This window comes from Patagioenas fasciata, chromosome 5, assembly GCF_037038585.1.
Source record: "Patagioenas fasciata isolate bPatFas1 chromosome 5, bPatFas1.hap1, whole genome shotgun sequence".
NCBI classification, from domain to species: Eukaryota; Metazoa; Chordata; class Aves; order Columbiformes; family Columbidae; genus Patagioenas; species Patagioenas fasciata.
In genome coordinates, this window is record NC_092524.1 from 927,767 (window position 1) to 981,737 (window position 53,971).

At 52.3% G+C, this 53,971-nt stretch overlaps 3 protein-coding genes and 2 long non-coding RNA genes across 6 annotated transcripts; 2 read left to right on the top strand and 3 right to left on the bottom strand.

Annotated features, from left to right (window-relative positions):
* Positions 1-3,759: 3,759 nt before the first annotated feature.
* Positions 3,760-6,217, top strand: LOC139827982 (uncharacterized). The gene is made up of 3 exons (XR_011739130.1): positions 3,760-4,335; positions 4,843-4,964; positions 5,169-6,217. It is a non-coding gene; the product is annotated as an uncharacterized lncRNA (long non-coding RNA).
* A 3,291-nt stretch (positions 6,218-9,508) lies between these two features.
* On the bottom strand, positions 9,509-23,400 carry IVD (isovaleryl-CoA dehydrogenase). Its single transcript, XM_065838969.2, has 12 exons — positions 23,240-23,400; positions 21,416-21,505; positions 19,793-19,844; positions 17,739-17,908; positions 16,588-16,681; positions 16,029-16,165; positions 15,499-15,595; positions 13,203-13,296; positions 11,937-12,018; positions 11,487-11,591; positions 10,846-10,918; positions 9,509-10,716 (listed from the first exon to the last, which is right to left on the bottom strand). Exons 1-12 carry the CDS (start codon positions 23,390-23,392, stop codon positions 10,583-10,585), a joined length of 1,281 nt encoding a protein of 426 aa, XP_065695041.1. The 5' UTR covers positions 23,393-23,400; the 3' UTR covers positions 9,509-10,582.
* A 120-nt stretch (positions 23,401-23,520) lies between these two features.
* KNSTRN (kinetochore localized astrin (SPAG5) binding protein) lies at positions 23,521-28,260 on the bottom strand. The gene is made up of 8 exons (XM_071808689.1): positions 28,119-28,260; positions 27,000-27,132; positions 26,790-26,849; positions 26,461-26,560; positions 25,237-25,351; positions 24,866-24,927; positions 24,641-24,715; positions 23,521-23,945 (listed from the first exon to the last, which is right to left on the bottom strand). The coding sequence occupies exons 1-8, from the start codon at positions 28,180-28,182 to the stop codon at positions 23,814-23,816; spliced, it is 741 nt and encodes a 246-aa protein (XP_071664790.1). The 5' UTR covers positions 28,183-28,260; the 3' UTR covers positions 23,521-23,813.
* Positions 28,261-28,324: 64 nt separating this feature from the next.
* On the top strand, positions 28,325-40,022 carry LOC139828055 (uncharacterized). Its single transcript, XR_011739220.1, has 4 exons — positions 28,325-28,645; positions 29,139-29,225; positions 34,699-34,793; positions 36,466-40,022. It is a non-coding gene; the product is annotated as an uncharacterized lncRNA (long non-coding RNA).
* Positions 29,068-46,370, bottom strand: DISP2 (dispatched RND transporter family member 2). Of its 2 annotated transcripts, none has more exons than XM_065838893.2 (8): positions 46,254-46,370; positions 39,038-39,484; positions 37,076-37,105; positions 35,960-36,083; positions 35,396-35,511; positions 35,091-35,209; positions 34,061-34,158; positions 29,068-33,442 (listed from the first exon to the last, which is right to left on the bottom strand). In XM_065838893.2, exons 1-8 carry the CDS (start codon positions 46,325-46,327, stop codon positions 30,035-30,037), a joined length of 4,416 nt encoding a protein of 1,471 aa, XP_065694965.1. In that variant the 5' UTR covers positions 46,328-46,370; the 3' UTR covers positions 29,068-30,034. The 2 variants fall into 2 exon arrangements, with proteins under 2 accessions (XP_065694965.1, XP_071664791.1); XM_071808690.1 differs by lacking the exon at positions 46,254-46,370 and adding an exon at positions 40,011-40,069.
* Between the last annotated feature and the right edge of the window lie 7,601 nt (positions 46,371-53,971).

The window sequence follows — 53,971 nt, forward strand, 5'->3', positions numbered from 1 at the left end:
GACCCTGCGCTGCAGTCGATGGGTGAAGACCCACCTTGCAACCTGCTCCTGACTCCTCTGCTGGGGCACAACAGCCCACCATGGGCAAAGGGCTTGGGCTGGGTCACACAGGTCAGTGCAGCCGTGTTGGGCGAGCGGTGAGGAATTGCGCTCAGAAAGCTGCGCCAGACGCTGGTTTGTGTGGACACGCAATCTGGGAAGCTCAAAAAGCCCCAAAGGGGTCATATTTAGCATGGAAACCATGTCAGTGTCGACCAAGCTTAAACAAGGTGGGTTGTTAGCGCTGTTTGGACAAAGCCTTATATCAAAAGCCATTTATTCTGCTATTATTATTCATTATTCCCTCCAGTGTTACCCTGGATGTTTGAGCTGGGATCTGCCTAATCCCGTAAAGCCCGGCTTCTCCTCGTGCCAGAGCGGGGAACAAAGTCATAATTCTCCTTCCGCAGGCTCCCGGCCGTTGCTATGGGAATGGTGCGACGTCCCCATTCCGCAGAGCCGCTCTCCTGCCTGCGCAGGTGGGAGAAGACGCTTCCCGGCGGGGAAGCTGCCCGGATTGAGCAGTGCGCCGGGACAGCGAGCCTGGGGAGTTCGGATCACCCGGAGGGACGGCGCCTGCCGCGCAGGGGCCCTGCTCTTGGAACTGTCAATGCAGACCTGAGCCAGCTGGCTCAGCCGCAGGGGCCTGCGGGGATTTGTGCGCTGGGTTCCTGGGTCCCTGCGATGTCCCTGCGGGGTGTCCATGGGACGCAGGGACGCCCGCCTGGCACCGGCGCTGCATCCTCGCCCTCCGGTGAGGAGGGGGCTGGACAGAGACAGCGGCCGCCCCAGATCAGCGCTTCCCATCGTGCGTTTGCGTCAGCCTTGCTAGAATCAGAATATGTCCCGTTTGCTGCTGCTTCCTTGTCCACTCAGCCAGTTTCCTCCTCAAAGAGGGAAACGAGAGCGGTTTGATGTGATCCCTTCTTGACAAACCCATGCTGGCTGCTTTTTATCACCTTGTTATCTTTCAGGTACTTAAGTAGGTTTAACCCCCACACACACTCCAGAAGCTTTTCCAGGCATCAAAGAACAGCTGAGCGCTTTATAATCCCCCTGGTTTTCCTCTTTCCATTGGAGAAGAGGGGCAGGAGTCGATCTGCCCCTCTCCTCTCCCCCACCACAGCATGGGATGCCTGATGGGTCAGAAACCCCCGGTCCTTAAGCCCCTCAGCACCACCCGCCCCAGCGGCACATCATCCACATCCCCAAATCCCCGTTAACCTCCTCTTCCCTCCGCAACTCGCTCCCTCCAGCCCCGCTACGCGCTGCCAATGGAAAGCGGGGTTAATAGATGAAAGAGGAATTGCAAAAGCAAATATTTTCTTTCCAAAGCTCTGTTCATTAGCTATAAACACAGGGAGACGCTGCGGATAACAGACGTGTTTGACACAGGGTTATAACTCCGTGCTGAAGGCAGGAACTGCGGACACAGATAGATCTCTGATTTCCTGTTATTTCAAGTTAAAATCGTTAACTGTGGACCACGTCAGACCTCCTTACCTTTTGGACAAGCAAGAACACCCCAAATCTACGGCACCTCGCAGCACGTCGGTCCCGGTGCCTCCCCATCGGTGGGAGCTGCAGGTCTGTCCCGCCGGGGGAAACGGGGCAGAGCCCCCGGCGTCCCACAGCATCCTCCTCATCCTCATCCTGGAAACAACCCGCAGCTTGCAGGCACCTGGGGGGGAATACAAACATCCCAAAGGGTTTGGACACCGCTTCGGTGCTTGTTTGGTATTCTCATTAACGGCCTGGGACCAAGCTGATGGGATGAGGCTTAAACTAGGGAGAGGAAAACTGGGAGGGGGGAGTGAATAGTAAGAAAACTTCCAGTTTTGTGAGTTTTTGATGGGCTGGAAGAACTCATGGGGAAAAATCCTGCCGTGGTGCTGGGGGAGACGGGGCTTTCCCGGCACACGCTCCAGCAGCTGCATCGCGGCACAGGTGGAACGGGGACGCTGCGTCATTAAAAGCCCGCTAGCCCCATTTTGGTGGGGAGAAGGGGAAAAGTGTCTTCCCAGGCACATCACCCACTGAGAATAATTCCCTTGCCAAGGCTGCTGAGCAGCGATAACAAAGCAACGAAACCCTGAGGATCAGCGAGTGCAAGATGCTCTCCTGCTTCTTTGAGCACCCACCTGAGTGCAGGGGGATGGAAAGATCCCCGGACCTGTCGTTCAGAAATGAGGAAAAATACAATTTCCACACCTGAAAGGCATCGAACCCCCAGGAGCTTTCCCCGCGTCTCTGCTCGTGGGCTGGAGGGACCCGGAGCGCGGCCGAGCCCTGCTCGCCAGCCCTTCTCTGCCATCATTACCATCCTTAATTTCTGATTTTGCCACCTGCACTGCGTTTCATAAAATTTTAAAGCTAATGCTCTGCCAAACTCAAATGGCACTGGAGCAGATGTTTAAGTGCAGCCTAGGATGAATAAATTATGGGGCTCGTGGATGTGCAGGGAAGGGAGGAGAGGCTGGATGGCTCTGAGTGGAGAGATAATTGATTTAAATGACATTGTCCATTGTAATCACCTGGGATTAGCTCTTTGGGCACAGGCTGAATAAGAGATGCAGCAATTAAAGGTACTGGTCTAATGACAGCAACAATTTGCCTGCATGCAGCCCCTGCTCAGCCTCTTCATCCCACCGCGGTCACCAGGCAGGGCAAGGAAACGGGGCTGGGATTGGTCCTGGTCCCCCAGGGCTGACCTGAGCTGGCAGGGGCTGCGGCGATGCTGGAGGAAAAGCTGCACCGCGAGGCACTTCCAGACACCAACCTGCTCAGGTTCTCCAGCGGGGCGCTGCGAGGGGATTCGATTGCGACGTGGAAGTACCCGCAGAGCACAATGATTGAGCATTAAAGAGCTTTTTCATCTCACAGGGAAAGGCACAAGAAGAACCAGCGTCTGGACACCGAACTCAGCCGCAGCAGCACCAAGCTGCTTTTCTTAACCGCGAGGACAGGGACAAAATGACTGTGACTGGGAAGCCCGCAGGGTTTCTTGCTCTGCTCTGCTACAGACAACCAGGATGACCTTGGGCGAGTTACTTAACCTTTTAACGCCGCTCAGTCCCTTCTGATGGGCAAGGCACTTACCGGCAGGGTTAAATAGATTAATTAGCCAGGCAGACCCGTGCCTGCCATGGAGTTAATTGTTCCCTGGGATTCCAAGAGCTGGCCCGCGAGCCCTCTCAGCCTGAGGGATGCTGTGGTGCTGGGCACCGTGGCTTGACCTGTCCCGGGCCCCCCCGAGCAGCTCCCACTTGTGGGGCTGGATGAATAACAGCCCGGGGCTGGGATCTGGCTGAACTTGTGGCATATTTTGCAACTCTGAAACAAGCTCTGCCGTAGCACATGGGCTTTTTAATCATCCTCTTGTCTCTGCCTGCTCAGGGCTCGCTGCAGCGAGATCTGCAGCGCTGCAAACCCTCCGACCACGGCACCCCGCCTCGGGGCGCAAACTCGAACACGGAGATTCCTACAGCAGAGGTGGCTCAATGCCCGAGGACACCCAGCTCGGAGCAGGGGACCCCCCGTGCTGCCGGCAGCGGCCTCGGGGGGTTTGCGGGCGCTGGGGTTTTGCTGCGCGAGCAAAGGGCGCCGGGCAGAATGGGTTTGACCCTGCCTGCGGCTGCCGGGCGCTGCTGCAACGGAGAAAATCGACGCGTGGAGATGAAAGGGATTTTCTAATAACAAAAGCAGGCGGGTGGAAGGAAAGCTGCAGGGAGACGGCTGCGCCGCCGGTGAGAGCCGGTTTTCCAAATTGTGCCGAGTCAGCGGAAAGGAGGGTGGGTGGCTCCGGCTCTGCTGCTGCTGCCACCGCAGCCACCTCCCTGGGGGACAACGGCACCGAGTCCCGGGCACGGCTGCTCCCCGGGATCCCTCGGTGGGACAGGAGCCAGCGTGACCACATGGGGAGCAGGAGCGGGTCCCCGTGAAACTGCAGGACAGAAAGTGCCGTTAACGCCCTTTTATCTCTAGAAGCAGGCTCCAGATTCACATTCAGGCCTGGGTTCGCTTCTCAAACCTCCCCCCTTATACAAGTTTTAAACCAAACCCCAAACGCTGTGCTGTGGGGGAGGCTGAGGAGCAGGGGCAGCTGCGCGAGGCCGGGGCAAAGGTCCGGCTGTCCCAGCAGCCCGTTCCCAGCGGCGGAGCTGTGCAAGGACAGCGGCTGCGGACACTGCGAAATCTGCTTTTGCTTTGCAAGATCCTGCTGTGAATGGGCTCCGGGACTCCCTGGAACACAGGCGATGTCTCCGTGGTGTCGCGGAGGGGTTTCCCTGTGCACAGGTTTGGAAAGCAGCTGGACGAGACCCGTCCCGGCCCAGCGCTCATAAATAACATCAATACGTGGATGCGCTCGTTCGTGTGGCACAGGCGCGGAGCCAGACGGGGCTGCTGGCCCAGGGCTGTGCTCAGCGCCGCTCCGCCAGCAGCCCCGCTCGGCTCGGGGGGTTTGGTCCGAATTACAGCCACGCGATCCTCAGCAGGGTTGCCCCGATGCTACACCTGCGCCAGGAAGAGCCAAGCGGGGCTCAGGGCACAGGCAGCCCCAGCCTCACCCACCTCTTGGGCGTACAGAGGGGTGGTGACACTGGTGACAGCTCCTGCATGGGCTGGATCCCCAGTAGCAGGACCCGGCTCAGCATTGCGCTGATTTACCAGCTGTTTCCCCCCCGTCTCGATCTCATGGGTCCGGAAGGGAGCCACCACAAGAAGGGCAGGACCTGCAAAATCAAACACGAAAAGCGTTGCTGCCGCGCTTGTTCTTTCATCGCACTTTCGGCTCCTCTGCAGGGCCGGGCTGCTGCTGTGCTGGGGTTCAGCTCTGCAGGAGGCTGGGGGTCCATGACCACGGCCATGGGGCTGCACCCCCTCCTTAACCCGCTCTTGGCACCGGCCCCGGGCATCATAACCAGGTCAGGGCTGTGTGACGGAGCAAAAGGCCGTTTCTCCCTCTCCCACGCAGGCAGCGTCGCAGGGGTGGCTGCAGGGCACTGAGCTCCCCCTTCCCCTCCCCTGTAACAGCCTCCTGGGGCTCAGCAGCATGAGCCAGGAGCCCTGGGGGGCACAAAGGGGAGCAACGGCAGGGCTGAAAAATAACTGTTTGCTTTCGTTCCCAGTGTCGGACTCACCCGCTGGCTGCTGCTTTTTGCTTCCCTGGGGCCTTCAAGCTTCTTCAGCCCAGCGATGGGCTCGGAGAGGAGAGGGGCTGAGCGTTTCCTCGTGCCCGGCACGGGCCGGCTGGCTCCCGGCCAGAAGAGCATCCCCGCGGTGCAGCCGCCTTGGCCGTGCAGACGCCGGGAGCTGCTGGCAGACCCCCCGCTGCCTCCGCCGCTCCCCGGGCAGCTGCTCTGCAGGGCTGGAAGGTCTCCGGCGGGGCTGTCCCAGCTCTGCCGCCAGCCGTCCCCGTGCAGGAGGGGCCGTGCTCCTACAGAGCCCTCAGCCCCGAAACACCCTCCGGAAACTTGGCGCTGCCCCTCTGCCCCGCTCTGCGCAAGGCTCGCTCGGGTCAAGGCGACGTTCCGATGGGTAAGTGCTGAGTAGGGTGTCTCAGTGCTCGTCCTACAGCCCCGAGATCCCGGCTCCCATCCGGGCACCTCAGCCCCCCGGGTGATGCCGCGGGGTGGTGGCAGTGCCACCCCAGCCCTCACGCTGCAGTCTCATGGGGGACGTGACCCCCACCCTGCCCACCGCAGCCGTCAGGGCTGAGCAAGCGGGACAGCTTGGGGAGAGTTAGCGCTCCTCAGGGGTTCAGGATCACCCCATCTCTCCCCAGTCCCTTTGGAATGATGAATCCGCAGCCAGACCCACACCTTGGGGCTGCCCAGACCCCCACGTGCCCAAGGGAGCCGGCTCCTGTCCCCCAGCGCCAGCGCTCCCTCCTCCAGCCCACGGATGGGACTCCTGCCATTTCCTTTGGCAAACGCAACCCTCAGAGGCTTTTTTTCCTCCCATTCAGGCCGACAACTGGGCCTCAGCATCAGCTGCTTGTTGCTCAGCATCAGCCTTTCAGCAAGCAGCAGGTGTAAGCGGTGCGACCACGGGCTGCGCTGCAGTAATCCCGCTTCCCCCGGGCCCCCCTCGCACAATATTGTCCCCTCAGCTCAAGAATGTTTTTTGTCTCCTTCTTCACAGTTGTGAATTCTTTTATAAATGGAAAAGAAACCTCTTTCTAAGGTCCTGCGGGGCTGTGGCGGGGGGCGCGTTGCTGCGCGGGCAGCGCGGCTGTGAGCGGGAGCTGCTCCTGCCCGCGGGACGGGGATGGCAGGAACAGCTCACCCACGCGTGGGAAGCACGGAGGTGACAGGGCAGCAGGTCTGTGCTCCGTCACCCGCGTCTAACCGCAGGGAGCTCTGCCGGCAGCACCGGGGGTGGCCGCAACGCAAGTGAGAGCCCAGACACACCGAATCCCACAGGGAGCAGGACGGGTGCCGCACAGTTCCCTGCACGAGGGGTGCTGGAGCAGGAGGGGTGCGGAGCTCTGCGAGCAGGGAGAGAGCAACGTGCTGCACGATGCTCGGGCAGCATCGCAGGGCTTGGCCTCAGCACATCTCCTCCAAACGGTGAAAACAAGACTCAATGACACTTTCGTTATGTGTCATCCTGTACTGAAACGGCACAGCAAAGCCAGCTGCAGGAGGGAAACAGCATCCTCCCCAGAGGTTACCAGAGCCTCCCTTCCCTTCCCCTCCCAGACCTGCCCCACAGGCAAGAAACCGCATCCTCTGCCACACACGAGCGCACACGCTCCCCGCTGCCACTCGAGCGGGTGACAGCTCCTGCCGTCCCCTGGGGTGGGCGCTGGGGACAGAGCGGGGACACCGGGCTGTGCTGGGAGCGGGCAGGGGGTCCTGCAGCCACGCATCGACCTGGAAACCCCACACGGCAGCCCCGGCAGGACGCGTGTGAGTGGTTTTACCCCCAAAGCACCTCCCAGGTCCCTGCCAAGCAGTGGGGACAAGCACTGCCCTGCCTGGGTGCTGCTCCAGCACGGGTCCCCGTCCCCGAGGTTTGACCTCGCCGGACCCGATGAGATCGGCTTCACGCCCAGCTCAGCCCCACGCGCGGCTCCCTTTCAAACCATTGCGGTCAAAGCGCAGCTGGTCTCGCTGCCCACAAACCCTCCACAGCAGTTTTTACCTTGCAGACGTACATTACAATAAATGTCCTTGGCAGGCTTATAAGGCCAACACCACGCTGTGGGCATCCCTGCAAACATGGGCCTCTGGTTAAACGCCAGTGCTGGGCATGGCTTGGAGGAGCCGTGGTCCCACCTGCCCTGAGGAGCATGAGGCCGGACACCAGAGATGTTACAGCCCACCTTCTCTGCTCCATCCTTCCCCTTCCCTCTCTACATGAGTTTCTGCATCAAACACATTTCAGTACCTGTTCTGGTAGCACCGTAACTCAGCACAAGACCAGTTTTTCCATGACAAGCCGTTTTTTTCCTGCCAACAGCTCCAGCGAGGCCTCGCAGAGCAAAGGGGCATCGATAAGCACACGAACAAGTCCCCTCGCGCCAATGCTGGGTACTACGGCAGCTCGGTTGTGCAGCTGAGGAGCTGGAAGGGAGCGGAGCTGCAGCCTCCATGCAGGAACCCCAGACCTCCCTGCCCATCCAGGGCTCCAAACGAGTCAAGAACCTGCTCTGTGTTGCGAAAGCCTTGGCCTCGCACACCTACCCTGCCGCAGCTGACCGGACCCCGCGGCGAGCCCGTCCCCAGCTCCAAGCGGAGCTGTTGCTCAGCAGAACGCCCTCAGCTGCAAAATTCACCTGTCAGAGAGCAAACCCAGGCAGAGCTCCGCTCCCTGCAGGACACCGTGCTGGCTGTTCTTCCATCAGCTGTCCAGCCCACGGGAACCAGCTGCGGAGCAGCTCTGGTCGCACACAGAGAGAAATGAAATGACTCACCGGAGCGGGGTGCCCAGCAGCCTCAGCACGGGAACCCAGCGCAGCTTTTCTGCTTTCGATAAGCGAACGCAGCGCTAACGCGTGCAAACTGCCCGGCTGCTGCAGGACGATGCTTTGTGCACACAGAACAACTCTGGGAGCACCTCGAAACTCCTTGTGCTGGCGGGCTCTGCTGGGTGCGCGCTCTGGGCCCTGCTTGTCCCAGGACAGGCAGCACCTCTGGGTTCCTGATAAGCTCCAAGACGCTTCCTTATGAAGCTGCATCGTTCAAAAACCTCATGCTTTATAGACGCTGCTAAAATGAACTCGCTGCTTCCTGCATGAGAGATTCCCTCTGCTCCCCAGGCTCTCTCTGCTCCATAACCAGGCAGCTGCAAACACAGGAGGGTCTGGAAGCTGGGGCAGGAGCAGCACATCCCAGCAAACAGCACATCCAGCCCCAGCAAACAGCACATCCCAGCAAACAGCACATCCCAGCCCAGCAAACAGCACATCCCGCCCCAGCAAACAGCACATCCCAGCCCACCAAACAGCGCTTCCCGCCCCAGCAGCACTGGCTGCTCGGGTCAGGACCGTTCCTGTTACAGATTCAGAGCAGACACGGTAAGCTCGTGTCCTCGCGTGTTCTCCTATTAGCTCTGCTGCTCTCCAGAGGAGGCCCGAGGCACAGCCCAGATGTATCACTAGAAGCATATTATTTTTTAAATGAGAGTTTGGGGAAAGCAGCGTTGGTTGATGAAGAGGGGGGAGGGATGAGAAGGGCTGTGGCGGGGACTGGCCGAGGTCTCTGCTGAGACAGCACCCAGGAGCATGGACCACCCAGCCAAAGCTCATTTGACGGGTATCATATAAAGATTAAACCTTTGTCCCCTGGCGAGTCCTCCCCAGTTTTTCTCAGAGAGCCAGAGCCGCTGGGCGCAGGGGAAGCCGGAGCTCTGCCAGGCCAGCGCTGCTGCGGGAGCGCCCGAGACCCCACAGCAAACCCGCTGGGGAGGGACGGATCTCCCCCTCCGCCCTGCCCTGCGATGCGTTCGACAGCGATCCCTTCTACCTCTAGCTGCAGGGATTGACTCCCCTATTAAAGAGATGCAGCACACACCGATAAAATGTGAGTTTCCAATACGTGTTGGACACTAGACCGGGGTGTAGCAACCACAGCAATTTAGAGTGAGAATGCAAGCGAAGTGCATTTCGCAAGCATTGCCAGGTGCAGCCCACTGACAGGTTCCTGAGAGCCAGCTCTGCTCCCTGCCACCTCCACCCAGGGAGCCAGGCTGACCAAGAGACCCTGGGACCCTTCCAGAGCCGCAGCCGGAGCTGCACAAACACGGAGTTTGGGAAGAAGCCACTGCCACCAGGACTTTAGACGTTTTACAACCTTTTCATATAAGCACTTGGTGATCAACCTGGCGATTCGAGGTGAAATTTTCTTCAGTCTGTGGCTTTTTGAAATTCCGTATTAGTCTGCTGTCACCGAGTGTGGACAGATGTCACCTACAACAACACACACAAAGCTTTAATCTCACTTTTGTTAAAACTGCTGCGAGGTTGACTGCATGGCAACTGTTTAATTAATTGTTCTGTCATATTTACAACGGCCAATTTGTCTTTGTGATTCACTCTTCAAGGCTGGCAAGTCTACTCTGCAATTTTCTTTAACAAGGCAAGGTAAAAACTTCCATTTGCTGCAGATAACACGCACCGAAAACACCCACAGATCCCGCCGCGCTCGCTCTGCCTTCTCAGGCAAGCCAAGGTGGAGCGCCAGTTCGTGCCATCACCAAAAGAACAACCTTCAGCAACAAACCAAGTAACCCCAGCCCCAAAAGGCACCCTCCTCCCGCCCGCCCCATTCACGGGTGTCACAATGCGGGGCTGACACTTCAGCTGCTGGCGGAGCGAGGGATGGCGGCCCCGGGGCTCCATCAGCACAGCGAGACCCGCGCCGCGCTCAGAAACCTCCAGAAGAGGCAGCAATGGGAAAGGAAGGATGCAAAGAAACAGATGTGGCGTTCTAACGAGGCTTTGGGATCACCACCTAAAACACCGCGTGTGCAGCCAGGGTGCTGAGCGCTCCTCACAGCCACCCCCACGACGGCGCTGGTGTCGAGGTCCCAAAATGGAAGTTATTCATCCCACCAGAAGGTCACACGGGGAAATGTCACCTTCCAGTGGTACTATGCTAAACGCTGTTTAATGGCACTCAGGTGGGTTTTTTTAAAAGAACAAAATTGTTCCCTCATTGTCCATTTTTTGGGGCGGGGGGTGACTTTCTGTGCTCTTGTTTGAGGCGCACATCTCAGCAGCCTGCTCCGGTGGCCGCTCATCCCCCGGGTGAACCTCCGCCCTGCGACGCTGAGCGTGGGGATGGCGTGTGAACGGGATCAATCAGCACCACCACCAGCGGAGAAAAGACCCTTGTCTTGCCACGGCACCAGCGGATTCTCCCTGTCGGAGCCCAGCCCAGCAGCATCTGCTCACAGAGCAGGCAGAACAGAGGCCGCAGGTGATGATCCCACGTTCAAAAGCAGGAAGATAAAGAAAAGAAGGGAGTTGTGCGTTCCAGCCTCTCTGGTCAAAGGCCTCGCGGTGGTCAGGGAGCCGCCTCTCCACGGGTGGACGTTACTTAAAAGCGGCGTTAAACGCCCTGCCGATGACAAGCCTGCGCACCTCGCTGGTGCCGGCGCCGATCTCGTAGAGCTTGGCGTCCCGCAGAAACCGCCCCATGGGGTAGTCATTGATGTAACCGTTCCCACCTGCAACACAAAGGAGTCCGAGTCCCCCCTCTGGTGTGAGCGCGGGCGGGAGGGAGGGAGCGTGGCCCTCGCACGGCGCTTGGCTCTCTCCAGCAATCAGTCCCACAAACAGCCCTGCCCGTGACTTACCCAGGCACTGGATCCCATCCAGAGCCACCTGCGTGGCCGACTCTGCCGAATAGAGGATCACTCCAGCGCAGTCCTAAGGCAGAGGCACAATGGTGACGCTCGGCAAAGGTGGCACCTGCCCGCCTCCAGTCTCTGCCTTGCTCTGACCTTTCCATTGCTGTACAGACATGCGCTAACAAGCCCGAACTACCTGATCACAAAGGCAGAGCATTCCCTGCCAGCAAGGAAGGCGTGCAGCAGGGCAGCTGGTGTCACCCACAAACACACATCACATCCACGGGAGACCGATCTCATCTGATTTGGGATGCGGGGCTCTGTGCTCCAACTGCTAAACACTCGCTCCCCCTCTTCAAGAGAGGTGACAGATGACAACACCCCCGGAAGATGCTACAGCCCCTGCAACAGCCAGGGCTTTGTGTTCTGGTTTCTAATAAACACCTACAGATCCTGCTAAATCCGTTGCCTTGTAGAACCTGACTTCCTTTTCCATCAGGGCAGAAAAGAAAAAACAAAAGCACTTAGTGCTGTGAGGGAGTCATTTGAACCCCGAGAAGCAAAGCCCAGACCTCCCCCCTGCTCCCGAGCCGGGGGCACAGGGAGGAGCACTCCCCAGCAGATGCATCTGGCGGACACGAGCTCACCTTTGCGTTGAAATGCCCCCGGTCGCAGGCCTTGGCCACGTTGTAGACGTACTGCCGGCACGCCATCAGCCGCGTGTACATATCTGCCATCTTGCCCTGCATGAGCTGCGAGTGGCAGGAGACACATTGACATGAGAGGGGAGGATGATCTGCGCTAGCGCTGGAGACCATGCGCTCCCCAAGCTGTCCCACAGAAACCAGGCAAATGAGGAGACCCGGACTCAGCTGGAGGCTCCGTCAGCTCACAGACTGCCAGGCGTCACGGCCAGCAGTGACGTGTCACCCACCGACAGTGAGACCCTCTCACCTTCTCGCACATCACTACATCCCGCAGCCCCAGCACAACCTCCAGGCAACTCCGCACGAAGACCTCCCGCCACGGAGCTCATTGTCTTCTCGCTTTTAAAGGAAACAAGCAAGATGACAAAACTAATTCCTTGCGTGCCTCACCTGGAAGTGGCCAATTTTCTGTCCAAATGCTTCTCTTACATGTAGGTATGGAATTGCGTGGTCAAGAACAGCTTGCATGATCCTAAGAAAAGCACAGATATGGAGGAAAAAGGCAGACAACAGAACAAGTAACAGACAAATAATAAAAAGGTTCTCGTCCCTAAAATGATACGCTGCTGTCTTCCTACAGTTCCACTCAAACACTGCTAAGAACAAAATCCAAATGTCCCGGTTTCTCCCCAGCGCTCTACATCTCGCTCATTGGGGACGTTCTCTAGTAAGGCCTCACCTGCTTAATTCAGGGATGGAGGCGAAAGGCTGAGGAGCTTTCCCAGAGCTGCAGGCAGGACAGTCTGTGCTGTCCCGCACCTCCAGAGAAGAACAACTCCAGGAGCCAATACCATAAACAAGCGTAGGCACGAGTGAGGGTGACAAACCCTCCCTCTGCTCCGTGGAAGATGGTCTTTCCACAGGAGGCTCAGCACAGAGAGATCGCTTGGGAGGGCAAGAGGACTGTAGGGTAAAAATAATTACTGGGGAGCTTAGTGACTGAATAAACGAAGAATAAACCCTTCACCCGGTCCAGCGGTCCTTCTGTGTGACGGTCTGGATGGCGTCTTAGACTTTAAGGGATCAGTAGCACAAATGAGGAACTGCTTATTCCCGAAGGAAGGCACATGCAAACATGCAAATGAGGACCAAGAAAGATTTACCATCCCTAGAAACATTTGCATCAAGAGCAGCATTCTCAAAAGCACGCTCTGTGGCCTGCGCTACACTGGAACGCAGAGATCAGCAAACTCCCTTTCTGGCATTGCTGCTTCTACCCCTTGCCCCTCACAGGGCACGTACGGATGCTTTCAAACAGGAAGAATTATGTATGAGGAGCAGAGATGCGAGGAGAGGAAAAGGAGGAGGTGAGCAGAGGCAGAGCGAGCCCTGGCTGCTGGGAGAGCAGGGGTGTCCCCAGCACCAGCCGCCGCGGGGTGCCCCCAGCACCAGCCGCCGCGGGGTGCCCCCAGCACCAGCCGCCGCGGGGTGCCCCCAGCACCAGCCGCCGCGGGGTGTCCTGCTCCTGCCTCCATCACGGCTCTGCCCCAGCCACCTCCTCCAGCCCCGCTTTCCTGTTCTCTGCCCCAATATCTCCGTTCTCCGTCCAAGATGCACCCAGCAGAGAGGTGCAGCCCCAGCTGGAGGCCCACCGGGGTAGGTGCTCCTGAAGGATCCTTCTGGCCTTGCCATCTACACAAGACGACGACCCCTTACCCCAGCGGCCCACCAGACAGCACCAGTCTCTCCAGGTCCAGTCCGCTCATCAGGACGTAGACTCCTTTGCTCACTGTCCCCAAGACGTTTTCAGCTGCAACAGGCAAAGGAAAGTGATTCACTGGTGTGCAAAGCTCAGATTAGCTGTCGTCCGAGGGCCTGGGCTCGCTGGGGAGAGGATTCAATCTTTCAGTCCTGTTCCCCTTTCTTTTCAGTCCCTCAACCACTCGGGACCAGCTGGCAGGCTCTGAGTTTTGATACTTACGCTCCCTCCCACTCAAATGGCTTTTCAAGCCAACCAAGGCCAAAAAGGAGAAGGCAGTAAAGGGTTATAGAGTGCATCTAGAATCAGCGCTATGCTCTTTTCTGTTTTCTGAAGTGTGAGGTGCTCTCCAGAGATGCTCCAGCTCAGCTTTCGTAGCAACAAACATCAGAGGCTTAATAGCCTGGGAGGAAAAACTGGGAGCCCCCTCCACCACCCCATTAGTTTGTATCTAAGCCAAACTGACGGTGTTACCACCCAATGTGTGTTCAAAGTGGATGTAAATCCTGTCTGATCCCCGTGGGTCACCTCTGAGCACTCCCAGCACAGGACCCAGAGCTCACACCGCCAAGCAGCCTGAGCTCCCCAGCTATCGCAGGCTGGAGGGATGTGGATCAGTCCTTGAAGACTACAGAACCTGAACAGTCATTATCCCCCTTCTGCAAGGGGGTTGAACAGAATAAGGTAGTTGTTATAAATAAATGTTTTGAAAGACAAGCATTACTTCTGTGAAAAAGGAACAGGAAAATAGCCACATCAGATAATGGGCTGAGGAAAAAACCTCAAGAAACCCTTTTGCTTTGGGACAATCTAAAGCACACACTGATGTTAACGACTATAAAAGGAGAAGCAGGAACAGAAGGCTCATCGCAGCAAGGCTGTGTTCTTACAACCAGGGGAGAACGTAAAGCCTAACAGCTGTGCTTTGTGGATAGACAGAGATCATCCGCCGATCACACCACGTAGGAGAAATAACATCCACTTCAGGCTTTGATCACGAGAGATCTGAGAGGCGTGATACACAAAGTGAGAATGAGACAGCACTTGTGGACACATGCAAATAGACTCCTGAAATCAACAGCCTGCGTTTCAGTGGCAGAAGCTCATGGAGCGCATTGTCTGCTCATTGAAGAGCATGGTGATGTGGTGTATGGAGAAGTGCAGCCTCTGCAGGGCCTTCACCGCGATATTGGAGCTAGGAAAAGGAAGAAGAGTGAAGCACGGCTCTCAGAAAAGGCTCAAAAGTCCCACAGACCAGAATACTAATAGCAAACATTACTTTTAGAACACAAATATCAGCATCAGTAATAATGAAGCGCAAAAGTTGCTCACAAGTAATGGCATCTCATAGCTAGCAAAGGTCTGAATAGGCTGAGCATGCTCCCATCCAGTGGAATGGGATTCAGTGCTGGAGGCCGGCTTGGTCTGAGAGCAGGACCCCGCAGACAGCTGAAATGGCACCACACCGCCTCAGCTGCCACGGCAGAAGATCAGAGGCAGCATTAATGGCCGGAGCGCAAAGCGTGTTCACTTTGAACACCGCAGCGATGTGCTCCTCCGAGCCATCGGCAAACGGAAATCCCACTGCCGTAAGAACACGCTGCCCTGTACAGATGATTGCCCAGGAGATGATCTGCAGACTCGGGCGCTGGCCCTTCCGATTTGAGAGTGGAAGGATCCAATAGAGGTAGCGATGTCAGACTGCAGCTGACTCTTCCGCTCGCTGCAAAGCAGCTTTTGGTGGAGCAGGAGAGTTACTTGCTCTGCAGATCTGCAATTAGGATTTTAATGAGCTCAGATAAGGCATCTTCTCCACTTGCTATATAGTGTCTGCGGATTTTCCATCTGCAACAGCAGCCACTGGAGTAACAAAAGTGGCCATTACAGCTGTGCTGTGCTGCCTACCAGGGGAAGGATGGTCCTTTTCAGGCCCTGGCCCCAAAAGAGCTCAGAAATGTTACAGGCGACCCAAGCGCCTGTTGCATAGTCTCTAGTGACTGCAGATGGGGAGCTCTAATGGCAACGAATGAGATTTTCAGAAGGCTCGGGCAGGCCCACGGCAGCGCTGAGGAGCCAGGCCCACGAGGGTGACACGGGAGTGACGCGACACAGGACGTGCCCTCACGGCACCCAGCACTGCCCTGCTCAGGGAGCACACAACCAGGTCACAGCTGAACACGGATCTAGTTAGCGATCCAATCCATCTGACCAACAAGAGAGGGCACCCGCAGGCGCACGCTGAACCCAACTCACCGGGGATCTTGCAGTCTTGGAAGATCAGCTCAGAGGTGTTCGACCCTCGCATTCCCAGCTTGTCCAGCTTCTGGGCCGTGCTGAAACCCGGCATTCCCTGCAGGGTCCGGACAGTGACACCACATTTCACATCTCAGCTCTGACAGACTAAATTAAATCACTAGATGTCTTTCATGTCTCGCCTTAAAGAAGACCCCATAAAGATAGATAATGGGATAATAGGACATATTTACAAGGCTGCCAATATATCTGACCATTTTTGGCCACAAGCAAGCCCTTTTCTATTAGAATCTCATCTGTTCTCTCTATATTTCTAGCCCTAAAGACTGGTTACAGGCTTGGCTGCCACAATCCAGGTGTGCCCAGCGGCCAGCGCAGTTCACCACGCCACCGGGGCAGAGCTTGTCCTTCAACAAGCGGCTGACAGTTCTAGAAAGAAAACTATATGGCTTCTCAATGAGGCACTTCGGGTTAAGGAATCAGCTTTGAAAGCCCCACCACAATAAGCATGTGGGAATGACTCAACCTACCCTCTCCACGATGAAGGCAGTTATACCTCGGGAGGCCGGAACAGCATTAATATCGGTTTTAGCATAAATGATGAGAACATCTGCGTCTGGCCCATTGGTGATCCAAAATTTGTTCCCATTCAAAACAAAGTAGTCTCCTAGGAGCAAAGAGCAGCAACCTGTCAGCTCACAACAGACCAACGCCTACATCCTCGCACCATTTACCTCCATGAATGTTCTCTAAGACCCCACAAACAGCATGCACAAATCCTTCCCAAGTTTAAGAAAACTCATTTCCTTCATTTCTGGAGTCCAGAGACAGTTTAACGAACACCAGACAAACTAAGGCACGTGGCACTGGTTCCATAGCACCACCGGCCTCCACCACCACTGTCAGTTCACTTTTAGACCTTCAACTGTCCACCTCACGTTTTCACTGCCCAGTTTATCTCCCGTTCAGTCTCCTGGGGGGCAGCACAAGCCCACAAACGTGGCCCGGTACAGCCAAGCCTTAGCACCGTGTCTCAGTGGTGCTGAGGAGGTTAGTCTGGACTTACAGGCAGCACACGACGGGCTTTACCTTTCTTATCTGCTTTCAGCTTCATGGACACAACATCAGACCCTGCATTGGGTTCGCTCATTGCTAAGGCTCCAATGTGCTCCCCGCTGATGAGCTGCAAGAAAACACAGATGTAAGGAAGGGAGGGAGCGCAGGGCAGCGAGGGGGCTGAACAGGGATGGCAGAGGGCTCAGCCATGTTCTCACAGCCTGTTCCCCGCGCTGGCAGCGGTGGCCGCTGGACACCCTCTGTGGCTGCTCACACCAGGCCCTGCCACAGCCCTTGCCTCCTCTGCCCTGCTCCCTCATCCTGCCCTTTTCCCTTGCCTCTTTTTCCTCTCCCTGTGTCCTTTCATCTGCCTTCTCCTCCTTTTGAGCTCCTTTTTTCAAAAAAACAGATTCAATGTTTAAGAGAGGTGTTCAACCAACGTGATCCATCGGTGCATTTCTACAGAAGTCTTCCTGATCTGCTCAAAACTATTTCAGCACCATGAAGGAGTCTGTCATGAGCCAAGCCCAGTGAGAACTGAAGTGATTGCACATCTCACTGAAAGGCAGTGAACGGGGGCATTACAATACACCCGAGCAGCAACCAGGACAACCCAGCGTTACATATCAGCAGGTTTGCACAGTGCTTTGAGGAAGGGACACTGGGTTTGCATGCACTTTAAATCAAGTTTCCTGCGCTGATGATTTTGCTGATAATTTCAGCGGCTGGGATTCAACATACTAGTTCAGTTTCTCCATGCATTTAAACACTGAAATCTGCTTAATGTGCTTTGGAGTCACAAACATCAACGTCCCAGACCATGAGGAAGTTCCACATGTAGCAAACTGGCACAGGCAAACCCAGCATTTGGGCAGTGAGAAATGAGGAATATAAAATAGGAAAGCGGTGACCGCCATCAAAACAATTTGGGAAGTTGGAACAATATCATCCAGGGTCACCTCAAAGCCCCGTTTAGTAACAGGGTTCCAGAGAGCGGGACTACGCTGTCTGCAGACTGGGACTTTGGCACAGGCTGAGCTCAGTATGGATTAACAGGACAAAACTTAACAAGGTAGAGAAAGGCAAGTTTGGGAAGTACAGTATTTCCCAAAGGCTGGGTCACTGAAGTTGGCTTAAAATGCTCGCACCGCGGAAGACACTGATCCTGTTTCCAGGTTCCCCACCTTGGGCAAGTACTTGTTTTTCTGGGCTTCGTTGCCGTTCCGCACGAGCTGGTTGATACAAAGGTTCGAGTGCGCCCCGTAACTGAGCCCGACGGCCGCCGACACGCGGGAGATCTCCTCCATCACCAGCACGTGGTCCAGATACCCCAGAGCAGATCCCCCGTACTCCACTGGAAAGAGAAGAGAAGAGGAACCCCACGTTAACCACCACGGAGTGTGTCACACGCCGTTATTAATTTCTTCATCAAATACTTGTACAGCACAGTTTTACCCATGTAAGATGCACAAGGATGCATCTAAAACATGCTACCGACACTTGCACAACAGTGAGTCCTTGTCAGCCACCCTTACGTGCAACCTCAATGTTATCACAAAGATTAAATGACAAAGTGGTAACCGCTATTAGGCGAGAGGACAAAGGAACCCAGGCAAAACTGGTAGAGTCCACGCATGTCTGTCATCACAAGGACCCCCAGACAAGCGAGGAATCCTCAAACTGCTCAAAATTGGGGCACTAGGGACTTTTCTAAGCCCACAAATGTGCAGGAGACCGGCATTTTGGTGGGTGGCCGATTGAGGGTGAGAATGAGCCATCAGTGTAACTGCTGCAATTCAGCAGTGGCAAGAATGTGGATTTCTAGGGAGGACGAAGTGAGACGGAGCCGCACGATGATCGTAACTGGGAGTCCAGCTTGGCACGCTGAGCTGGGCCTAAACCAGGGGTAGAGATTGAAGGCCGGGAAAAAAGAGAAGGCTGAGAAATGCAAAATGGCCTTGAGCAGCTGACAGCAAGTATAAATACACCTATATATATATATATATGTATATATCTCTACCTATTTGCATTTCTTAACTTAGCTCTTTATAACATAAACAGAAAATCACATCAAACCAACATAGTTTCCTTAGTTTTAAAAAGAAAACAAAGAGCACTGTTATTTAAAATGCTCCCTCTCTAGACTCGATGCACTGGTGCCCAAACATGCCACTCCATTGAGCAGGGGCCCTCGTAAGATTTCCCATTATCTTCACGTCCTAAGTCCCAGTCTCCACCTCCTCCAACAAAACCGATGCCAGTAAAGAAGCTGCACGTAGCTATACAGTCAAAAATAAGGCAGAAAATGCCGGGCACAGGAGGGTTTTAGAGGTAAATCTTTGAGGAAATCCAAAAGGACAGGACTCAGGAGGGGATGGCTTATTTATAGTGTGGGAAACTGCTGTAAGCCTCAGGCACAACATCAAAGAAGAAAGAAGGTAAGAGCAAGAAAAAGCAGGAGCAGCAGTAAATTGGGAAGAGTAAAGAGAAAGAAAGCAGAACTAGAGACTCTTTCAAGCAGCCTCAGCGCCACTGAAAGGGCCGCAGAGGCTTTATTTCAACGCATTGCTATTCAGCTTGCTTCTGCAGAAGCCTTTGCAGACGCACATCTAGAAACACAGACTTTACGATGGGAAATAAAGGCCCCATTGGCCGCTTTTCTGCACTAAGGGCTTCTCCTCATTACACTGCGTCAGTGCATTCAGCATGACCACAGCAGCCCCAGTCATCTATAACATTAATCAAAACACTTTTCAACCAACCTGGACAAGGCTGAATAAGATTTACCCTGATTTTCTTCTGACTGGTTGGATGTGGTCAGCTCTCCATTCGTTATCACAGCTTTTCACAGCATTGTTTTATGCTCTAACTTCTATTAGAGATGGATGTTTGTTCTAGGATACTTTTATCTCTAGCTCCCTTTCTTCAAAACCTGCAGCCAACGCTCCGTAAGCGCAATCACGGCTGAGTTGCACACGTTATATCTGGAGGAACCATTTCTGAACAGCACTTTTAAATTGTAAAAGCCATTTTGTTATCGTCCTAACGAGGAAAAAGGATTCAGATTCAGTGAGGAATATAAACGTTGCCAAAGAGTTTTTAAAAAAGAAGAGGATAGGAGCTTCTGGACAACTGGATGTCCCAGCACAGACAGGGCTGCTCGAACCCGCGAGTTCCAGCCGTGCCTCTGTGGTTTGGAGGGTCACCCAGCAGCAGGCAAGGGTGGGAACAGACTTACCCGGAGCTGTGATCCCCAGAACTCCCAGGTCCCCCAGCTTCTTCCAGAACTCCTGCAAGCACAGAACAAGGACTCATTCCAGAGTGCACTCAGGCCGGCAGCACAAGTGTGCCCAGGTGGCTCACCAGACACACCAATTTACCTCATTCTTGTGACATCTCAGAGATAAACACCCCGATACCTGCTCCTCCTGCAGCAGCTCCAGCCTTTGGACTCAGAACCCAGACGGACTAACAGACGTTCGTTATGATACACATGGGAGCAGTCCGCTGCATTCAGTGAAAAGTCACAAAGCCTAAATTTCATTCTGGAAGTACAGGTCGTGAGATTTAACTCATTGCCCAGCTTAGGGAAAATTTTGTCGAATTAAAACCTTCCCTTAATTTAAAACCTGCATTTCTAGGCTTTCCTATACTATCTCTCGCTAAAAATAATAGAGGATGTTATGACTTAAACTGACGTTGCATTTTACCTCATGCACTCTTGCCACCGTGCTTTGGCAGCACTGCGTAGCCTGTCAGCCTGCGGCTGCTGCAAACAGTGGATTCAGTGTAAGGTATTCATGTCTGAAACACTGGAAACACTTAGAAGAGTTGCCATTAGCTGGCAATTTAACTCTTCCAGTAAAGCAAACTGGTAAGTAAAGCCGAGAGGTTTGAAAAGGTGACCACAGCAGGGAATTTGCGAACACATTGGGCTCGTGAAGCTAATGGAGCTGAATCCACAAGGGTCCCTGAAGCACACAACCTCGAACAGCAGACGCTAGTTCTGCAGAGCCGGACACCTCAGCTGCAAAGCTCACCCGCTGGAGCACAACCCGACCCCTCCATGTGCCTGTCACCCCAGCCTGCTCACTCCGGCAACGCCGCCGCTGCAGCGACAGCCACGCCACGGGGGGCACAGAGACGCCGGCCCCAGCGGCCCGCGACAAGCATTAGCAGTGAATCGTCTCCAGAGACTTCAAAAAGCACTGTTCAACAGCTCTGGATGACATCTGGTGTGCCAGACCACATTCATATACCGAACTTCAAAGCTGTGCATATATCCCTGGAAATGTCAACATCAGAGCTCCGGGAAGCCCAGCAGATGTTCCGGGCTTTTTAAGTCTTGTGGAGCTTATGAAAACCAATAGCAGGATCTCTCATTTTCATCAATCCAGCCATCCCCTGGCACAGAATTTGTTGGGGTTTTAGGAAGGCAAGTTTCAGTTCAACAGTCAAACCCCACATTTCAGCATTTGCACACAATACATCCACAACAAACTGGAGAGGAAACTCAGATGCCCAAGAAAGGGTCCTACATGGAATACAAAGCACATATTAGAGGAGGAGTCTGAACAGAGCGAGGCACAAATATCACGATGAGGATCCAAACACGACCGTTATCAATCTTTCTCTCTCCAGTTTGATGCTGGTCGGGTTCTGCCCAGGTTGCTCGAAGTTGTTCACAAAAGATGAAACAGGAAATCAAAAAATTGTTTCCTCTATGGCTTTCAAGTTTGAGAAGTTAATGCACGTGTTCCTGTGCTGTGGACGGGGACCCTCTGTCTGGATGAACGTACAGATCAAAGCACAGACAGGCTGTCGGCACCACCTGTTTCAAACACACACATGAAATACTTGCCCGCATGCCTTTGAATTCATTTTCCTGGTCGATCTGTTGGGCCTTTGGAGCCAAATGCTCTTGACAGAACTTTGTCATGGTCTGCCGAAGCTGGGAAGAGACAGGAGGAGAAACACAGACATTACATCTCATCAGTACACCGCCACCTTCTCTAGCATCTGCCAGGCGACGCCAGGATCCCAAAGCCAGAGCACAAGACGAGAAGGGAACCGATGTTTCAGGTCACTGGCGGTAAGACCACATGAAAGATCCTTTAGTCTTTTAAAGAGAAAATACTGATGCACTTAAGCTCCTCTCAGCATTTTACCTTAACAGTCTGCCCCCAAATGAGATAATGTTACTCAACTACTGCCTGCACCAGGGTTTCAGGGGATGGCTTTGGTCAGGAAACTTTGAAAGCTGCTGAACAGGGTTTACAATGGATTATCCCTGTCCAGTAGCTGCTTACAGTTTCATTTAATTATATGCAGATGCCTGTAATAAACATGCCTACTAATTGAAGGTGTTGGCACATCAAACTGGAAGTACATTGGCTATCCCACTGTTTTCTACAGAGGCAAAATTCCATAAAGTTGTGTATGCTTGTTGATCTAAGTGTTAAAAACCTCAAAATAATTCTCTACATCTAAAAAGCTGAAAACCTACTTTTATATATATATATATATATTCTTGACCATAAAGCTTAAAAAAAAAAAAACAAACCAAAACTTAAAACCATAACAACAACAACAAAATCGAAATCAATGAGAGATGGAGGGACGGACTCGGACAGGCATCCCTCCCAGCCTAAGCCAGCTGGTAACGCTTACAGTGCTCCTAATTCACGGTTAACTACCATTGCTGAAGATCTATTTCTGGTCCCATTTTTAGCTTTTGCACCAGACAGATAGGAACTACGAGAATATTCTCCTCTTACACCTGCTGAATGTAGAACTACAAAGAAACAACAAGTTAATTCAGGCTGATAAGGCCATAAACCACGAACACAAGCCTGACAAAGAATAGTTCTGTAGTAAGAAAGAAGCAAGAATAAGTTTATTTTGTATATCCGTATGCTTGCATCGTCATAATTTAAGTAAGGCTATAGCTCCAGACCTGAGAAGCACCAAGGAAAAGGGTTTTATTGGCAGAAGCCTGTGTGGACCAAGCCTTTTGAGGACCCCCCTTGCCGCACACCCTGGGGCAGCAGGCAGTGAGTGCTGTGATGGCCAGCACCGGGCTGCTGCTCAACACAGGAGAAAACAGCAAAGCCAAGAACCATTATCCTAAAGCTTTAGGTCCACCCTTGGGAAGAGAACAAGCTAGGAGAGCTGCAACCCTTCTTTTGGGAGGATTTGACAAGACCAAATTAATCTGTTTCTTTGGGCCTGTTTGATCAGAAATACGGTCGCCAACGCGAGCGCAGTGGAACTTGTTTATGCGAACGGTTCGTCATGCGGCGTTCCACGGTACAGAGGCTCCTTCCTCCGGCGAGGAAAACCCAGAGCAAGCTGGAACTGCCTTTGCTCTGGGCCCGGTTCCCGCTCCCGGTTCCCGCTCCCGGTTCCCGCTCCCGGTTCCCGCTCCCGGTTCCCGCTCCCGGTTCCCGCTCCCGGTTCCCGCTCCCGGTTCCCGCTCCCGGTTCCCGCTCCCGGTTCCCGCTGGGAACAGCGCACACGTGTCCCGGGTGCGTCCCCACCAGTCGCGCCACGCCCCCACTGCGCGCCCGGGGATAGGCTGGCTCTCCACGGCCGCGACCAATCACCACCCTTCAGGCCGCCACACCCCCAGGGCCCGGCCCGCCCCCGCAGCGCGGCCCGCCGGCGGAGCCCCGGCCCGCGGTACCTGGCGCTGCTCGTCGCTCAGCCCGTTCACCGTGTCGTCCACCGGCAGCCCCGCGCAGCCCCGCCGCAGCAGCCCCAGCGCCTGCTGCCGCCGCCGCGCTCCGCGCAGCCCCGCGCTCACCGCCGCCCGCCCGATCAGCGCCGCCGCCGCCATGGCTGCCCCGGGCCCGCAGCGGAGCGCAGGCGCGGCCCGGCCCCGGGGAGCGCCCCGCCCCGCCGGGGGGGCCGGGAGGAGGAGGGAGGCAGAGGGCAGCGCCGCAGGGAAAAATGACAGTGTCCACGTCCTTCCAGTACATTTAATGGGTTAAAACCAGTAATTTTCACAAGCCTACAGAGGGCTCCCCGGTGAGGGAAGTTCCCCGGTGCGAGGGTCCCAAGCACGGCCCGGCAGGTGGGGACGAGCAACAAGTGCCTGACACAGGTGAGCAGCCCTTGCTGTGCTCCCCCACCATCCATCCTGGTGCTGTCCCCCAGAGAGCAGCGACCTGTGCGTTGGTGAGACCACCAGACATAACAACTAGGTTTGCAAAGTAGGAGTAAAACATCAAAAAAAAGTACAGTCCCGTCCTTGTGTCTCACATCACCAGGAGCTGCTCCAGCTCATCTAGTACTGCTGAGCATTCCTTAATCTCCGCTTGGAAGGAGGAGTGCTTCTCCAGGGACTGCTGCCTCTCTTCTTCCGCAGATTTCCACTGGGCCATCGCTGTCTGCGTGAAGAAGTCGGTGCACATGACATTTAGAGAAGTCTTTCCATGACACTTTACAAACACAAAAACTATTGAGCAGCAAAGCCAAGTTCTAAAGCAGCTCCTGCTAAAGCATTTGAACTCTTCAGCAGGGTCTTACCAGCTAAACTAAGATTAGTCTTGCCTGACTGGGGTGTCTTAGCTTGGTTCCTTGAGGAATATGGCAATTTATCTGTGACCAAAGTTTAGGAAGTCTTATATAATACTGATTTAATAAATTAGCTCTTAAACTTCTTACAAAGAACTGTAGAGCTGTAATTGAATAGCGATTTTGGTCAGTATATAGACTATTATTGAAGCTGCTTGTGCTTGCAGAGACTGCTCCGTTTCCAGCACTGCCTCCATCTCCGCTTTGGAACCGGTGCAGTCACTCATTGACAGCACCTTCACCTCCTGCCTTGTTTCATGTTCAGTCCTGTACAATTCAATTGGAAATGACCGAGAATTAACATTGTCCCAGCCCTCTGTGCAGGAGAGGAGTAACACATACAGTTTCCTTAATGCACATGCAACAAAAAAGGAGCAATATTGAAGGCTTTCACTGTCTAGTTCACTTGGAGAATGGAGCAACACTCGGAGGAGCAAAATAACCTTTGGATCTCACTCAGCACCAAGTGCTCATTACCTGGTTAAGTCCAAAACAAAGTCAGTCTTACCTGAAGCGCCTCCTTTTCTTTTGCAGCTGTTTGATTAAATAGCCTCAACTCTTCTATGAGCTTCCCAGTTAACAGCTGAAGAGCCAAAAGGAAAATAGTTTGATATCATACCAATAAATGCAAATCTCAGCAGCTGTTTGCACAGCATCAGTAGAAGAGGGCAGCAGAGCACACAGACTCCTCAAAGCCCACTGAACTCCCAGCGCCATTTCAAAGCTTCCTTACCGTTGTCTGCTTCTGCAATTCTTGTGTCTTTTCTTCCTCCTCCAAAATGTTGTTGCCTGTAACTAATTTACGAGATGCATTAGTGAACCTCTAATATACTGATAACTTTGCTTGTAAGTACAAACAGCTTTTCAAAGTGATTTTTCTACAACAAGAAAGACTAAATTATTTTCAAAGTTTATCCAGGACAGGACCTACTACAGAAGCAGATTCTTCTCTTAAGCTAGAAAAAAAATATATGCCCTGGAGTTACAGCAGCATTTCCGTAATGAGGAAGAACCCAGATGTCTTACAACAGTCACAACAGGGAAAAAAAAAAAGTGTTCTGAAGAATGAGTACCAGAACAGCACGTGAAGGGCACAGTCCTTACCAGGATCAATGTTTCTGCTCTCCAAAATCACCATGCAAGTCTCCTGAAATTTCTTCAGTTTCTCAACTTCTTGTACCAGGCCTTCATTCTCCTCCTTTAAATCCTTTATCATGCCCTGTCATTAACACAGGTTGTAAGTTAATCGAGTTTCCCAGGAGATTTTCTTCTCATTAGTCAGTAACCGAGTGTGACGCTAATGGCTTAACAAGTGCTCCACTAGCACCAAGAATCAGACCTTGCCCTTCTGGCTCTACCACCACAGCAAAGGAGTCTGCTGCCAACCTTTACTCCTGCTTTGGGACAGGATTAATTCATTTATCACATCCACATCTCCTAGCAACCACTAGAAAAACTCAAGCCTAAAGAGAAATTCCTTTCAGGCAGTTCTAGCATATATTTTCTTGTCCTCCCTCTCATATATATCAATAATGCAAGAGTTTGATGCACTGAAGAGCATATAAACATTCGGAAGAACAAGGCATCTTAGAACCTTTAAGCCCCAGCATTATTCCCTGCACAGGTCAGATATTGCCAGGCAATGGGATAAGCTGATCAGCCTCGCAAGCGGAATGTAGTTCTTCAAGAGAATCAATAAATGTGTGGATTAGGGTGATCTGGCTGATAGTGTCAGGAGCTTTTTGAGCATCTCGTAGGAGGTCTCAAAGGCTCTTAAAGAAATCAAGCTGTGAGGTAAGAGGAATGATCATCTCACAGATTGGTAACTGGTCGAGAACTAGGAAATAAGAGTTTTTACAGCTGAAAGGTACCAGTAGGGCCTCTTGTGTGCGACAGACATTGTGCTGTGTCCTAGAGTGATCTGCTAGAGGTGGTGAATAACGAGGTGCCAATTTTGAACCTGAGCTTGACTCAGGAAACTCAAATCTGTTAGAAACAGAATCCACTGAGCAGTTCCAGCTCTCTCAGCCTTTCCTCCAGTCCCTTAATGATCTTAGTAGCCTTTTGTTGGACTCTCTCCAGTATGTCCACAGCTCTCCTGTACCAGGAGCCCAGAACTGGACACACTACTCCAGGTTTGATCTCCCCAGTGCGGAGCAGACAGGGAAAAAAACTTGGAGAACACAAAGACACTAAAAGACTAAGCCACAATAGGACACAATAGCATGTGAAGAAACATAAGCAAGACAATCCTTTGATCTGACCTTGTAGGGATCAGAATATAAGAATTACTCCATGATTTATTTATTTTTCCACCCCCTTCCTTACCTGTGCTCCTGTTAGTCTGGAATGTAGCTGTTGTTTGGCTGTTTCTAACAGTTGATTCTTGGTCTTCAGTTCTGCTTCTAGTTTGTATCTGTTCAGAGTTCTGTAGAGCCAAACATCAAAGATTTCGGGGCAAAAATATCAGTATTACACACCTTTTCTTTTAATTTCACAAAAATGCTCTTTTTGGAAGCACTTGTTCTTGTTTCTGACCAAGAGCTTTAATCAGCAAACTTGGCAAGAAAGCTGGACATGGGTGAGAGCTCCTCATAACTCTCCAGGAGGGAACACTGCTGCCTGAGGGCAACTAACAAGAATCAGAGGAAACATACCCTCCTCTTGTGGCCGTCTTCTTTGAGGGCGGTTCCACTTTCTTGGCAGATTTAGGCAACCTTAAAAGACAGGTAAAAGACAATTACCAGAAGATCACTGCGTTCTGGCAGGTTACCAAGCCTGTTAGTTTAACAAAATCTGCAAAATGCTAAGCCACCTTTAAGACATTTGCCAAGTAATAAATGCATCAATATTTTACTTTCTTTTACCCTTGGTTCGTGGCTTTGAAGACACCATCCGCGGGAGCGTTTGAGCCGAAGTTGAAGTTGGGATCTTTGCTGAACTCTACATCTGCTGTTTTGCTGATGCATTGTTTCTTTGAAGAAAAAGCCAGTTGCAATTCTGCAAGAAAAAGAGAACAATGCAAACACCACAGTCTACAAGAGATCACCATGATACACAGAACTGCTGGGTCTCTTAAACCTTCCATTTGAGATAAATCACAGCTATATCTTGCTAGAACGTTGCTAGGTAGTGACAGCTAAGGGCAGTTTTCACACTTTACCGAGGATACAGGGCCGAGACCAAACCACAGATAGCTCAGGTGGGAGACTGTTAAAACATAGTTACCAGGCTGGCACTAATGAGAGAAAGCTTGAAAGTGGTAACGTAGGCATGATAATAAAGTAGGAGTCAACATCAAGCAGCCAGAATGGCACAGGGATCCAAGCAACGCTGCTCGGTACGGGAAGCAAAACAAATCCAGCGTGCCCAAAACTCTCAGTTCAGGGAACTTTATATTTCAGTTCACTTCTTAGGAGTAGCTACAGTTCTAAAGTAACACTGCAGAAAATTAGCTTTCTATGTAATGTTTATGTGGCTTTAAACCACAGCTGTTTGAGTATATAAAGCTTTGTTCACATAGTGGGCTCAGGAAGCTTGTTTTTATTTCCCACTCCAACTGAGCATTTTTCAAATGACTTACCCGTAGGCACATCTACACTGGAGCAACACAGGGACTCCCCCCGATACAGAACACCCCGTGTTTTTCACGCCAAGCCTGGCTGCCCACGCGTCTGAGATGCAGTCGGCGGTTTCCAAGGCCGATGGAAGGGGAGGGTCTGTGCCCCCAGGCCGCTGTTCGGCACAGCGGACCCGCCCGTGGGGCCCAGAAACACCCGCTCTGCCCAGAGAGGCGCCCTTGCCAAAAAAAGCGTTCACCGAAGCCTTAAATGCAGACAAAACACTTGAATAAAGCCCGTAATTGGGCTCCGCGACGGGCAGCACAGGCCAGGGCGGCGCTGGATCTCGCTCACAGACACCGCTCCCCCCGCACCTCGGGCCCCCGCAGCCCCACGGCGGGGCAGAGCAAGGTCTCCCGTACGCACCTGCGGGCGGCCCACCGCGGTACGGCCCGCTGTACACAGGGATCCGGGAGGGCTCCCCGTCCATGGCAGCCGCGCCCGCTGCTCCCGCGCCGCCGCCGTTTGAATCGAACCCGCCGCCAAACGGCTCCGCGCGTGCGCAGAACCGGCCCCGCCCACGGAGCGGCCGCGCAGGCGCAGTGCGCGCGGGGCTGTGGTGCGCAGGGGTCGCGCGGCGTTTGTACCCTCGTCCGTTCCCTCAGCGAAGGTGCCGCGGGGGCGGCGGCTCTTGGGGAGGGTGTAACGCTCGTTCCCTTCGCAGCTGCCCCCAGGGGAGCCGGCCCCCGGCGGGAAGGGCCTTCCCTGCTTCTGGTTGCCTCGCCCTGCGGTTTGGGCACTCGAGACCCGGAGCTCCCGAGGCCTCTGCGGCCTGCGCAGGGGGAACTCGGCCGAGTCCCGTCCCCTCAGGGTGCGGATGCTGCCGCTGCTGTTTGGGCCGGGTAAAATCGCCCTCCCACACTGAAAGGGGAAAGGAGGCGTGTGTGTAAAATGTAGGTGTTTTATCAGATGTTTTCCAACACAACTTCCAAAACGGGTGGGAAGACCCTCCAGATAGTAACAGAAAAGGGTTCCTGTGTGGAGAGTGTAGCCAGCGCTTGCTCGCAGCCCCGGGGCAGCTCTGCGGGCCGAAAGACCCGCCTGGCCACCAGTTCAAGAACTGCGCTATGGAAATGCAACACCGAAGTACACTGTATATTTCAAGCATTGTCATTAGCTTTGAAAGTGCATATTCCTACTCAACATCAGGCAGTTGTGGCCAGTCTGCACTTAGCAGGGCGAACTTGTTGGTTTGAGAAGGAGTAAATCTTTTAAGACTTTCCTTTTGCTGGTTATATTGGAAAATACATTGGGCGCTTAAAAGATGAAGAAAATGAACCACAGTGTTCCTGCTGAAAATGAAGCATCACTCGGATTTAGGAAAGTTTGTCATAAGCATTTATTTTACATCAATTTGTATAGAGAGTGTTTTCTCTTTTTCAACAGATAAAGGCAAGGACGTGTTTGTGTTCCTGTTTGTTTCTGGCAGAGAAGAAAGAAAAGAAAAAAAAAGTAGAAGTCAAGATTTACCAGGTAGACAAATTTTAAAAAGTTACATGTTTGTAGGGAATGCCTTGAGTGGAACCAAGCCATGAGGACAACACACAGAGCACCCACGGCACTGAGGGACCAGGACACGTTAGAGGGAAATCTCACACTGAAAGTCTTTGGCAGTATTAGAACTTCCAATAAAACAAACTGAAATTGTTACTGAAAATAGATTTGGTCTGGATTCTGCAGCCCTCTACGTGATGAGGAGGAGGCTGTATCAACTCAAATGTGTCAATGAGATTTTTTTTATAATATCTGAATTATTTTGATGTGATCTGTGAACCTGGACTTTGCATAAAGCAGGTTCTAATTCAGTAGAAAATGAAAGACTCCTTAATTAACAATACACTCTTCACTTGATACCTGGATTTTCAATAGTTGTGGGTTGTTTTTGTTTTTGTTTTACATGAGCTCTCTGTTGTTAAATATCGGGGATCTGGGGAGGTTTGCCTCATTATCTCTCTCCTGTGTGACCTCGACAAGAAAAAAATCTAATCCCCTTGTAGGAAATGACAAAACAGGTTTACACGATAAGTTTTGCAGTACAGCTGTGACTATGGCACCAGACACTGGAAGGTCAAAGGGCTTGGACTCCATCAAGATTGAACTCACATCCTCTCCCTAGTATGAGATTTGCTGGTTCTTTGAAAACACAGGTATTTGCACAGCTGAAATACTAAGAAATAGTCTCAGCTCTAGGAGAGGTGGGAGGAAAAAACTGCTATTTACAGTTCCAAGGAGATTCCGACTTCCCCTTTCCCCAGCAGTACAGTTTAGTTTTCTGCAAGGTTTCAACTGTTGTAACCAGAACTTTGTGCGCTAGATCGTTTGATCCAAACATCAGGCATGTCTGGCTGGCTGTTTGGTAACACAACCGGACCTTCGTTCCCTAATCCGAATCGATTTTTCCATGAAGAGCTGTTCTGCTGCGATGCTGCTGGAGAGATATCAAAGACAGTCTCCCTCAGGTCCAGCCGCAGAGTATCTCTCTTCCCGTTCAAGTAACCTCTCTCTGTTTGACTATACGAGTCAGACAGCTCTAAGACATCGGGACAAGAACTGGCTGATTCAGCAAGCTTCAGGCCTTGCTCAAAATCACTAATTGACGTCTCACCGGAGATGTTGAGCATGTCAAAAGAGCTGCCGAGAGAACAAAGGCATCTGTGAATTTTGTAGATGTCAGCAGCAGGGAGGTGGCTGTTGTCTGAGGTATAATCTGACTGCTGCTGGGCAGTGTCACTAGAGCACTGGGATTTATTGAGCTGCTCTTCTTCTTTCGCGCCAGCTGGCTGGATACGGTCCAGCCCAGACCCGTCCCAAGCTTTCAGACCGTACTTCCGACATCGACAATCTCGGCAGAGTCTCTCCCGGTGTATTTCTGTTACTGAGCTGCTGTGCTTGTACGGAGAGGAGGTTTGCAAGGCAGGACACTGGCACAGGCCAACCTGCTGCTCTCCAAGGGCCTCCTGCAGGTTCTGTCTCTCTCTTTCCATTCCTATCCTGGGGCATCTGTTGTCTTCAACTTGTGTGTCTTCAGAGAGCACGGAGGGCCGGTTAGACAGCTTGCTTGTGGAAGTGCTGTTGTCAAAGCTGTCGCTGAGTTTTCTGCTCAAGGGCTGGAGCTCATATTGCTCGTTTGCAGTGTTGGACTCCTGGACCTTCCGCGAGCGGTTCTGCTTCTCGCTCCCCCCACAGGCAAAGCTTCCATTCAGGCCAGGGTCATCATAATAGTCTTTCATGGTGTGGGCACAAGGCCAGAGGATCTGCCCACAGTTCTTCTCCGGGCCGAAGAAGCAGCACAGTGACTGGAAGAAGAGGCTGGCAAACCCACAGCTGATACACTTGATCATCATGATGAATATCCCCAACTTCCTATACGCCAGGACTGTTGCAGGCAACATAATGACCCCTGCAGAGAAGAGAGCAGAAGCTGCCATGGCCGTGGCACAGCTCATCTGCTTCAGGGAAAAAGCCACTCGGCTCAGGCGGTCAGAGTGAGGGCACAGGTGGTAGGAGATGCAGTAGTTGACGGTAAAGTCAACGGAGAGACCTACTGCAGCCGAAATGAAGAGAGACTCCACCGCGTTGAGCTGCCACTCCAAGAGGACCAAAAGGCCTATGGTTACCAGGACAGTGCCTGCGATGGCAGTAACTGAGAAAACGCTAAGGAGAACATTCCAGGTGGTGAGCAGCAGCACCACGAAGGAAATGGCTACAGAAAGCCCCATGACCACCATGGTTTCTGTGCTGAGACTGTGCTGGAGGTTGTACAGCTCTAGTTTGCTGGTAAACCAGCCATTCTGAAGCCCCACGGGGGCAGTTTTCATCTCCTCTGTTACCCAGAGGTTGATTTCCTCGTAGAATTGTTTGGCTTTGCTGTAGTTGAAGCTATAGTGATAAATAGTTTGAAACTGCAGCACTAAGGCAGCGAGATTTCCCTCCCTGTCAAACCTGAGGCCCAGATCATATGTTTCTGCCCCTTCCCTGCCCTGCTCCAGGAGCATCATTTTGATGCAGTGTAGGAAGACTTCGCTTCCATAGGGAAAAGAGAACTGGTTGCAGCAAAGGTTGAAGCTGTGGTCTCGCTGGGAGCACTGGCGACTGTCCATCCACCTGAGGAACTCCTCCATGAAGCACACAGTAGATTTCTGCTCTGCGTCAGGGTAATAGAAAGTTTTGTTCTTCACTTTTTGGCAGAATTCGAGGAGCCACCTCTGAGCATCAGGGCTCTGGATCGTGAAGGTGACGTCTGTCACTAGGGTGCCGTTGCTTTTTGGATTGAAATGGTCCCCATTATCCACGGGCAGAATGCCCCAGACTATCGTGACAGGCATGCGCTGCCCTTCGCCGTGCTCCAGCCTCTCAAACATGAACTGGTGGCAGTACTCCGAGTCATACCTCTCAAACGGGTGGCTCAGTCTGAACACCTGCACGGACGATGTCTCCAGGGTCGGGAGTTTGAGTTTGGGGTTGGAACAGGAGATGTAGGCGCCTCCTATCGCTAAGGCAGCAAACCAGCAGATCCAGATGTACCGAAACTTGATGACCCCACAAGGCAGAAGCTTTTCAAAGAGCAGCTTGGAGGTTTCAGACAGCGTGTTCTGGAGACCCCTGAGGATGTACTGGAGGGAGGGAGCGACTCTTTTCTGGCCGGTGTTGTTCCAGTAGTCTGCTGGCTTGTAAATGCAGGTCGTTGCCACGTAGCGCTCGTACAGCACAGCCGAAGAGGGAAGCCAAGTCAGCATGAACAGCAGGCTCACCAGCACGGAGGTGCCCATGTAAACAGCGAAGCAGCGGATGGCTATTATATTGCTGATGTAGCTGGCGTAGAAGGCAGCACCCGTGGTGAAGCAGGATGCCAGCATGAGATATGCAAAATGGTGCATGGTTTGACTCACCCACTGGGAGAGCCCAGCGGAAGGGTTCTGGTTCTTGCTGAGGTTCCAGAGGTCGAAGAAGACAAAGGCGTGGTTGGCACAAATGCTGCTGAGAATGATGACCGCCGTCAGGTTTACAAAAGGGAAGTAGGTGAATCTGAAGGCCACCTTGTACAAGAAGTAGGAGATCATTAAAGAACTGACAACAGCGAGCAGGACCATTAAGGTAATAAAGACTGAGCGTAAATAAAAAGAAATGCTTAGAAAAATAGCTAATATTGCCAGGACTGGATACTTGGTATCCAGTAGAAGATAGTGCTGGAATAGTTTCTGTTTAAGGCCCAGGTCCATTCCAGTGATAGATGTGTAGTTATCAAACAGATCCCAGGATTCAAGATTGTCTAAGTAGATCCCCATCATAGATGCACCTTTCCTCGTAGGCAAAAACAGCAGGCTGTATTTGAGAGATGGCACTTGGTACTCCATCGTCTGGGGACTCAGGAAGTCCCTGTCGACCAAGAAGTGGAGAAGCTGGTAAATGGCATTGAAGCGGGTACATTTTTCTGGGACTTTGGCACACTGAGCGTGTTTCTGTCTCACAGTCTCGGGCCCTATGCACGACGGAGTGAGGATTCCTTTGTGGTAGTCGGGGGCACAGGCACGCAGGAGGGCCAGGGTGTGGGAGATGTCTCCTTGGGTTATCTCCAAACACGAAGACCTATTGTAGAGGACAGCAATGTAGTTCCCCAGGGACCAGCTTGGGCAGCATTCGTTGGCTTCAGTACGTTGGCAGAGATCCCTAAAATGAACGTGTGAGCGTATCTGAAAAACAGATGAGGGAACATCGTGTCAGACCCTGTCTGCTCACCTCATCTTGCAGCCCCACACTGCTCCTTGCTCTTTGCAGGAATCCTCCCCTCCAGGTATACAGGCCATGGCTCAAGGGCAAATTGCAAATACTAAAGCCATTGGAACATGCTAGCCTTTTGCAGAAATCAAACCCTGTCCATTATTTCTATTTTATAACCTCTCATTTGAGAACTTGGATCCTATGGCAAACACAGCTAATCCAATTAAACTTCCCACTTGCAAAATTTGCTGTCACAGTCTCCGAGATGATAGCTCCATTTTGGTAATTAGATTCTGCTGTCCAATATTCACAGCAGCTTCTGATGGGCACCTTTGGCTTCTGCACCAAGCTCTGCTTCAGTGTCTGTTCATTGTTGTTGAAAGGCAGCTGCTATTCTGCAGCTGGACTTCAGTGACAGGCGGAATTGTCTGTGTATCGCTAACTGGGTAAAGTGCTTTGGAGTCTTCTAGGCTGAAACTTGTTCTGTAGCTTACGTTATTTTTGTCTGGCTTCCTTTCAGCTAGAGATTAAAGATTACGGCAGTCAGAAAAGAGACAGCATGTGTATATGTTCTTCCCGACATTACTAACCTTGTCTTGTTCAATTTGACACATGGACTGAATAGCTTGCAAGTTCCATAAGCTCCCAGCAGTTGTGGACATAAATACCAGCTGGGAATAGCTCTTTTCTGAAATAAAGAAGAAGAAGAACAAGACAAGTATTAGGCAATGAAGATGAATCAGCCAGGCTGTTTGGAGTAGACTCTGTACAAAGAAAAAAAAGTATATATGTGTATATATATGTGTGTGTGTGTGTATATTGTTGTCTATATGCCTATGTCCTATGCTATGGAGGGCTCCCTGAAGGGAAGCAGGTCAAAAGGACAGTAGCCTGTAGCAGGTGGTAGCATCTGCCTTGTGTGATGTGACCCATGCTCCTCACCCACCCGTCAGCAGCGGGAGAGCAGCGTTGGGCGCTTTCGCCCCACGCTCCCCGTGCTGTCAGTGTGCTCTCAGTGGGTGTCGGCAGCTGGTTCTGCACCCTGTTACAGACCCAGTTCAGTCAGCAACTCCCAAGAACCTGCAGGTTTGGTGTTTGGTTTCAGAGGAGTAGATGCAGGGAGGGAGTAAATGTATCTACATGATCTTCCTCTTTCCACTCACCAGTGAGTGTCCTTTTGGGGATGAACTGTGGGTGTCTTAGAGTTTTCCTCTTTTTTTCTCTCCAGTGTTTACTGCAACTTATGTTTTTCAAGAAGAAAAGAAGGAACAGAGAGGGAGCGGGTCATGCGCCGTTTTTTCAGAGGATTCACTTGTGAAATGGGTAAGTGGTGAAAACATTAGTCCTTTTACTGGTGCTTTGAAGGCATATTTCTAAAGGGGAATAAGAAGTATGGCAAAAAGGAGAACCAACTCTTCTCCAGGATTTCAGAACAAGCTTTCTCTAACCAGTCGGTTATGAAGTGCATTAAGGAGTGGCTTAACTCGGGTGGTATTGTACAGACTGCTTTCTGAGAGCACTTTCAGAACATTTCCCTGTGTCCTACACCCCTTTGGCAATTCTGGATGCTGTTGAGTTCTGGGTGTGTAATACTTATCACCCCACCAAGATTTCACGCACCTGGGGGGCCACAGAAGAAACCATCCGCTCCGTAGATTTGTTCCACCATCCTCCGTGTCCTCGCCTCTTGTTCTCCCTGAGCAGCCTTCTGTTCTCTGCCAACACCAATGTCATCATAGCTGGCGAGAGATCGGGTGATTTGTGTAACTAGTCTGGCTGTGAGTTACGTTCACTAACAAGGCTCTTGGTCACTTTTAAGCGCAGCATAAATGTTGCAATTGACATAGGTTATCTTGGAGCATTGAATCTGTAACTTTACAGCCAACCTCTTCCTCAACCCTCCACACCAAACCAAACTCAAATACCTTTTCTTTTCGGCATAGGGAGAAAGGGAAAAGGTCTTCTGGTAGCCCGTATGGCTCTCTACATTCCTCCACACAACCAGCTTCCTGCCAATGTCGGTATCTCTGGGCTCAAAACCCTGCAGCCAAGCAAAAGGGTTTTGTCATCAGCTTGCATTTTAGTTCAGCTTAGCTTTCCTTAGTCCTCCTCCTAGACACAGAGATTATATGAGATTATTTCTGCGTCTTGGAGAGATACACAAATGGAGTTTTCCCTGGAGATACTGCCTCCCAGAGCTGACAGGAGAAGATAGGTCTCCTGTCCTTTCTGGCCAAGGACGGCTACAGTTCTTTCGCCCTGATCTCATAAGACTCTTCTCCTCCTCTTTAAGTAAAATAGTCGCTTACAGAAATGGGAGTAATTTTCCTCTCTAAAGTCCTCCTTGATTTACTGTCCTGCCTCGCTGCCTCTGTCTGCAGAGAAGGAAGGCAGCATAGACTCGTTTTACATGGCAGAAAGAACACGTCACTGGTCAGCCCACAGATTTTCCTTCTGTTCATGTTGATGTATCATCTGTAGGGACTTACCATTAAGGGTTCTGAAAAGTCAGGCAAATTCCCAACGAGCAGGCCAGCTAAGGTGCAAACCAGAGCCACCACTGAACACAGCCCCAGGACGGCGATGGGCCACTCCGCGATCATCTGGGAATAACTGGAACCAAAGGCAGAAAAAAAATGCAGCTGCAAAGACGCTTCTGCTGTTAGAACGGAACCTGCTGTTGAACCAACGGAGTGTTAGTAAAAGGAAGTAAAAGAATTAGGGCTTTCTGGTTTGAGCATTTATTTATTGAAAAGCTTAGAGGCTCTAGTACAGCTATTAATGAACATATTATACCTCCAACTGGATGTTTGCAGGCAATTCTAATTAACTCGGGTAATTACATTTTGCCTCCCTACACTTTCCTGCGTTTTCAATCAGAAATAATAAAAACCAGACTCTTGCGTCCTAGGGCAAAATGAAGCTTTAAATATTTAACTTAAAAGATTGCATTTAAAAAGAGCTTCTTCCTTTTCTTGTTTTCCCCATTGTGCAGCGTGAGCTGCTTGCTGTCTTTGGCCTGCAGACTTTCAGCTGGTGGACCCAGAGCTGTCTTTGGCCTTTGGTCCCCTAAAGACGACCAACTCAAGCAAGTCAAGGCATCGGGGCAGTACCTGATGACAGGAGATACTTACCTAAACCTTCCAGAAAAAGTAGTTTCAAAAATCACCTTTAAAACAGCAACTGAAAGCAATCAAAATATTTCAGCTTTGATACATGTATTAAAAATCTTCTGTCTTTTGAAAAAGTGAACTTATGGGATGGATGGGCTATCCTCCTGATCGCTCCTCTGGTGGGCCAGGCTGGGCTAATACTGTCTATAGATAAATATACATATATGGACATATACATAAAGGATTATTATGTATATCAAAAGCTATTGTATGGACCAGAGCACCTGCTCCAGGAACAGCTGTCAAACAGTGCTGCTACTCGTGAATGCAGGTGAAATTGATGCGGTTTGTCCCAGGGGACGGGAGCCCCGAGCGGGCAGCACGGACCCTGCCGGGCTCTCACCAGCAATAGCGCTGCGCATCTCCCAACAGCCGTCAGGAGAGCAGTGGTGATGGGGGAGAAGGACAGGAATCTTTTGATATTAAACATACCTTTTTGGCATCCTGAAAGCTTTGTCGTGTCTGCAGACAGAAAAAAAAAACAAAAAAAGCATTAATTTCTTGTTTTCCTACGCAGCACAGTGCTGGGCGGCTGACGAGGGAGGTGACCCTTCCAGGGGCTGTAAAGCACCAAGCTGAGCCATTGCTGCAAGAGAACTGGTGCTACATGAATGAGTGTAATGAATAGCAGTCTTTTCCTCTCTGTTGGCATTTTGACCAAGCAGGATGGGAAGATGTAGTCACTTCTCATTTTTGGCCCTCTTAAGAAAACCGTGTAGAAAGCAATGGTCATCAGCAGTGTAATCCCACAGAAATTGCACTGCATCTCTGTCCATGAAAATCTTTGTTTTAAGTGCTTTCCTACTGGATTTTTAAATTGTTTCTTGACAAGAGCATACCTCTTTATTAAATTTTGTCAGGTGGGCTAGCAATGCCTATAGACAATTCTTGTTTCCTGTTCAGCTCAGCAAGGATTTCCCAAAAACATAGCTGCCATTTGTCTCGCAGGTCCTTCCAAAGACAGCACCTGTCCAGTCCAGAGGGGCAGAAGGCCAGTAGCACTGCTCAAAACATTTTACCAGGGTTTACTCCACAGAGGAGCATTTGTCGTCCCTACTTGTAGGGCTCTGAGGGACGCAATAAGCAGCGTTCCGCAGCGGGTCCAAGGCTCCGTTTCTTAAGGAATCCCCGAGGGTGAGCTTTCCACTGGCACCTTAAGAGCACAGTGGCACCTCAGTGGGTCACTGTATCTGAAGGACCTTTCATTCTGCTCCCCATTTCCACTGAAATGTCCCCTTGATATATTCCTCATCACGCTAATGCTCTGTACATTTGGGAGAGAGAGGAGCAAAGAAAAATCCTCAGCCGATTATGGACGAGAAGTCTCTTTCTGGCAGCACACTGCCCATTCTGTGCTAATTCTCTCACAATAGCTTCTCAAGCAGATTTGCTTGGATTAAAACCCCCATTCTAGCATTATTGTGTTATCGGTTTTCTGTCTGCTAGTGCTGCACATCCTGCCAGGGATTTGCAATCCAGCTGCGTTTCCTACTTAAATAACCTGTTATGGAGAATGTGGTTGACAATTTTGTTGATAGCGTATGAGCTAAAATGGATCCAGGCTCCGCTCCTCTGACTGCAATTGCTCTGCACTGCAAACACAAGCAAATTAAATCCTCTGTTAATGGCTAGTAAATGAGACCATAAAGGGCTTTTGTGCCTAACCCTGCACTGCTGTACAAATGCAAGAGTCCTGTGCCACCTTTTATCAGACTTTGGTGGCTGCTGCTGTGGTGATCTTTAGTGCCAACAGGGACTCCAAAAGGCACAGGAAGCAAGGCCGGGTGACGCTGGCTGGAGGGGACAGAGGCTGTAGCTCCAGCTGTTGAAGACCTGTGCGCATCCTTCCAGTGCTGCCCACGCAACAGCCCCCACCCGAGTCACTGGGACGCTCTGCACACAAATGGGGTTTGCCCGATTCTGTCATGGACAATACAGAATTTACACCCTTGTTGCTGCCCAACCTGGAAAAACAAATAATCTTCCCCACTTTTGTATTTCTTGCTGCTCGGCTGTAGCCAGTACTTACCTTCTGCTGCCTCTCCCAGCACAGACAGCAGCTTCGGTGGGGGCAGAAAAATAAATGAACTCTGGTCCTATCACCGAGAAGCTCTGCCATGATAAAGGATTAGCCAGCTGGGTGTCTTGCAGCGCAAAAGAAGGAAATACAAAGATCACGGAAGATGGGCATGATCCCATGAGCCAGGCAAGTCCTGCCCCAGCCTGGTGTGGGGGCGGCAGCTCTCTGGACAGCCCCAGAGCTGGGGGCATCTGGGGACAAACCCATGTTCCGCTCATCCCCACTCAGACCCTTCTCGTCCCTCCTGCCTCCCACCACAAAGTTCAGGAGATGCGTTTTGAAAGCCTCTGAGCCACCTTCCACGTGCCTCTCACCTGACTGTCACAACGTGATGCTGCACTGGCCGTCGCTGCCCGGGGGACCACTGTTTCCAGGGAGTTTCCGAGGCCTCGTGGTGGGCAGTGGGCACGGGCTCACCGCTGGAAAAGTGGGAACACAACACGGGCCCCTCGCCGTGCCCAGGGAGCGGGGGCAGGCCATAGCTGCCTTGGGGCTCCTCCTGGGTACAGGGGTAATACAGGTGATGCTGCTGCGAGTCCTGGGAGCTGGATGGCACCTGCCCGTTGGACTGGGTGGAGACCGGCCCGAGTGTGTGGCTGGAGGAGGGCAGGGGGTCTCCTCCCAGTCTGGGGGACGCAGGAATGGGGCAGTGATGGACCGGGCAGATCCTTTCCCAGGAAGCGCCACTGTAGCTGGGCTCGGTGTTCGCGATCTCCGGCATGGCAAGGCAGGTCTGGCAAGGTCCTGCATTTTGTTTTTCTCTGTGAGGGGAAATAAAGGTATGGTCAAGCAGCTGAGCAGTGGAAAGGGAATCGCATCCTGCAAACTGGAGACTGCAACAGGCCTCCCACATAGTGCAGGATGTAAAACCTCACCCGCTATTTGCTGTGCCAAGAGCCAGTCTGAGGGCTGAGCTGGATTATGCTTGTTATAAAGACATCCGTGACTCAGAGATGATAGCTGATGGAGAAGCCATCATATCTTTGTGCATGTTGCACCAAAATTTTGAAAAATTGGGTAACATCCCCTCAGTTCTCCAAGATATTTCACTGCAGAGGAGGCAGAACACACTGGCTGGTAACAGCAGGGTCCTAACTCAGCACCACAGAGTGACTACAGAGATCTGGGGCAACGGAAGCCGGAGGAGACTGCATGTGAAAAAGATTCTCAGTTGTCTGTGCTCCTGGAAAGATGAATTTGATTGCTCTGCAGAAGCACTGGTGCTGCTCCACACTGGGAGGGCAGGAGAGTGAATCATCCCCAGCACTAGAAAACTGAACAGCGAACCTGACGGCTGCGACAGTGTCAAAGGGCTCCAGGCTCCAGCCCGGCACACGCCCTGACGCCTCCCATGTCCCGCAGACTCTCCACTGGGCTCTTCAGGAACACGTCAGACATACATCTCCCTAGGGTGACAGCAACAGATATTAATTGGTTTTGATATGTAGGAAGGGGTTGGACTAGAACTCTCAAGATCTCTTGAAGCTTGACTTCCCTCTGACTGCTCAGTTTACTGAGACAAAACATTGGCAGCCTCCAGTTCCCAGGTAATGAGGTCTCTGTAGGTTTTGCTTTCTTCTCTCCAAGGAATTAAAAAAAATATTTAATTCCCACAGTTGTTGATTTATAGTGCCTGAGAGATTTTGCTTGCTTGGAGAAAGTCTGAATAATACATTGAGGGACTGGTTAGCCTGTGTGACACCAGAAACCCCTTCACACACGATAGCCTGAGGACACACTGACCCCCAAAATGCCTTAGGCATTGCTGTCTCCAGAGATGCGGCTGGCCAGGGTGTCTACAGCTGGCTCCTGGGTCTCGCCCTGGTGTCTGGCATCGAGGATTAAGCGTGACGAATGATTTGGGCCAGCTAGAATTGCAGAGTGTCTCAAGTCATCCAAGAATTATGAGTGCTGGACAAGGCTGGAGCGAGGTGAACTTTATCCTGAGGCATCTGATGTGATGAAGGAAAAAATGGAAGGCAAAATGTCTGAGAAGGGAATCTTTTTGAAAATGTGCAGTCTCTCTCCCATTTCTTTTGCAGACCGCCACTGAAGTAGACAGAATTTTAGCAATTACAGATTTCTGGAACTTCTCCCAAAATTAAATGGCGTGATAATATCAATGACAAAAGGAATTTGAAGAATACTGTTAGCTGGTATTGCTTGAGAACTGGTACTTTTTCAGAAAGAGGGACATAATGGTCTTGGCAGCTTGTGCTATGTGCTTTCCAAAATCAATTGAGTTTATCAACACTCAGAAACTATATTTCTTGATTATACAAAATGGACTTATTTCATTAAACCCATGACAACAGAGTAACGTTTGTGGTAGCAGACATCGCACTCAGCTTGACTTGCACAGTTCACCAGTCCAGGGACCAGTAAAAAAGAAATCTCAATGCGTTAGACACCATTCAATGCTGACTTTAGTTTTTAAGGCAGCAGACAGCTGCAGGATGGTTCCAGGCATGGGTGGCGTGTTCCTGGGTCCTCATTACAATGACATTGACTTGAGAAGCAACAACCAATGTTCAAATGCAGATTTTCTGAAGCTCAGGCCACGCAGGAGTGGGGAACTACATGGAGGATTTTACCTTGTGATGTCAAATTCCTTTGCTGAGTATTTTTTGAGAGCAGGAGCTCCTGAACAGATTGTGACAATTATATCCCATTCACCCACAGAATTTGTCAAAAATAAATTGTATCAGCCCTGTTTCATGAACTCCTTGCTGTCCCGTCACAGATGGATTAGTGGCACGATTACCCAGACTTTCAAGCACGTGATGTGTGTTACAGCTCTATATAAAGGTAGTTTACCACAGAAGACCGCACATTTGTCCTTGGTGTATATGAATGCAGTGCACGAGACTGTAAATAAACGGCAGCGAAGCTGTTCATGGGATGGAACCCACGGGCTTGTCGGGGCCTGTTGCAGCCCCACCAGTCGTCCCGCAGCAGGAGGGACGCGGGTTCAGCTGCGCTGCTGCAGCACAGGCAGACGGAAGAAAGGTTACGGTCTGTGGTAGTCGAATGATGTCTTTAATTAGTCATTGCCCATCTATACTAATTATAGAAGCGACCTGAATGGGAGGTGCTGACCACCACCATCCCCTGTGGCTCTGCGAGCTGGCGGGACAGGGCTGGTTCGGGAGAGCTGAGCCGGGCGGCCCTCAGCCCACTCTCCCACGCTGGCGGTGACATTTATCTCGCTCTTCCCAGGTGCCCCGTGACTGAAGTGAACGTGCATCCTATTTGGGGGGTGTAAATCAGGCGGCAGCAGAGCTGTTTTGTACTAGTAGTCCTGGGTCAGGGCATTTCCATCAGAGAGCGGGACTGTGGTGGTGTCATGCTCTGGCAAGGGGTAGACCTTTTCTCACTCGCTTTTTGATGGCTCTAAATTACTATTTTCCCTCTACCTTGATCTTGTTTTTTTTCCTAATGTTTCTACACTTTAAACAGGTGATGGTTTCTGACAATGCATAATAACTCAGAGACACTGCTGCACTGGCAACTTTTGCTTTTGGTGCTCTCACACCTCTACACTAGTTGTGTTCTTTTTTTTCAAAGCAAACCCAAAATTATTTTTCACTTAAACTGCTGGATCTGCATAGGAGATTGGGACCAGAGGCTTTTGGTAACAAAATTAGTCTGATGGCTGCAGCGCCACGCCTGCCTCAGCTGAGGGTGAATATGTAACGCTGGACAGAACAAAAAGGCGTTCACAAATACCCTTTGAGGATGGCGAGGGAGACGCAGGAAGCACGTAGGGACAAATTCCTCCTCCAAAAACCCCTCAGCTGCAAAACCTCCCGGTGGGGAAAGCAGATGACAAATTCTTGGATATCGCAGATTGCCTTCCGTTTTTATGCACAGAGGTTAATAGACCTGATTCTAATATTTCACATGGAAGCCCATTCTTCTTGTTTACCACCTTTGCTGTGAGAGGCTGTCAAGTCCCGTTCCTCCCCCCCATGTCTCTTAACTCAATGTCCTGCCTGCTCAGAGACTTCATATTTTAGAATAACTTGAGCCAGTTCAAATCATTCACTGGTGTCTCTTTTCCGTTATCCCTTTTCAGACTAAACAATTACAGTTCTGTCAGTCACCCTCTGGGTATGAGTTACCTTTTGCCCGTCTCTCTCCAGCTCTATGACAATGTGACCTTGGTTATCTGGCATCTCCAGGGAAACCTGGAGCTCACAACTAACGATCGGTTTGGATAATCACTGCTGGCAGTCCTGCACAATTCGAGTCTTCAGTTGCTACACTCCCAATTAGCCGAGTGCTGGCGGGCTGAACGATTGATCTGCTGAGGTCTGCACCAGAGCTGTAGGCTGGTCCTTCCTTGCCTGCAGCTGTGTCGCTGTTGCTTTTCCGGGCCCACAGGACCCTCAACTATGTGAGAAAAATGGTTGTGGAGGAGTTTGAGATACCCGTTTGCTGCCAGGCAGGAGAGGTGGGCAGAGCAGAGCGCTGGGCTCCGCTTGCCACCACAACTAACATCGGGGGGAGAGAAACGTTTCCTTTTTCAAACATTCATTCCCAGTCTGGGCCTTGTCAGATATTTGACATCGTTGGGACTAAGTGGGCAGAAATGGTTTCTCAGCCACAGAAGAGCCTGCAGAGGTGGCCTGAGAGCCTCGGTTTGCTTCTGCAAACTCAGCTGGATGCAGCCAAAGAGATGCTGGGAAAACAGAGGATGAGCAGTTGGAGGGCAAGGTTCAGACTGGAGCTGCTACTGCTGGTACCCACGGCAATGAGCTGTGTTTCTCACGCTATTTGCTTCCCCATCTCTTCCCTGGAGATGTCTAGACTGTAATAATCCAATTTATGAAACTGCCCAAGTCACTCTGAGTGCAGCAGTGCTTTTCTGAGATGAGTACAGGGCACAGGCAGCAGCACTCTGCATGTGGAAAGTGGGAAACACCTACCAGGGGAATGGAGCTGATGCCTGAGTCAAACTGCACCTTCTCCTGTTGACAGAAGAATCTCAAGGGGGGATAAAAACAAATGAGAGAAAGGGCACAAGTCTGTATCTTGACTACAACCCAAACCCCTTTTCCCCAGGAACCTTTGCTCAAATAGATAATAAGAGAAGAGAAGCTGGTTTTGTTTTCTTTCTCGTTTTCTTACTCTAGCAAGGTTTTCCCTGCATATTAGCTGAACAAGTTTCCCCAAATGAAAAATATTAGAAATGATTTCTGAATTAAACCCACATGCCATAGGTCAGCTTCCATCTAGATTAATGGCTTTTTATTTGAGAGCTGTAAATGACTATTTAAGAATGGGGTTTTATAGTGGAATTTAAATAGAGGTTTTCTCTTTGAACATACCACCAGCAAAACAGCAGTGGGGCTCTTGAGAAAAAAGAGCGTCTCTGCTTGTGATTTCTAGGGAGATGAGAGTGCCCTTCTCCAGAAATGAGGGGAGGGCTCACTGTGTTTCCCTCTCCCCTCGTTATCCAGCTCCCCTGTGTGACAGGGAGCAATAGGCACCTCCTGAGCAATCCAGCTCCTCCTTAGGCTGGGGCAAATTCTCGTGCGCTGGAAAATCGCAGTGGAGTTCCGATTTGTTTTGCTTTTTTTGTCTAGCAGCAGGATAGTGTGTATCCTTGAGAAGACCTACAATCTTTTTGTTAATGAGACTCCTGAGTACGTTAAATCATCATGAAAAATTAATGAGACTGCAAAACTCTGCTTCCTACGTAGTCTGCCGCGAAAAGTTTAGTTTTATAATCCTTTCCGTTGCCTTGTCTGCACATCCTCGTCTGCACATCCTTGCCCTTACCCCAGGCAGGTCCTGCTGCTGCCATGCAGGTGTGTGTTTGGAGTCAGCCAGGCACAAAGGGCTCAGATCCCCTCCCAGAACTCAGTGCCAGAACCGGTCTGGATGCAGTTTGCTCTGTCTACACTGCTAGTGCCAAATGTGCTGGTAAAATCATGTTTGCTAAGCTTTGTTTTGAAGAAAAATGAAATGGAAAGGGAAAAGCAAATAACACCTTGCTATTCCAGTCTGGAAGAGGCCAGAAGGAAGTGGGTGTTTGCAAACATCTGTATTTTTTTGATGATGGGTGGAACGTTGATGATAAAGAGCGTTGGCTGGGAGCAGAGGACAGGGAGTGCAGAGCAAACCCTTTAGCTGCTCTGCGAAGAGCCTTGCATAAGCGCTATCTTCTTATACTTTATTGGCACAAATTTTAGATCCTGAGTGAGCAGCATGAGTGAGATCCACACCTGTTTCAGGTGGCTTAACCCATCTCTGTAACCCAACTCCTACAGGCTGCAGGATTAATTTCAAAAGACCCATTAGAAAGAGCAAGGATTGCTCAGGCAAGCCAAGCCATCAGTGGCAGCCCTGACCCCATTGCATGCCCGAGATTTAAACCAGTGCTGGGTTGTGTAACAGCCACTGGGCGAACACCGCGACCCCAAAGCACAGCGGCCTCTGGCTGAGACCTGAGCTGCCTCAGGCGGGGGGGATGTCTCAGCACAAACATCCTGTACCAGGCAGAAGTGAAGCTCTTTGGTTTTCAGAAGGAATTTGTGTGCTCTTGACCTCGGGGTGTGCTCTGGTCAAACAGAATCTGAAGAGCTCAGATGATCTGTTGCCTCCAGTCTAACAAATGGCAATATGCTTGCAAATTTGGGGATGGCTCCCTGCCCGTGATCATGGGCTTGTTGACATTTCCAGAAAATGACAATGATTGTGGCTGCCAGCCTGGCTTAAGACACCAGGTAGGGCAGCATATGGCGCAGGAGGGAGAAGATGACGGCGGCAGGGTTTTATAGAAAAAATATTTGGAGTGAAAACCATGCGTGCCCATAGCCTAGAGGAACAAGAACCCTGAAACACGCTGAGCTCCCCCAACAATGGCACACCCGGTGCTGCGGAGGGGAGAGCCCACGGTGTTGCAGGATAAAAACCTGCCAGGGATGCCAGCCCAGGCAGTGGACCCCGACACGGGAAAACGCTGGTGGCACTGGCCACCTCCGTACCCACCAAGCCGAGGGTGGCGGCAGCTCCCACCGCTGCTGCGCCGGCTCCGCAGCGCCAGCTCCGCGCCGTCTGCCCCGCCACACCGGGCACAGCCCGACCCCGCCGTCTGCCCCGCCACACCGGGCACAGCCCGACCCCGCCGTCTGCCCCGCCACACCGGGCACAGCCCGACCCCGCCGGCTGCCCTGCCTCACCGGGCACAGCCCGACCCCGCCGTCTGCCCCGCCACACCGGGCACAGCCCGACCCCGCCGTCTGCCCCGCCACACCGGGCACAGCCCGACCCCGCCGGCTGCACCGCCGCAGCGGGCACAGCCCGACCCCGCCGGCTGCCCTGCCTCACCGGGCACAGCCCGACCCCGCCGGCTGCCCCGCCGCAGCGGGCACAGCCCGACCCCGCCGGCTGCCCCGCCACACCGGGCACAGCCCGACCCCGCCGGCTGCCCCGCCACACCGGGCACAGCCCGACCCCGCCGGCTGCCCCGCCCTCCAGGTGCGGGACCCCCGTGCTCCCGTCCCGGACCCGCGCTCTGACCTGGGCGCGGCGCTGCGGCGGCGTGTCCCCTCGGGCCGCTGCTCCCGGCGCGGCGGCCCCGGCGCGGCCTCCATGGCCGGTCGCGGGGCGCTGTCCGCAGCCCGCGGTGCTGAACGCTCCCGGCACGGCGGCAGCGCCCCGGCGCGGCTCCGCGCGGCGCTTGCGCGGCCGCGGGGGCGGGCCCGGTGCGGGCGGCCAATCGCCGCCGGGCGGGCGCGGGGGCGCTGCCGCCGGGCCCGGGGAGAGCGGCGGGGGCTGCGGGCGGGGCGGGGAGCACCGGGCCGAGCGGCTCCTCCCTCCGCCCCCGGGGTTGGCCAGGCGCTCCGGGACGGGACTGAGCGTGCGGGGTGCAGAGCAGGAGCGCCAAACCGCCTCGCCCGACCCCAAAATCACCTTCCCGCCCTTTCCCCGCGCAGCGCATGGGTCCTGCCGGAGGACGGCTGGGCGCGACGCAGCGAGGGGGCTGCAGGTTCCATCAATGCACACAGCCGTTTGGGGGGCAGGTCCCTCATCTCAGCAGAGTTGTGTACCTGCTTTGGCCGGGGAAGCTCCCAGAAGCACTCCCAGACCTGCCTGGCAGGGGCAGGGCAGCGTTTTGAAGTGTGTGGGTTCACCCTCTGGATTTTAGCAGCATTAAATAAGTAAACAGTTTGTTGAAGTAGATAGTAGTTTTGAATCAACCTAGTTGAAAGCATGGAGAACACAAGGAGCTCAAACACATTCCCCTCTTTGCAGGATCCTGTTGTCATCTTTTGATACCATGAAGTTGCCCTGAGTTGTGTGGCAGCCACACGTCCCCTCGTGCCGAGGAGACGGCTTCCCACAGAGCTTGTGGAAGGTGGCTGCTCCTTCCACAACCTCTCCCATGCCAATGACCATGACATTGCTTGTGCTAGGAAAGGCCTGGGCCTTTCTCGTGATATGTGAAGTGGCAGCGACCTTCTCACCACCCTGTGTGTGGCCACGGGGATGGCTATTACCTTCTCCTTTCTCATGGCCATGCCTGTGGCCTTCACCATGGCAATGACTTTCCTTCTCATGAGGGTGTCATCCTTTTTGCTTCACGTGCTACAGAACAGCTGAAGCAAAAACGGAGAGTATTAGACCAGAGGGTATCCTATAACTCCCACTAATCCTCTAACTGCTTAGAATAAGCCCTTCCTGCCTTAATCACTTAAATGCCTGAGGCAGTTTTAGGAACAAAAAGCTCTTTGTACTGCCAGGGTGGGTGACTCTCCAACCGCAGGCTGACATGGCTCCCAACCCATCGAGAGGGAGCTTCTGAGGACAGGCTGGGGACAGCGCGGGTGTCCCGGCGGTGATCCCTGCTGGGCCGGGCCCTACGGACCAGCCCGCTTTTCTGAGCCTCAGCCACAGAAATGTCACTTGCCTGGTAGGACCAGACACGCTGCGAGGAGCAGCCACAGAGTCACTTGTATTATGTGGCCCAGCAGGAAAGACTGAAACCTGGTATCTGCTGAAAAGATTGGCTGGCATTAATGCGATGACAAGGACATGGGTGCTATTTCCTTTTCTTTCTTCCCAATGCTAAATAATAATACTTGCAGCAGTAATGATAATAATAAAGCCACGGGAGCTGAAAGGATGGTGGGAATCAGCTGAAGTGCAAACATCCCCCCAGTCTGACAGCTGCATCTTACAGCTTTTAGTTTGGCTCAGCCCGACGTGTGAACGCCTTGTCTGTGAAGTGGGGGTGATGGCGCTTCCCCGCTCCCACGGCTTGGCAGGTTTCCTCTGTGGCCTGCAACGTATTTGACACATGGATGAATTGTTTAAAATCGCCCTTCCCCAGGGACCACGGCAGGGCTCGCCCTCCCGGTGCTGCGTGCGGCCGTCACTGGGGCTGCCCGCGTCCCTCTCGGGGCTGTTGTTACAGCGCCGGGGCTGGAGCCGTTGGTCCATACGTCACGTTGGCTTTTTTCGCTCTTCATCAGTGCGGGAGCTGGCTGTTTGCCATGGCAACCCACATCCGAGACCTGCCAGCAGCAGGCCCCAGCGCTCTCTGATGTGGAGGAGGATGACAAGAGGGACAGAGAGAGGTGACCAAAAAAGAAAGTAGAAACAAAAATAAAAATAGCAAAAAAAGGAGGTGTATGGTCAGGTATATTAAAAAAAGCTGTGAGACAGTAATGGGTGTGTGTGGAAAAGAGAAAAAAACTGGTGAGCAGAGGAACGGGGAAAGAGGGGAAGGAGAGGGAAGATATATGAAGAGGTGAACGGGGCAAAGATGCACGGGGGGTGACGTAAGATGTGCTGAGGGGCGAGGCAGGTTTGTGAAGGTGCTAAGCTGCAAAAAAAACACCTGTTTTGTGTAGCTTATTGCATCTCCTTATCCTCCTGCTCACCACCCACTTGCATTTCTTTCACTAACAAAAAGCAGAACGTTGTCTCTGCAGTGCTCCGCTGTCCGGAGGGGTCAGACTCGGGCGTGAACACTCACCTCACTGTGTGTGCAAAGCCCCGCAATTTGGAGGTTCCTCCCTCTCCCACCCAAGTCAATAACAAGGCCCCCCTTATCTTTAGGAGTGCAAGCCCAGCTTTAGGAGTACAAGCCAGGCACATACTTAGAGAAGTCTAAGGAGGCAGAATAAAGCTTTAACTCGATGGGCTGGCAGACGTGACCGAGAGCATTTCCCAATGGATTTGCTTTGCGCTGCAGTCACAGTTCAGCGTGTCTCATTTCACACGCCCTATCTTAGCACAGTCCCTTTCAGCACAATTTGTTTTCCTTCACTGTAAATCAACATTTCCCCAAGCAGAATTTAGCTGGGTTCACCATGTCCCGATCCCGTTAGCAGAGCTCAGCAGCAGGGCAGATTGCCAGAGCGTGGTGCTCCCAAATCGCACTCTTTTGCGGCCTCTTGGCTGATTGCTAACATTTGACATCAGCTATTGTGACTCGGATCACTTTGGTTCATCTCCACTGATGCTGTTACAAGACAATCACCCCTGTGCTCTGTGCTTTCTGCCTTTGCTCCTGTTCCTCTTCAGATTATCGGGAACAGGCAGCGACACGTCCATGCAGATCAGGGGATATCTGCTCCTGATAGCCCACGTTTGCCACTTCTGCAGTGCTAACATCACCCTCAGAGATAATTGTGAAATTATCCCTGAAATCATGGGTCCCTGAGCCTCCAGAATTCCTCTCGCTACACTGCAAATATATTCATTTAATAAAGGGCCTTGAGCTCTTAGCAAAGTGGACCTACAACCTGCTATTGAGTCCTGGACATTGGCTTTGGCGTCTCTTTCTCCCTCTTGCTGCCCCAGGAGATGTTTTGGGGCTTGGCTCCTTTGGAAGCCCAGGCCAGGTTTAGTGGATCCCCCAAGCACCTGCGGCAGGAGAATGAGATGGAAATATTACCTACACACTGGTGCTTCTTCCAGCCAGGCCAAATCCTCAGGTTTTTGCTTCCTGGGTTGAAGCGACTCGCAACAAACAGCAGGAGTGCGTACACACCACAAGGCTATTCCCCTGCTGAGGCACTCGCAGCAGCCGGCGCAGCCATGTCGCACAGCAATGCTCCAAAACAAGCCCCTGTCTTTCTGGCCAGACACCCGCTTTCTGCCGCTTCCCCGCTCTGCCGCGTGTGTCTGGCTCTGCGAGCCGCCAGTGCCAGCACCGAGACGCAAACAGCAAGTCCTGCAGTCCTTCTGGCAACACATATAACAGACTGCTGCAAACGTGACTGCATTCCTGCCACACCATCCACAGCCAAGGAGGGGGCTGGCGCGGGGCAGCAGCTCCTCCTAGACCTGGTCCTGCTGCTGGGGCTCGCACCCACCTGCCGTTGGTGCTGGGAGGGACGGCTGTGGCGGCCAAAGCCCTGGATGCCGGGAGTCCCTTTCTGCAAAACCTGCTTGGCTCTTGGCCTTGCACTGCAGCAGGAGGAGCTGCCTGTGCCATCAGCATGCACGGTCAGCCAGAAACTGTCCCCAGCGCCTGCTGCCATTTAGAACATTGGCACTCTGTGGCCTCTCTGTGCTTGGCCAGTTTGAGGCTGGTAGAGCAGATCTGAGCACCATTCTAGGGGAGGCATGTGCTGAGCCCAAGATTTCATCCCTTTGTGGAAAAAGCCCAAGAGTGAGCAGGAAGAATGTGCAAATGAGGCTCCCAAACTGGTTTAGGAATATAAACAATGCCCACAAAACAATTCCTTACAGCTGAGCCCACCCTTCATCCAGAGGAACGTTTTCTTGCCCGGTTCCTGGCGATGCGGTGGGCAAGTTGGTGGGCCGGAGGCAGAGTGCGCTGGTCAGTCTCTGCAGGAGCATGCAGCACTGCCTGTCGCTGCGGGCAATGCCACCCTGGTCTCGGGAGAACCATGCTCAAAGCACACTGCTTGCAGCAGTGACACCTCCGTGGTGTTTTGGAGAGTGCAAAATCACTCGTGTTATGAGTATTGTGGACAGCCAAGCCCTGGCAGTCACCGTGGTCAGGGCAAGGCTGGAGATCACGGTGCAATTGCTTGGGTTTGCGGCAGGCTGCCCGTTTCCAAGCAGTGTGCAGCGTCTCGCAGATCTGCAGCCAGCTACATTTGAACCCTGGCCTGTCACTGCTCACTGAAGCAGGAAAATAGTGAGGGTATTTTTGCTCCTCAAAGCTAACGACAGTGTGCCAGGCACCTCCCGTGCTGGAAGATTTCCATGGGTACAGCAGCAGCAGTCCCAGCCTCTTCTGCTTCATAAACCTCCTCTTGCCTCCTGAATGCTCAGCCGGTGAAATTGCTTCCTTAGCCAGAGAACAGTTCCAACGCGGCGCTGGTGCTGTGTTAGCAAATATAGCCCCGCTCCCCTTCACTGTACGGAGCTTATTTTACAGGTGAATGTAGCTGCCTACCTTCCGCAACTCCAGGAGGGTTTAATTTAGAGAGAGAAATGTGCTTTAGTCACAACTTGATTGCCAAGACCTGAGTCAGACCCGTTTATCCGAACAGCCGCTCACATCTAAGCTGACACTTCTGCCAAGAACATCCGCGCTGAGTGCCTGAAGAGCAAGGCCTGGATGCTGTTTGTGTCCCTCATGGACCTGGTCTGCTCTGCCATTTGTGACCACTCTGTCCTGGGGTGGCCTTGGAGGACCTGCCACCTTCCAGAATTTGTGCAAATTTATTTGTGTTGGTAGGAAGCATCCCCGCAATGTACACATTAGTAAAAGCTGCAAGATCTCAAAGGCAGTGAGGGATCTGGCTCACAGGGCCATTTGTGTGGCCAGGTGTTATTTCTGCCCCCGACGTGTGCCGGGCTATGGGATGGAGCGTGGCCCTCACGGGATGGAGAGGTCCTGCAGGGCCCTTCTCTGCTCCCCAGGGTGACCGTGAGGTTCCTGCAGTGCTGGAAACCTTCGAGTGGCTGCTGACACAACACCATGGCCTGAGGAGGTACCAGGCATATGGTACCATGGGCACCAGTACATTGCAAACTGAAGCGAATCAGAGATGTGATGAGTTTGTGGTGTGTTTGGGGGGGCAGGAGGCCCATGGAGACCCAATTGATCATTGTCTTGGCAGGGAAAATGTCCCTGTAGATCCACTGTACCCTTTTCTGCAGTGCCTCGTGCTGGCAGCGCAGCCACTGTTGCTCCAAAGCAGCCCATATGTTCGCACTGTTTCTCAGCGTGATTGACAGTGAGCCAGCTCCCTCAGAGCATCCTGAGCCATCCCAGACTAATTCATCCTTTGTGCAGAAATATTCTCCTTTGAGGACTTGGGACATAAATTCCCAGCCTGGGGAAGGCCAGAGAAGATGCAGGGATGTATCAACATACCTCGAATAACTGCGTCTGTTACAATACCTTCTTTAGATCCAAAAAGGTTTGAAAATCACGGCTGACTTTCAGTGGAACTGAGGACTTGCAAACAGCCCACACAGTGTGGTCCTGCCAGGACCTGGCCGAATACTTGTGTGAGATCAAACACTGCAAAACCAGCCACCCCCTTTCCCAGGCTCCTGCGGCTTGCGAGAGCCACATTTCCGGATTGATTCTGCAAAATGCACCGTGCCCGAGTGTCTCACAGCACTCTGAAGGCCAGCGCTCAGCTCTGCCACCTCCCATCCGTGACATCCCTTCTCCCCCCTCACTTGCTTCGTTAGCGGCATTGCTCACAGGAGCTTATGAGTGCTGCCAGCTCCCGTGGTTTGTCTGGTGGCTTTGCAGGCTGACCCAGCCCGTGTTGTCACCGCTCAGCAAACACAGCTGAGGTCTCAGTTACCACGAGACTCTCAGCCCTGCTAATCCAATTTTCAGTAGGGAAGTTTGCCTGAGAGCCCCGGGAAGTGTTGAACTGCCTGCCCTGCTGTGCAAGCCCTGCGAAGAGAGGACGGTGCTGCTCCTTCTGCTGTGGCAAGGCTTATTTGAGGGGCTTCTGCTGTGCCCCTCCTCATTTGGCTGTGTAAAGGCGGCACTAACAGATTGAAGGACAGGAGATGGTCTCAGCCTGTATGAGCGTGTCCATGCCAAGGAAAAGAAAATGAGATGAATGACCAGTGGTGTCAGCTAGGAAGTTTTAACATGGGGAGAGCTTTTTATTTTTCATTTTTAACTACCTTATTGTGTCATTCTTTACCTTGGTAAATCTAAGCTTTGCCATAGCACCTTCAAAATAGGACTATTACAGTCTTGGCAAGGACAAGTTTAAATACCAGCCATAAAAGCCAGTAGGGAAAAGCCAGTGTTAGCAGGGGTGCTTTCCCTAAAATCGGATTGGCGGCTTGGGCGGGTTTCTGCACTGTTGTGAAGATGGTGATCGAAGCTGCAGCTGGGAACAGGCCCGGGTCTAACGAAGGACAGAACGGCTCTGAAACACAAGCCCAGCCGTGGCGCAGATCGCGGCGCTGGCAGGATCTCCCCTCTGCACGGAGAGACCCTCCTGCCCGGCAAAATCCAGAGACATCCTGCCCTTGTGCGCTGGGCGCCGTTCAGTCGCCGGTCAGAGCTGAAGTGCTGTTCACTTTCTTCCCGTAAGCTACTTTGTTCCCTTTTTACTTCACAATAACAATCCTAACCCGATGTGTACCACAAATTTTGGAGAGGAAATTGGCCCAAATGGCCCATTTCAGGAGGATCAGAGCCATAGGGGGATGAAAAGCAGTTGTTTTGGCTCAAGAGCAAATAGGAGAGTGGAGAGGGAAGGTTCCATCTCCCAAATTGTTGAAATGCTTCTGCTGTTTTTTGGTTAGAAACTGAGCTTCAGAAATGTTCAAAATATTTCAGCTGATGCTTCCAGAAAAGGCATCTTTAACTGTTTGTTCCAAACCTTTTTCAACAAAAGGTTTAAATAACAACAGGTCAGAGGAAGCGTGCTATTTTATCAATTGCTTCTGAAGGTACTGAAAGAAACACAGTATTCCAGGGCGAAAGGAAATGCAATTTTTCCTTTTCACAAACTCAGTTCTAAACCTAATCCCATGTGTTTGTGCTGCACAACAACCCCAGCCCCGAGCAACGTGCTTGGCCATGCTGCAGGGACCAAATCAGAAGGACCCACACCAGGTGCGCAGTCCCAGGGGAGCATCACCTCGCTCAGGAGCTCACAGAGAGCTGGGATGGATGCTCAAAGAAACGTAAGAACAGGGCAAGTGCATCTGATGGCTCCCCAAGGGTTTTACAGGGGATTTTTTGAGTGTGATGTGATGTGTCGAGTTATGAAACCTCCTCCCAGGAGTAATCGTGTGGTCTCCTCTTGGACCTCGGTTAA

Coding starts and splice junctions, on each gene's coding strand:
- IVD (XM_065838969.2), bottom strand. CDS start 23,392: ATGGCGGCGGCGGCGCTGATCGGGCGGGCGGCGGTGAGCGCGGGGCTG. Junction 15,596..16,028: donor CTGCCTTCATCGTGGAGAGG/GTAGGTTGAGTC, acceptor CGGACCCTGCAG/GGAATGCCGGGTTTCAGCAC. Junction 12,019..13,202: donor CTGTCTGGTGGGCCGCTGGG/GTAAGGGGTCGT, acceptor TGCTTTTCTTAG/GATCATGCAAGCTGTTCTTG.
- KNSTRN (XM_071808689.1), bottom strand. CDS start 28,182: ATGGACGGGGAGCCCTCCCGGATCCCTGTGTACAGCGGGCCGTACCGC. Junction 26,850..26,999: donor TTCAAAGCCACGAACCAAGG/GTAAAAGAAAGT, acceptor CTGTCTTTTAAG/GTTGCCTAAATCTGCCAAGA. Junction 26,561..26,789: donor AAGACGGCCACAAGAGGAGG/GTATGTTTCCTC, acceptor TTGGCTCTACAG/AACTCTGAACAGATACAAAC.
- DISP2 (XM_065838893.2), bottom strand. CDS start 46,327: ATGGAGGCCGCGCCGGGGCCGCCGCGCCGGGAGCAGCGGCCCGAGGGG. Junction 36,084..37,075: donor GCTTTCAGGATGCCAAAAAG/GTATGTTTAATA, acceptor CTTTGGTTCCAG/TTATTCCCAGATGATCGCGG. Junction 35,512..35,959: donor ACTTTTCAGAACCCTTAATG/GTAAGTCCCTAC, acceptor GCTTGGCTGCAG/GGTTTTGAGCCCAGAGATAC.